This window comes from Leptodactylus fuscus, chromosome 2 (genome assembly GCF_031893055.1).
Source record: "Leptodactylus fuscus isolate aLepFus1 chromosome 2, aLepFus1.hap2, whole genome shotgun sequence".
Lineage (NCBI taxonomy): Eukaryota > Metazoa > Chordata > Amphibia > Anura > Leptodactylidae > Leptodactylus > Leptodactylus fuscus.
Window position 1 is genome coordinate 88,773,264 of NC_134266.1, and position 72,089 is coordinate 88,845,352.

General features: G+C 43.2%; 1 protein-coding gene across 1 annotated transcript; it reads right to left on the minus strand.

The window, feature by feature from the left end:
* Positions 1-3,091: 3,091 nt before the first annotated feature.
* REN (renin) lies at positions 3,092-41,675 on the minus strand. Its single transcript, XM_075264205.1, has 8 exons — positions 41,526-41,675; positions 38,820-38,943; positions 36,802-36,920; positions 34,701-34,897; positions 26,786-26,908; positions 26,414-26,558; positions 22,303-22,401; positions 3,092-3,253 (listed from the first exon to the last, which is right to left on the minus strand). Exons 1-8 carry the CDS (start codon positions 41,655-41,657, stop codon positions 3,092-3,094), a joined length of 1,101 nt encoding a protein of 366 aa, XP_075120306.1. The 5' UTR covers positions 41,658-41,675.
* Between the last annotated feature and the right edge of the window lie 30,414 nt (positions 41,676-72,089).

Below are 72,089 nucleotides of genomic sequence, written 5' to 3' on the forward strand. Positions count from 1 at the left end.
AGCTCTTACAGTGCTCTCAGGGCACACAATAAAGGTGCCAAACATGGAAAAATGCTTCATTATTCCCATTCCTAGCGTCTCCTTCTGTAAGGAGGATGGTAGAGTCATCAGTGTAAAATAAGGATTAAGTTCACATTCAGTTCAGCTGCCAAACTGTTCAGCATTAAATTATTATATAAGGCTTGGACAAGAGTAAAACTCTTAGGGTTAGGGATGGGTAAGTACACATACAGGTGCCTAATAAATATTTAAAAATAGTCATTTTGGTCACCTATTGAATTGTGGGATAAGAAAGTTTAGCACCTAACAAAACTCATCTATTGCAACATACTGTAGAATTACATCATGTTAATATGATATCTCAAAGACAAACAACATCTTGATGCTGTTAAATCAGCTTGTCTGTAGGAGTCATATTACCTGGAAAAGAGTTTTATCCAGTGATACAAGGTCCCTTCAGTGGCCATTTTTATAAAAGTATGCACCCTTTTCCTCTATTCATACTCTGTGGGAGCACCTGAGAGAGCCTAAAACAATACTCAGCTATCTCAGGTGCTCCCAAAGAGAATGAATTGGCAAGGCTCATGTTCGGCCTGCTTCTCCATCAGAACAAGAGAATCAGGGTCCTGTTTTTGGCTAGTGAGTTGCCAGCGGTCTGACCCTTACTGATCATAGGGTTATTACCTATCCTATCTATAAGGGATATCTTCATTACTTGGTACAACTTTTTTAAAGTGTCTAATGGAGTCAGCAAGTTTGCACAGGCTCCCACAAATTCCAAAATAATTTATTATATGCTTAGAATCAGTATATTACACAGGACCAGTTCCTAAATAGGACTAATAAAGCAGTCATGGTACTGTACATGGTCCCCTGGTGACCTACACATATCCTTATTCAAGATGTCCCCATCGTTCTTCTTCCCAAGCATGGCTTTGTCATTCTTGGTTCCCAATATGGTATCCCTTTAAATCTTAGTCCTCAGTGTGGCTCCCCTTTAATTTCTGGATCTTAACATCTCCTCCTGCTATTCCTTGACCCTAATATGGCTCATCTCCCCCTATCATAAGATCTCTTTAGGAAGATTGGTATCTATGTGCTATGCACGATATTCATTCACCCATACACTTGAATAAATAGGACCTGCTCCATGTTTTGACGCTCTTTTCTCTTTTGGCCTGGACGCATATACTATGCACAATTGTGGACCCATAAATTGCAGATAATATTCTATGGTTGTTTCCATGGGGCAGGGGTAGGGAACCTTCGGCTCTTCAGCTGCTGTGAAACTACAACTCTAACATGCTCCATTCACTTCCATGGGAGTTCCAGGAACAGCAGAGCAAGTATGCATGCTGAGAGTTGTAGTTTTGCACCAGATGGAGTGCCGAAGGTTCCCTACCCCTGCCATGGGGTCTTAGGACATGTTGGGAGCAGTGGTAACACTAGGGCACACAGGGCAAATAGGCTACAGATGACCCAGACAAACTTGCACATTATTATGGGCTCATTTAGTGTTTGGTATAATGTACTGGCAAGCTGAAATAAAATTCAGAATGGAGTGGTTTTGGAAAAACACAATTGCGCCATTTTCCTACTGGGTTTGTTTCTATGGCTCTTACCTTTTGTTAAAAATGAGAAATCATCCAATCACTGTATGGGATAAATATATTATTTTTAAGGGAACACCTAATTTATGCTGAAGTGGTTCTCTAGTTTCAGAGCAATAATAAGAGACAAATGTTGTTTGTATAAATGAAAAGTTCTACAGTTTTCCAGTATACTTTGTGTATCAGTTTCTCATGGTTTTCTAGATTTCTGCTTGCTGTCATTCATTCTGCTTACTTCCAGTGGATAAGAAATCAGTCCCTGGTCATGTGATATACAGTCCGTGGTCATATGATGAGTACACAGGTGCACAGCTGTCCATCACATCACCATGGACTGTGTATCACATGACCGTAGTCTGATTTTTATCCACTAGAAATAATCAGAATGAATGACATCAAGCAGAGATCTAGAAAACCATGAGGAATTGATTCACATAGTGGGAATTCATAAATTCTTCCACACCAGTTTTCTGTCGGAGAGAGATATTATAGTGCACATTTAGTGTGCAAGGCCTTTTCTTGCGCCAAACATGTGCCAAAAGCCCTCGTCCACTATTATCTGGCCACATTGTGCAAATGTTGGGTGGAGCATGGCAGACCCATTAGGAGACTTGAATTCTTGTGGGTCTGATCACCCAAAGGATATACCGCAATACTGTTTACTTCTATTACACAATACCTATGACCTTTTCCCTACCACCCTAGCAACACTATAACATGATAGTATTTCATGTGCTGTTAAGGGGTTATAGACTATCTGGTTAAGCTGCTTTGACTCGTCAGTCTATGATCAATGATGTTGTTCAGTGATTGTGAGCCTAAATCAGAGGTGGAGAAGTGGAGTATAATGGAAAGGTTTGGAAACACACTGTTTTGTGTTTTTAACTCACTCCTGGTTTTGGCACTGAATAACTGACTGTGTGATAGCAGCCTATAGGGTAGAACTGATTTCACTAATTTCCAACTCATGGGCAAGTCAAGGAATCATTCGGAATATGCCTAATAATAAAAAGAATTATTATAACCTGTCAATTTCCCTCTGAATCTCTGCTCTTTTACTGCTAAGAAGTCAAGGAGGCGGTCCTATCAATGACCGATAATATCCCCTATATGACTGTGAATAAAGAGAGAGCTGTCAATCACGGATAGGACCGCCTTCTTAGCATAGAAAGAATATTAGTTGATGCTGTCCTAACTTTGTATATGACAAGCTTGCCAAGGAAGAATAGCTTTTTGGAGCCCCTCTTGCATCCTGGGGTACATGCTGTGTCAGTTTCTACTCTCTTCCTTCAGTTCTGCAGCTTTTTCCCAATATTTCTCCTCCTAATACTGGATAGACACAATACACACAATATAATGAATATCAAAATAAATATTACAAAAAGATCATTTCAATATTGAACTACAAGCTTAAATGAGCTTAAACATTCTGTGTGGCTACAGTATAATAGTGAAATAAAAAAAATAATAATAAAGTGCTTTCAGAGAGACGCAGCAAATCCAATACGATTATTGCGGCGATCGAATTCAGTATAATACTGTCCTATGAATGTAGCTCCCAAAATCCAAAGAGGTCCTGTTGGGGGAGGGATATCCAGGCCAGAGAATGCAGCATAGCAGACTTCTTCTCCAAAATGTAGTTGCTGTAACAGAGAAAAGATAGAGAGTAGATGTAGAGAACCTTCTTTACTGCTACATTGCTGTTTAATTCATTGATTTAGTCACTTATTATACTTCATTTAACATTAACACCATCTTTGTTGTTGCCGTATAGAAGGTGCCAGTCTAGTGCAGGAACAACTTACTGCAGCCTTTATTCGCTCAGTATAATGCTGCTGCAATGCAAGGACATGCTGTATATGTAGCCCTTATAGCTGCTATAGGGACCCATAGGGAGGGAGACCAGCTCACATTTTCCCAGGGCTCTGCAGCATTGAAAGCAACAGGACTGTGGAGTCAGATTGGGACTAGTTTTGGAATTGGAAACAAGTTACCAACTTTAACTCTGGTTTCAAAATAAAATTATGAATATGACTTAATATTTTATAATCATTTAGATGCATATTAATTAGTTGCATCTTTACTTTCATAGGAAGTCAATATGCTTTTTAATGAAATTGAGGAGCTTTGCCGCTTCGGTCTTGCTATGGCTGTCAGCCATTTTTGTAGGAGCTGGAGTCTGGTGTGGAAAAATAGAGGAGTCGGCGGTTGGCCTGCCAACTCCACAGGCCCGGTAGGCAGGGGAGGAGGAAATCAGGTCACCAACCAACTCTCTCCCATGCAAAGAATAGGTAGTAAATAGAGATGAGCGAGTAGTATTCGAAACGGCAGTTTCGAATAGCACGCACCCATAGGAATGAATGGATGCAGCTGGCACGCAAGTGGTCAAGTGGCAGGACGCCGGCCCCGTCTGCGTGCCGGCCAGCTCCATTCATTCCTATGGGTGCGTGCTATTCGAAACTGCCGTTTTGAATACTACTCGCTCATCTCTAGTAGAGATGAGCGAACACTAAAATGTTCGAGGTTCGAAATTCGATTCGAACAGCCGCTCAATGTTCGTGTGTTCGAATGGGTTTCGAACCCCATTATAGTCTATGGGGAACAGATACTCGTTAAGGGGGAAACCCAAATCCGTGTCTGGAGGGTCACCAAGTCCACTATGACACCCCAGGAAATGATGCCAACACCTCTGGAATGACACTGGGACAGCAGGGGAAGCATGTCTGGGGGCATCTAACACACCAAAGACCCTCTATTACCCCAACATCACTGCCTAACAACTACACACTTTCCACATTCAAAAAAACCTCTATTAAAGTGGGAAAATACCTGGAAACCTTCTTTACTCCCCAAATGGATGGACACAAACCCCAATTTAAGCTCAACAAACAGTAACAACCACCCCTTTAAATCACGTTCCCCATGACAACCACAAATGGAATAGGCAATGGGAATTCCAAAAGCCCTCACCCTTAACTGTCATTTTGAGTGTGTGTGTGTGTGTGTGTGTGTGTGATGTGGTAAGACCTTCCAAAATTCACTTTTCTAGCCCTTAACATGAGCCCTTCCAAACAAAGTTACATGACCTTAAGCTGAGCTACCAGCAGAGATTGAGGCCCTTGGCATGAGTAGAGCCTTGCACCAGCAGTGTTTTTGGCACTTAGGGTGAGTTGAGCCTTGTACCAGCGTGTGTCCCTTAACATCAGGCAGGCCCTAAGTTCTGCGCTTTGCACAAAAGTTCCACATTAACTAGGCTGAATGGTACAAAGATTAGTAGGCCCGAGAACCAGGAACAGGTCTTGCAATGGCTGTCGGATAACGCTTAAAGCACATTGTCCACCAGCCAGGCAGCCTCTACCTCCTCTTACCCAACAGTCTTGTCCTCCTTCCACCCAAAATTCCCAATCTTCCCAGAACAATAACCCCAACTGTCCCTGCTCCCCAGAGCTGTTCTCCCTTCCTTTGACTGTACCGCAACCTGCCCCTCCATTTCGCGATTCCACGGACCTAACAGACGAGTATCTGTGTCCAGATGCTCAAACACTAGAGTCTCCTCCATTCCATCTCCGGTCGATTTGGTGGCGGATGACCAGCAACCCACCCTCATCGACGACGATGAGACGCAGTTGCTGTCAGGGCAGCCAGTTGACATGCGCATTGTGCAGGAGGAGGAGGCGAGACAGGAGTTGGAAGAGGAGGTGGTGGACGACGAGGACACCGACCCCACCTGGACAAGGCAGATGTCAAGCTGGGAAAGTAGTGTGGATGTTGAGGCAGGTGCAGCACCAAAAAGGGTAGCTAGAGGCAGAGACATGTCCAGAGGCAGAGGTCAGCTGCTTTGCCGAAGCCAGGCCAGACCCGGAATGTCCGAAGATGTTCCCTTTTGTACCCAGCCCAGAAAAACTCCCCCATCGAGGGCACGTTTCTTGAAGGTGTAGAGTTTTTTCAAGGAATGCGCCGAGGACAGATATAGTGTCGTCTACACAATTTGCCTCTCGAAATCGAGTAGGGGCCCTGAGAAGAGCAACCTGTCCACCACTTCAATGCACCGTCATTTGGAATCCAAGCAATGGAATGAGTGGCAGGCAGCAACGGCAGGACAAACGTCGCCCGCCGTTCATGCCACTGCCTCTGCTCACAGTGCTGGCGATGCACTCCAGAGGACGAGCCAGGACATCACTTCATCTGCCTCCGCCACTTTGTTGACTTCTCCCTCATCCTCCCCTGTTTCTGTCTTATCTCCTTCTCCTGCACCATCAAAGGCACCATCAGGTGCTTCTTTACAACAACCCACCATCTCTCAGACATTGGAGCGCCGGCAGAAATACACCGCTAACCACCCACCCACGCAAGCCTAGAACGCCAACATCGCTAAACTGCTGGCCCAGGAGAGGTTGGCGTTCCGGCTTGTTGAAACTCCCGCCTTCCCGGACCTGATGGCAACTGTGGCACCTCACTATGCCGTCCCTAGCCGTCTCAACTTCTCCCGGTGTGGCGTCCCCGCCTTGCACCAGCACGTGTCACTCAACATCAGGTGGGCCCTTAGTTCCGCACTTTGCTGCAAGGTCCACTTGACCACCGACACTTGGACAAGCGCCTGTGGTCAGGGATGCTGCAGTGCTTATCTTTAATGACAGGCAGGGTGAATGTGGTGGAGTCTGTTCCCCGGGTGCAAACTGGGGTGGCCTATCTCCTCTCCCAGGCCAAAATTCATGGCAGGAGTAGACTGAAACCCTACGACGCTGCAACCTCCACCACAGCTACTAGCGGCAAACGCTAAAACACTGGTGTGGGGAGACGTCAGCAGGCGGTGCTGAAGCTCATCAGCTTGGGGGACAGACAGCACAGTGCCTCCGAGGTCAGGGATGCCATCCTGGCTGAGATGGCATTTTTTTTTCCCTGCTACACCTGGGGCCTGGCATTTTTACGCCTGTGATAATGGCTGGAACCTGGTAGCGGCTCTGGAGCTTGCCAGCCTCCAACACGTTCCATGTTTGGCCCACGTCTAACCTAGTGGTGCAAAGTTTTTTAAAAACATACCCAAATGTACCGAAGCTACTGTTGAAAATGCGGCGCTTGTGCGCCCACTTTTGCAAGTGCACAGGAGTCGCTGCTAGCCTAAAAACACTCTAGCAAGGCCTACATCTGTCCAAACACAGGCTGTTGTCCGTCATTCACACACGCTGAAACCCTACAATACCATATCTTGAGCAGGGTGTGTGAGCTGCACAGACCTTTGATGGAGTTCCATCTACAAAACCCAAGGGTTCCTCAAAGTCAGCAACCAAAGTTTCTGCACCATGAGTTTCCAGGGGTGGCAGAGTTATGGCTAGGGGAAGAGGCATGGATAGGGATGATGTCTAGGGGCAAAAGCAGTGTGGATGTGGAGGCAAGCTAAGCAGGAAAAACTGGGGGTACAAGCTAAGGCATGGACTGGGGTGATGTCTAGGGGCAAAAGCAGTGTGGATGTGGAGGCAAGCAAAGCAGGGAAAATGGTGGCTAGAGACAAAGGGATGTCCATAGGCAGCAAGGGCAAAGATGCAAAACTCTCCCGTTTCAAGAATTTTCCTGACTTGTTTCCCCACAAAACATTCCTGGGAGGAGGGCTGAAACACCACCCTCCTCCTCCTCCGCTGTTAGATTGACCCCAGCTACGAGCTGAAAACGCTGCAACACTGGTGTGGGGAGACGTCAGCAGGCTGGGCTGAAGCTCATCAGCTTGGGAGACGGACAGCACACTGCCTCTGAGGTCAGGGATGCCATCCTGGATGAGATGGCAATTTGTTTATCCCCGCTGCCCCTGGGGCCAGGTTTTTTAGCTTGTTGGAGGGCTCTGGAGCTTGCCAGCCTCCAACACGTTCCATGCCTGGCCCACATGTTCAATGTAGTGGTGCAATGATTTTTAAAAACATACCCCAAATTAGCTGAGCTAAGGGTGAAAGTGCGGCACTTGGACACCCACTTTCCCAAGTCTACAGTACCTGGAGCTAGCCGCAGTACACTCCAGCAAGGCCTACATCTGCCTGAAGCACCTACTGTTGTGCGAGGTCACCACACGCTCTAACCCTAGATACCGTATGTTCAGCAGGGTGTGTGAGCAGCAGAGACCTTTGATGGAGTACCAGCTACAAAACCCAAGGGTTCCTCAGAGTCAGCTCCCTCACTTTCTGCACCATGAGTTTCCATGGGTGGCAGACTTATGGCTAGAGGCACAGGCATGGATAGGGGTGATGTGTAGGGGCAAAAGCAGTGTGGATGTGGAGGCAAGCTAAGCAGCAAAAACTGGGGGTACAAGCAGCCGGTGACATCATCACTGACAAGCACAGCTGTCTGTCAGCTGACAGGCTGACTTTCACCAAAATGAACAGACAATGGATAGACTCATCATATACATGTCAGTTACATGACAAATTTAGTGCAATTTGCAAGTCCAAGATGGTTTGGAGATCTGCGGAGAGGAATCTCACCACCTCTTGCGGGTGCCATCATTTGGAAGGCAAGCCCTGGGCTCAGTGGGTGAGAGCAAGCGCAGGATAATCGTCGTTTGGCCTGGCGGCCACTGCCTCTTCCACTGTTGACAGGGCTGGCGCTGCAGTCCAGGCCAGGAGCCAGGACACCTCCACATCTGCCTCTGACACTTTGGGGAGTTCACCCTTATCCTCACCTTTTCCTGCCATTTCTCCTTTTGCCCGCGCCATCATGCGCCTCTTCCCAGCAACTACCCATCTCCCAAGCCTTTCATTTCATGCTAAAGTACAGCGCAACCCACCCACATGCCCAAGGCTTCAACGGCCTCATCTCAAGAAATCTGGCCCAGGAGATGTTGGAATCCCGGCTGGGGGACACTCTGCCCTTTTTGGGCAGAGTGTCTACTGCGCCACCGCACTGTGCCGTCCACACCAGCACTTTCCCCCAAACATGAGGCGGTCCCTAAATTCAGCGCTTAGCCCTAAAGTTCCATGTGACCAGTTACGAATGGACAAGTGCATGCGGACAGGGACGCTACCTTTCAATTTGGGCACAGTGGTTGAATGTAGTTGAGGCGTGGACCGGGTCGCAAAATGTGGTGGCCTGACTTGTCTCCCCACACAACATTCCTGGGAGGAGGGCTGAAACACCACCCTCCTCCGCTGTTAAATTGACCCCAGCTACGAGCTGGAAACGCTGCAACACTGGTGTGGGGAGACGTCAGCGGGCCGTGCTGAAGCTCATCAGCTTGGGGGCCAGACAGCACACTGCCTACAAAGTGAGTCATGCCATCCTCGATGAGACGGCAATGTGGTTTTTGCCACTGCACCTGGGCCCAGGCATGTTGTCATGTGTGATAATGGCCGTAACCTGGGATTGGCTCTGTAGCTTGGCAGCCTGCAACATATTCCATGCCTGGGCCACGTTTTTAACTCATTGCTGCTAATCTTTTGAAAAAGGTACCCCAATGTTCCTGAGCTACTGGTGAAAGTGTGGCGCTTGTGCGGATAGTTTTTAAAGTGTATAGTTGCCGCTGCTAGCCTCTATGCACTCCTACAATGCCTGTACGGAATGTGCGGAACAACGGCTGTTGTGCGACGTCTCCACACTGCTGGCACTAAACATATCATGTGTTGAGCAGAGTGTGTGAGCAGCACAGACCTTTGATGTAGTTCCAACTCCAAAACCCTCGGGTTCGTCAAAGTCAACTCCCTCAGTTGCTCAACCATGAGTGGCCATGGGTGGCAGACTTATGTGAAATCCCATCCCATCCATTGCACTGGACACGAAACATTAGCATGCGCTCAGCACAACTTCGGATATGGCAGATGCGTTAAGCAGGGTGCAGGGTACAACACAGACCAGGCCCGAGCACCAGGAACAGGTGTTAGAAATACTGCAGCATCTGCCATTTCCTTCCAATTTTGGGGTTTTGGACCCGCCACCGACTTGTCTGGACCTAAGTGGGGATCATGAGACACAGTTGCCATCAAGGCAAGCTGTGGTCATGTGCGGTTTGCAGTAAGGGGGCAGTGCGCAATTGGAAGAGGAGTTGGTGGATGACGAGGCCACCGACCCCACATGGACAGGGGTGATGTCTAGGGGCTAAAGCAGTGTAGATGTAGAGGGAAGCTAAATCAACAAAAAACCTGGGTAGAAGCAAAGGCATAAACTGGGGTGATGTTTAGGGGTGAAAGCAGAGTAGATGTGGAGGGAAGCTAAGCAGCAAAAACAGTGGGTAGAAGCAAAGGCATGCAAAACTCTACCCTGTTGGAAGACTTATTCCTAGGTCTGGAACACGTTAATGGCCCCCCTGGACAAATTACTGCCACTCAGGGGCCTAGTGTCACCAGGAGGGACAAGTATAGGCGCATGTTGTGGGAATACCTGGCCGACACCAGCTCTGTCCTCTCCGATCCCTCTGTGCTCTACTGCCTAAACTTATTTTCTCATCTTTTTTTCTGAACTGCACATCTCTTGCCTGCTTCCTTTGGGATCTTAGAAATGGTGGTCCACTTCCACAGATGGTAACTTCAATAGACAGTGTAACGGGAGTAGCTGAGGGATCGCTGTCTTAACCACTTTTTGGCACAAAATTAACTTCCAAAGCCAAATATGGTGCAAGTATATGATGCAAGGACACCTACACACCTATCTCTGACACATTGGGGAGTTCACCCTCATGCGCCCTTTTGGCCTGCACCATCATGCGCCTCTTCCCAGCCACTCCACATTTCCCAAGCTTTTCATTGCAGGCAGAAGTACAATACAACCCACCCCCATGCCCAAGCCTGTAACAGCCTCATCGATAAACTGCTGGCCCTGGAGATGTTGGTGTTTGTTTATGCTTCTGGAGACCCAGGCCTTCCGTCAGCAGATGGCAGCTGGGGCACCTCCCTATGCTGGGCCTAGCCGTTACTACTTCTCTTGGTGTGCTGTCTCTGCCTTGCGCCTGCATGTGTCCCATAACATCAGTCGGGCCCAGAGCTCTGCGCTTTGCTGCAAGGTCCACTTGACCACCGACACATGGACAAGCGCCTGTGGTCAGGGATGCTGCAGTGCTTATCTTTAATGACAGGCAGGGTGAATGTGGTGGAGTCTGTTCCCCGGGTGCAAACTGGGGTGGCCTATCTCCTCTCCCAGGCCAAAATTCATGGCAGGAGTAGACTGAAACCCTACGAAGCTGCAACCTCCACCCCAGCTACTAGCGGAAAACACTGTAACACTGGCATGGGGAGATGTCAGCAGGCCGTGCTGAAACTGATCAGCTTGGGGGACAGACAGCACAGTGCCTCCGAGGTCAGGGATGCCATCCTGGCTGAGATGGCATTTTTTTTTCCCTGCTACACCTGGGGCCTGGCATTTTTGCGCCTGTGATAATGGCTGGAACCTGGTAGCAGATCTGGAGCTTGCCAGACTCAAACACGGTCCACGCATGGCCCACGTTTTCCAACTTGTTGGTGCCATGTTTCTTTGAAACCTACACCATTGTGCCTGATATACAGGTCAAAGTGGGGCCATTTTCGTAAGTGAGAACTAGCCTCTGCTAGGCAGAAAACATTCAGAGCACACTCCTCTCATCTTCGCACCGTTGGCTGGCGGAGGAAGACGAGGGGGTTGGAGTGGCATCTGATGTCCCTATCCCACACGAGGCTAGAGGGTGCACTTCAGTGCATCCCATTGCTTCACCACAAATGGTGTGAAGGGGAGTGGAAAATGGAGGAAATGGAGAGTGACCCTTACAGTTGGGGCCAGCAAAGGCATGCCAAGTAACACACTGGCACACATGGCTGACTTCATCTTGGGTTGCTTTTCAACACATATTTCACATCATGAAGAACAAATAATACTGGATTTTTTCAAGCCTCGAACCCCGGTCTAGGTCTAATGTCTGTTCCTTTCTTATATTAGGGGAGAGGGAAAAAAAATTACTTCAGTGATACGTTTAGCGTACATAGACTGACTATTAATGTGTATCCCACTTAGTGTTGTTAGGGTTACACACCGTCACAACCTGGCTAAAGTTTCTATAGCTGTTAATAAAGTCAACATAACTTTACGGTATCCAAAAAGACAGCTGGTACCGACAGAGAGCAAGACAAATGTCACCCAAAGCTGTGAGCTCTGAACACCCACAGTGACTTTGGCGTCATCATCATTATAAGGGAGCGGGTGGTAATAAATAACTTGGCAGTGCCTAAAACCCAAAAAGCTTATACAACTATATTTACATTAAGATACACAAATGAAACTTTTCAGTAGCATGTCATGAGACAAGCTGATAAGCTCTTCCTTTGTGCAGTGCTATTTGAAAGTTAAACGCTGCCTTTATTTTAATTCTGGAGAAGGTGCAGACATTAGATTTAGAACATGTTGTCTTCATTGTCCAAATCCTCTATATAGGTAACGTGTTTTTCGGGACGAGCTGTCTGGGAACGAGCTGGTGCAGCACTGACAACCTGGGTGAATATGGCAAGAGCCTGAGATGTAGGGTGAATGAATCCCCAAATTATTTGTGGAATTCCCAGTGAGACAATGGCACTGTATACCAGTATTAAAAATTGTGGGTGCACATAACCCCCATATATTCTTTGAATTCCCAGTCAGACAATGGCACTGTATACCAGTAGTAAAAATTGTGGGTGCACATAACCCCCATATATTCTTTGAATTCCCAGTCAGACAATGGCACTGTATACCAGTAGTAAAAATTGTGGGTGCACGTAACCCCAATATATTCTTTGAATTCCCAGTCAGACAATGGCACTATATACCAGTAGTAAAAATTGTGGGTGCACATAACCCCAATATATTCTTTGAATTCCCAGTCAGACAATGGCACTGTATACCAGTATTAAAAATTGTGGGTGCACATAACCCCAATATATTCTTTGAATTCCCAGTCAGACAATGGCACTGTATACCAGTAGTAAAAATTGTGGGTGCACATAACCCCAATATATTCTTTGAATTCCCAGTGAGACAATGGCACTGTATACCAGTATTAAAAATTGTGGGTGCACATAACCCCCATATATTCTTTGAATTCCCAGTCAGACAATGGCACTGTATACCAGTAGTAAAAATTGTGGGTGCACATAACCCCAATATATTCTTTGAATTCCCAGTCAGACAATGGCACTATATACCAGTAGTAAAAATTGTGGGTGCACATAACCCCCATATATTCTTTGAATTCCCAGTCAGACAATGGCACTGTATACCAGTATTAAAAATTGTGGGTGCACATAACCCCCATATATTCTTTGAATTCCCAGTGAGACAATGGAACTGTATAGCAGTAGCAAAAATTGTGGGTGCACGTAACCCCCATATATTCTTTGAATTCCCAGTCAGACAATGGCACTGTATACCAGTAGTAAAAATTGTGGGTGCACATAACCCCAATATATTCTTTGAATTCCCAGTCAGACAATGGCACTGTATACCAGTATTAAAAATTGTGGGTGCACATAACCCCCATATATTCTTTGAATTCCCAGTCAGACAATGGCACTGTATACCAGTAGTAAAAATTGTGGGTGCACATAACCCCAATATATTCTTTGAATTCCCAGTGAGACAATGGCACTGTATACCAGTATTAAAAATTGTGGGTGCACATAACCCCCATATATTCTTTGAATTCCCAGTCAGACAATGGCACTGTATAGCAGTAGCAAAAATTGTGGGTGCACATAACCCCAATATATTCTTTGAATTCCCAGTCAGACAATGGCACTGTATAGCAGTAGCAATAATTGTGGGTGCACATAACCCCAATATATTCTTTGAATTCCCAGTCAGACAATGGCACTGTATACCAGTAGTAAAAATTGTGGGTGCACATAACCCCAATATATTCTTTGAATTCTCAGTGAGACAATGGCACTGTATACCAGTAGTAAAAATTGTGGGTGCACATAACCCCCATATATTCTTTGAATTCCCAGTCAGACAATGGCACTGTATACCAGTAGTAAAAATTGTGGGTGCACATAACCCCAATATATTCTTTGAATTCCCAGTCAGACAATGGCACTATATACCAGTAGTAAAAATTGTGGGTGCACATAACCCCCATATATTCTTTGAATTCCCAGTCAGACAATGGCACTGTATACCAGTATTAAAAATTGTGGGTGCACATAACCCCCATATATTCTTTGAATTCCCAGTGAGACAATGGAACTGTATAGCAGTAGCAAAAATTGTGGGTGCACGTAACCCCCATATATTCTTTGAATTCCCAGTCAGACAATGGCACTGTATACCAGTAGTAAAAATTGTGGGTGCACATAACCCCAATATATTCTTTGAATTCCCAGTGAGACAATGGCACTGTATAGCAGTAGCAAAAATTGTGGGTGCACGTCACCCCAATATATTCTTTGAATTCCCAGTCAGACAATGGCACTATATACCAGTAGCAAAAATTGTGGGTGTATATAGCCCCAATTCTATTGCTAGGGGACTTGCAGGGTATTTCTGAGGTGAAGGTGGGGGGGCACACCGTTGGAACGGGGATTTGGGGTGTATATATGGGGTATACGGGAATACACTGTCAGTGTGTTCCATTCAGGATCCTGGGAAAGCTGGGTTGCGGCGATTGAGCCCGTCAGTGCCACATTACACTGACAAGCTTCTCCCTGGAATTGAAGTTATATGTAAGCCCAATATATTCTTTGAATTCCCAGTGAGACAATGGCACCATATGGCAGTAGCAAAAATAGTGGGTGTATATAGCCCCAATCCTATTGCTAGGGGACTTGCAGGGTATTTCTGGGGTGAAGGTGGGGGGGCACACCGTTGGAACGGGTATCGGGGGTATATATCGGGTATACGGGAATACACTGACAGTGTATTCCATTCAGGATCCTGGGAAAGCTGGGTTGCGGCGATTGAGCCCGTCAGTGCCACGTTACACTGACAAGCTTCTCCCTGGAATTTAGCTCTTACAAGAGCTGTTGTGGTTGTCTTCTCCTTCCTATCTAGCCTGTCCCTGCCTACCCAGAATCTAACCCCTAGCTAACTGGACGGAAACCTCCGTCCTCGTTGAATTGCAAGCTCAGAATGACGCGAAGCTGGGCGGCGCTGTTCTTTTAAATTAGAGGTCACATGTTTTCGGCAGCCAATGGGTTTTGCCTACTTTTTTCAACGTCACCGGTGTCGTAGTTCCTGTCCCACCTACCCTGCGCTGTTATTGGAGCAAAAAAGGCGCCAGGGAAGGTGGGAGGGGAATCGAGTAATGGCGCACTTTACCACGCGGTGTTCGATTCGATTCGAACATGCCGAACAGCCTAATATCCGATCGAACATGAGTTCGATAGAACACTGTTCGCTCATCTCTAATCTCTAGTAGTAAATAGTATGAATAAATATTGGGCACCCTTGGTCCTGTGGTGCGTTGTATAGGTTGCCTGTAAGGCAATAATAATAATTAAATAGATTACTATTGCTGCCTGTAGGATATTTGTAGATTTTTCCCACTTGTAAAGGTAGTAATGATACTGATAATGTTAGTGCCATGTTTGATGTGTTACAAGTACATTTGGTATTACACTGCCAGAACCCCAAAACCCCAGCATAATTGTCAATCTCTCCTTACTCAAGGCAATGTGCAGCCATTAATCTTTCCCCTTTTATACCGCATACAAGTGTTGACCAATTGGGAGGAATTTTAAAGTGGTTTTTCTGTGACTGCTGTTCCCGATAATTGGACAATACAACAGGCCCTAAGTGATGGCTCTCATAGCAACCGCCATACTGTACCTGCATGCCCTCAAAACCACACCTAACCATAATGAGCCAAATTACCGTATGTTACAAGTAAAACTGGTATTACCTGTACCATTATTCGGCCATTAGGATGTTGACAGCTTTGTGAGCCATTACCCTTACTGTAGTTCATGTTTTAATGCTGCTAAGCAACTGTCCACCTGTAACATGTACGTGTAGCTCTGCTTTAGTGGTTCACTTGCTGTTATACGCTGCATTGTATGTCCTTATCTAATACAGTAAAAGAGCTGCTGCTGAATTTCAAGTTGTTCTGAACAGAAACTGAGCTCATATAAGGAAAATGAAGTCAAAATGGCTGCCTCTAGAGTTTACCTATTTAGGCTTGGTTACAGGCGTCTGCCTATACATTTGTAAACTTGTTTTTCCCTGATAATCCTGGATTTCATTCAACAAGGGAAATTCTGATGCAGAAAATATGATAGGGAACTTCTTTTCTGTTGTACACTCACTATCAAGTTGTCGCCCTATTAGACAAAGTGATTGAACAGGCAATTATTGGGAGCAAATGCTTGTTCCCAATAATCAGCCTTCCTAATGGTGTCACCAATCACCTGGGGAACAAGTGTTTGTAGTTTCAACGGGTGATCGCTTGCTTGATCATGGTAGCAAATTTTTACGCAGGTGCGGAAAAACTGTTTAAGGTTAAGGCTCCATGTAGCAGACCGCAGCAAAAAAGCACTGCGGGAAAAACCGCACCCGCAACGCATCACAGTTTTTCCCACATCACTTTCTGCTTCAGTTATACCAATAGGGAATAACTGGCCTGCTGCGATTTCCAAAACCACAACGGCTTTGCAAATCGCAGCTTGTCCACAGCGCATATTTTTTCATATGGTGTGGACGAGATTCACTAGTCTTCCATCCACCTTTCAGTGACTGTAAAATGCCACATTTTTTTCCATGGCCTTTATGTGGAGCTCCGGCCTTGAAGTAAAAATGTTTTCAAAAACAGACGTATTAATAGTTCATTTTGTTAATTAACACATTAGTTAAAGGGAACATCAATATTTGGTGTTACCACCCTTTGTCTCTACAGAGGCATCAATTCTTCTAGGTACACTTGCACATGGGACTGCATGCAGAGGGGTAAAGATTTTTACATGAGACTGCATATTGGGAAGTGACTAAAGGAAAAAAGTGAAGCTTTACAAGTGTACTGTGCGGGGATGTGGAAATTAGGGGGTATTCACATAGAGTTAAGTGCTGCTGATTCTGCCATGATAACTCACGGCAGAATGAGCGCTGATAAAAAGAATCCCATTGATTTCAATGTGTTCCGCGTGGAAAACGGAATCTATTGAAGTCAATGGGAGTCTTTATTCGCTGATTCTGCTGCGAGTTATCATGGCAGAATCAGCGCAACTTTACTCCGTGTGAATGCCCCCTTGGATTGGAGTATGTGTATAGGCAGGTGAAAGGTAGGGGAATTAGATGTATGGATGTGGTGTACAAGGGACACTACCTTCACACCTGTGATTGTGTTTCTCTTCTTTGGGTCCACTTGCGGACTTGAAAAACAGAAACCCAATCCACTTAAAAAACGGAAACCCTTTTGTCTGAATGTTTTTTTAAGCAGAATGGGGAGAGATGGAAGGGGGACATGAAACTGGGGGAAGATGAAGGGGCACTTAAACTGGAGGGACATTAAATTGGGGACAACTGGAGGGGGCATTAAACCGTGAAGGTAGCTGGATCTGTTTACCTCTACTTGCCCCCAGTTTAATGTCCCACTTCATCTGCCATTAATTTATTGTCCTCCTCCAACTACCCCCACTGCTAATGTCTCCCTCCAGCTGCCCAGTTTCATGTCCCCTCTAGTTTCCACCAGTTTAAACAGGGGCACCAGGAGAGGGACCTAATACTGTGGGGCAGTAGGAAGGGAACATTATAATGTGGGGACTTATAATGTACGGGTGACTGTAGGTAGATTATACACTGCGCGCGCCGCACATTTTGTCCCTCTTTCTGTTCTTCAAAAGTTGGGAGATATGCCTGTGGGAGGTTTAATGTTCCAAATCACCCTGACAGATTCCCTTTAATATACATTTCTCTTTAGTTCATTTACTTAATTTTGTTAATTGACAAAAAATAAGGTATTAACCCCTTCCCGCCGATGACACTTTTTGACTTCCTGATCAAGCTCAATTTTTCTAAACTGACATGTGTCACTTTATGTGGCAATAACTTTGGAACACTTTAACTTACCAAAGTGATTTTGAGATTGTTTTTTCTTAACACATTGTACTTCATGTTTGTGGTAAATTCTGATTGATATGTTTTGTGTTTAATTATGAAAAAATAGGAAATTTGGTGGAAATTTTGAAAAATATGCATTTTATAAAGTTTGAAATTATGTGCATTGCATACAGATAGTCAGACCGCCAAAATTATATCATAAATCTCATGTCCCAGATCTCTGCTTTATGTCGGCATAAAACTTTAGTCGCCCTTTTATTGTTTACGGACATTAGAAGGTTTACAAGTGAAACAACAATATTCAAAATGTTCAAGAAATTTCTAAAACCCATTTTTTAAGGGCCTAATCCAGTTATGAAGGGGTTTTGAAAGACCCTTGTATTAAAACCCGCCATAAATTACCCCATTTTCAAAACTGCACCCCTTAAATAAGCCAAAGCAACATATACCTAGTATTTCAACCCTATAAGTGCTTAACAGGAATTAAGACAAAATGGAGGTGAAATTTTCAAATTTTATTTTATTTTACTAATATTTTCGTTTAGCCCTAGAATTTGCACATTTACGAGGGGTTAAAGGAGAAAACGCATCTCACAATTTGTTATGCAAGTTCTCTGGATTACCATAGTACCCCACTTGTGGGTGTAAACTAATATATGGACGCAAAGCGAGACACAGAAGGGAAGGTGCGCCAAGGAGCTTTTAGAGGACAGGTCTGGCTGTGATCAGTTTCAGGAACCATGTCACATTTACAAAGCCCTTGAGGTGTCAAAACAGTGGAAACCTCTAGAAAGTGACCCCGTTTTGAAAAACGCACCCCTCAAAGAATTTATCAAGTGATGTAGTGAGCATTAGTAACCCCGAAGTGAATATGTAAGCTGTGTGGAGTAAATTGGGTACACCAAATCCCATTCTATTTTTCCACTAGCTCCTTGACACAGACGGGGGAGAGGGGCATTCTGGGGGGTCAGCGCTGGCGTATTATCTGTCATAAGCTCTAAATATGGGTTGTCCTCTGAGATCGCTCGCACAGTTTATACATTTCCTTCTAGTCGCAGCCACTTATGTCCTAATGATTTGGCGACTTTTGGGGTTTTTGTCTTCACATTGTACAAGCTAGATTTTTATTTTCTGGCAATATGGCCACATGAGGGCTTGGTGTTTGCGGTATTAGAAGTGCTTTTCAATGCCACCTTTTTGGGGTGCCTGTAACTTATTGACTACATTTTATTAACTCTTTCTGGGTGGGATATAAAAGGAAACATCAATTCTAGCATTGCTTTTTAGCATTTATTTTTTTCCTGTGCAGCGTACAGCATAAGTAACATGTTACCTTTATTCTGCGGGTCGGTACGGTTACGGTGATACCTAGTTTATATTATTTTTTAATGCGTTGCTATTAAATAATGTTTTCATTTTACTGTTCAGGTTACTACGGACGCGGTGATACCAAATATGTTTTTTTCTATTTTTCTTTATTTTACGTAATAAAACATTTTATATAGGAAAATGGGATTTTTGGGGATTTATTTATTTCTAATTTATTTTAAATCTATTTAAACTTTTTTATTTTTACTTTTTTACCACTTTTTTTTCTGTCCCCATGTGGGATTGAAGCAGTGATCTTCTGATCACTGCTTAACTACATGTATGCTGCAATACACGTGTATTGCAAAGTACAGGAAGCTCTCAGCTTCAGCTCTCAGCTACAGCTTCCATTTTGGCAGGATCAACCAGGTACGTGGAGATCAGACCCCGGGCTGCCCAGTACCAACATCGCCCCCCCCCCCCAAAAAAAAAAAAAAAAAAACTGTTTCAGGGGGAGCCGATCGGCACCATTATGTACCGAAACCCCTAAGATGCCGGTGGTCATGTTTGACCGCCGGCATTTCAGGGGTTAAATCCCGCGATAGGACCCGGTTCCAACCACAGGTCTTACAGGCCATTGTCAGCCGTATGTTACGGCTGACACTCGCAGGGCATGATGCGCACACAGTTTCTGTGTGCACACCATGCAGCCGCCGTAGCACTATGGCAGTTTGCAGGAAGTCCTTCCCGGCAGCGCCGTACTATTACGGTGGATGTCGGGAAGGGGTTAAAAAATAAAAATAACTGTGCCATGCAAAGGTCTTTAATGGGAGCAGAAACTTGGCCAGAAAACAATGAAGCAATGCAGAGTATTCACTGTTTTCTGCCTCCAAGTGCATTGAGGGTGGGTGTAATTTATTAGATTTGCCAACAGACAGTTGCATATGTTCCATTTCTAACTTTGAATGTGTGCTAATGTCTCCCTTGTAGCTGTAATTAACATTTTCAGCCAATTACTATATCATGGTTGTCTGTAGGCTAATCTGGTGAATGATGCCCCACCCCCGATGCATTTGAAGACTGATTAGTATATTCATAAAAAGGTGATTATCTCTGTACTGCTCCATCACTTTGTGGTTACAAAGGTATTTTTATATATACATAATATTATGTATTATTACGGACGTCAAGTCTTTAAATATTGGTGGCACTACTGCATTGCACAAAGTAAAAAAAATTTTTTGAAAAAGAATTGGTATCCATGGAATCATAATCACCGATATAATACAGGTAACAAGTCATTTTGGCTGTATAGTAAACATCATAAAAACAAAGTCCGTAAGAAAGTCGCACAAACTCAGTTTTTCTCCAATTCTACCCCATTCTGATTTTTTTTCCAGCTCCCCAGTACATCGTATGAAATATTAAATGGTACCATTACAAAAGTACAATTTGTCCCGCAAACAAAGCCCCCATATGACTCTTTGAACAGAAAAATAAAAAAGTTATGGGGTTTGGAAGGTGGAGAGTCAAAATCCAAAATAAAAAAAATGCCTGCGGCAGGAAAGGGTTAAACCATTTGTACTGTGCAGCATTTTTCTACACCTTGCCTAAAACTTTTTCACAGTACCGTACATGCTGGAATTATATTCCTCTTGCATGTGCTCTGCATCAGCCTATGTTATCAGGCCATGGCAGAGTAAGGGCTAGTTCACACGCAATTCCGCGTGTGCATATTCCGTCGCGGCTGCCGGCCGCAGTGCTGGCGCAGTGCACGGCATCCCGTCGCGGCTATCCTCTCTGGATTAGGCCCAAATGAATGGGCCTAGTCCGGAGGGTGCTGTCACGAGACGGACACCACGGCTGATTCAGCCGCGGAATCTGCCTGAAGAAAGGGCAGCTCGTTTCTTTTTTCCGCTAGCGGCAACATGTGGCAAAAAAAGAACACTAGCGGTCTACATAGACCATCATTGTGAGGGAGCGGATTATGACGTGGATTCCATGCCAAAATTCGCCCCCTCTTTCCCCATGTGAACGGGGCCTAAGCGCTGATCAGCATGTTTTGTAGCTGATCATCGCTAGTTCAAAGAAATCTTTTAGTCTAATAGCACCCTTGGTTATGTCAGATGTTATCGGTAGTATACAAATATTGCTGACATCAGGTCACTAGGATGTATAGAAAGGTGAATATTAAAGGAATAGTAGCCCCTAAACCATATAGGGAAAGGGGCAGGGACTGTTGGGCCAGCAAAGTTAAGGGTTTGTAATGATTTGAAAAGTGATGACGTGGTGTCACGTGTCAGAAGGTGGAGCCTTCTGAATAAAACTGTGGTCACGTGTGTGGGGCTTCCACCTTCTGCCATTCGGTGAAGTGGTGAGAGGAACTCCCACCCACCCTTGCCCTCATGGTGGTGTTATTTATTTTCGTGTGTTCTTCTCATTCTTTCAGTTGTCACAGCAAGCGGAAGGTCCATGCCCCTTGGAGGAAGTTTGGGCTTCTACTGCAGCGGGGCAACTTACGGTCAAAGGTCAAGATGGGAGAGGCGGGGCATGGAGATGGTCTGTGTTTTGTTGTTTACAGTTTACAAATTGTGGTTATTTATAAAATTTGTTAATAAATGCTATGGCCAATCTCAGCTTTAGCCAGAAAACAGTGTAAGTGTTCATCACTAGGTTTAAATGGTGTTTAAGTCCCAACAGTCTCAGTAACTAATACTATTTAGTACATAACAACTAAACAACAAGCTCTATGGACTCTGAGCTCTATGAATGAAGCATTGGTTGGAGCGGTATCACAATTGCTGTACTTTTAGATTGTTGCAGAGCAGCGGCTGCATTTAATGTGGCAGGTGGCTATATGTACATTATATCCATTAAATGGTACTTTATCTACATGCTGACCACTGGCTACATGCTCAAAGTGCTAAACTGCTGCAGTGCTATCTGTTGTGGTGGAATACACACTTTTTATAACTCCATCCCACTCCAGCAATCATCAAAATCAGACATGTGGGGGTCTGACACCCGAGACACCCGCTGATCAGCTGCTCTAAGTGGCTGATACATAAAGAACAAAGTTAGAAACAGATGGCTGTATTTTCTATAGTGGCAGTGTTGAGATACTGCAGCTCAGCTCCTCTTCACATAGTAAGACCCAAGTACATACAATATTCAGTGTTTAGGCTTTGTCTATTTCAGCTGGAAGCCATGATTCTATACTGGATCCATTGAAGGTTCTACATGGCACCCATTATCATTACTGCTACTTTGTGATGAGAAATGCGCCATTCTTGCTGTAATTTCTTACTTTTATCTACAGGTAAGTGACTCTCACAGTAAGCACACCAACACACAAAGATTTATAAAACTACAATATGAAATGGTGCACAAGGCGTAAAAAAATAATAATTTGTTAACCTACCCGCAGAACATATGCTTCCCCTTTTAGTGTGTACTCATTTCCACCCATGTGAAAGGAAATGTCAGGAAGCTGAGAGATTTTATTACAATCCATGGTATACTGGAAAAAAACAGACATCCACATTACTTACAAAGAAAACGTTAGGAACTGGAGTCTCATATCAAGTAAGAGCTGAGAAATAAAGGGCTTGCCTTCTGCAAATATAAAGCCTTTGTTATTCATCTGAATGATCACTACTGTGGCAGATTTTTCATTGTGTAATGTGAACTGATTTGAGCTTTTGTATTGTTAAACACTGGCCCATGTTGTTAGCTGTGCAATAAGCCAATAGCCCGAGCCTGCACTACACAAACAACCCATTGATTTGTATGGGTTTAATGTAATGCACTGCTTAACGCCGTGAGGCAATTGCAGCAGAGTTAGGCTAAATTCGCACAAAAGAAGTGCAAAATGGCCATGAAAAACACTAATTTTTCACAAACGTCTTGCACCCAGTCTGTCACATTAACAGTATATGAATAGCCCACATTCATTGCCAGTGAAATTAATACTGTTGTGTAATGTTGCCGTAAATAAATGGACATCACATGGCTGGTATTCACTGTCATGTGAATGTTTCTGCTTCTATTATAACTATATGGAAAATGTATGTAGAATTCACATCCTGCGAATTACAAAAAAACAAGTGTTTTTGAAATAATAGCATTTCCAATGCAGATTTTTCTCTGCAGTGTGTGGATGGGATTAGCCCAGAATCCCATAGAATTTGTAGGTACTGTAATATACAGCATTTTTTTTACCACATGGGGGAGATTGTTACCTCTGTATGTAAGCACAGACCTAAAACTGAGTTTATTGCAAGCTGACTCTTGGTCCTGTAGCATGTAAGTTTGGGATTCTCATCACCTATCAAAACCAGCTCTGCTACATCAGCTTCATATTGTGCATCTTCCAGTAATACTGTGCTAATTTATTTACAACCATCCCTCATTACTGACTGTAAACATGTACTGCTATGAAGAGAGATAGCAGAGCTGGCTTTGTCTGGGAGACAGCAAGTGAAACTCTGCCCACCAATTTGCCAAGAAAACCAGGAAGTGAACAGAGCATATAGCCTGCAAGTTGGTGAACAGGCGAGTTGGGAATACCCCTTTAAAAGGTATCCTCAGTAATGACATACCTCCCAACCGTCCCGATTTCCGCGGGACAGTCCCGATTTGGGTGACATGTCCCGCGGTCCCGGTTGGAGGGAGGTATGTCCCGATTTCAACTCAGATCTGCGTCCAGAGGACGCAGATCTGAGTTGAACACACATGCGGCTGAAGGAAGGAGCTGACACAGGTCAGCTCCTCGCTTCCCCGCTGCCCGCCTCTCTCCCTGACACGTATGTGGCTGAAGCTGCTCGCGTGCTCGCTTCGCCGCTGCCTCTCTCTCTCGCTGACACATGCGGCTGAAGCGAGGAGCTGACCTGTGTCAGCTCCTCGCTTCGCTGCTGCCGCCGGCTCCTGGCTTGTAGACGCGATGTACACACCAGGAGCCGGCGGCAGCAGCGAAGCGAGGAGCTGACACAGGTCAGCTCCTCGCTTCAGCCGCATGTGTCAGCGAGAGACGCAGCGGCGAAGCGAGCACGCGAGCAGCTTCAGCCGCGTGTGTCAGGGAGAGAGGCGGGCAGCGGCGAAGCGAGGAGCTGACCTGTGTCAGCTCCTTCCTTCAGCCGCATGTGTCAGCGAGAGAGGCGACGAGGGAGCGGAGGAGAAGGTAAGTTTAATGTGGAGGTGGAACGTGAATCTGGGGGCAGATGAAGCAGAGGACGGCATGACATTGGGGCAGAGATGGGGGACATGAATCTGGGGGCAGAGATGGAGAGGACATGAATCTGAGGGCAGAGATGGGGGACATGAATCTGGGGGCAGAGATGGAGGGGACATGAATCTGGGGGCAGAGATGGAGGGGACATGAATCTGGGGGCAGAGATGTGGGACATGAATCTGGGGGCAGAGATGGAGGGGACATGAATCTGGGGGCAGAGATGGAGAGGACATGAATCTGGGGGCAGAGATGGAGGGACATGAATCTGGGGGCAGAGATGGAGGGGACATGAATCTGGGGGCAGAGATGGAGAGGACATGAATCTGGGGGCAGAGATGGAGGGACATGAATCTGGGGACAGAGATGGAGAGGACATGAATCTGGGGGCAGAGATGGAGAGGACATGAATCTGGGGGCAGAGATGGAGAGGACATGAATCTGGGGGCAGAGATGTGGGACATGAATCTGGGGGCAGAGATGGAGGGGACATGAATCTGGGGGCAGAGATGGAGAGGACATGAATCTGGGGGCAGAGATGGAGGGACATGAATCTGGGGGCAGAGATGGAAGAGGGACATGAAACTGGGGGCAGATGAAGAGTGTATATGAAACTGGGGGAGAGATAGAGGGGGGACATATAATTTACGGGTGACTGTAGGAGGATTATACTGTGTGCGGGCACATGAAAAATTAATGAGTGGGTGGAGTCAATACAAAAGTGGGTGGGGCTAAATTTTCCCCTCTTTCGGTTCTTCAAAAGTTGGGAGGTATGGTAATGATTACCTCCCACTGAAATATTAGACATGAATAGAGATTAGTGAGTAGTATTGGATTGAGTAGGTATTCGATCGAATACTACAGTATTCAAAATATTCGTACTCGATCGAATACTACTAGCTATTCGCAGTAAATATTTGATTCAGAACCAGCGTTGACTGGCCGAATGCTACACAGTGTATAGCATATCAACGCTGGTTCTGCAGCAGGCTCGTCCTTGCTAGTCGGGAGAGCTAGCAGCTTGCTGTTATGAGGGAGCTGACTTTTTCTCATAGGAATGAATTGACCAGCGTTGATTGGCCAGTGTACAGCATTCGGCCAATCAACGCTGGTTGTGCCGCAGGCTCGTCTTTGCTAGTCGGGAGAGCTGGCAGCTTGCTGTTATGAGGGAGCTGACTTTTTCTCATAGGAATGAATTGACCAGCGTTGATTGGCCAGTGTACAGCATTCGGCCAATCAACGCTGGTTGTGCCGCAGGCTCGTCTTTGCTAGTCGGGAGAGCTGGCAGCTTGCTGTTATGAGGGAGCTGACTTTCTCTCATATGAATGAATTGACCAGCGTTGATTGGCAAGTGTACAGAATTCGGCCAATCAACGCTGGTTCTGCAGCAAGCTCATCTTTGCTAGTCGGGAGAGCTGGCAGCTTGTGCTTACTTTTTATCAGCGCAACTGCAAGCGCTGTGCAGTTAAAGCGCACTGACCCCATAGACTATAATGGGGTCCGTGCGCTTTAACTGCACAGCGCTCCTCCTAAACACTCTCCTCCTGCTCTTCGTGGACTTGGTGACTCTCTTTTAGTCAAATAGTGGTTTCCCCTGAAACAAGCATTTTTTCCCATAGACTATAATGGGATTCGATATTCGAACGAGTAGTCGAATATTGAGGCTCTACTCAAAATGAATATCGAATCTCGAATATTTCACTATTCACTCATCTCTAGACATGAATAATAGTAATAATTTTCTGCATTGTTTTTATTCTGCAATGTGATGATGCCACATTGTCAGAATCTCACTCACTTTGCTGGCAGTGTCAAATGCAGCGTTTTTTAATGCTACATTTCTGCAACGTTGGGGAATGGGGGATGGAATACCCAAACGGAAACCAAGCCTTAGCGTGGATCTATTAATTGCAGCTACTGAATTTCCCCATGGTGGGACTATTAAAGGATTATCTTATCGCTCCTCCTGTATACTGCATATCTCTGTATACCTCTGATACCTATGGCTTATGTGTCATGGCATTGCCAGATGTTATTTTGATTTCTCTCTATACTCTTTTATAATAAAATTTATACTTTTGATATTACATTCCAGTATGTAGTATAATATTAATGAGTTACAGAAAATGAATTAAAAAGAAAAATGTATAACTACGGTAATATCTAATGCAGTATTCCTATGGATGAAGCACTTTTATCAATGAGGTAGAAATATGTATAGTTGCTTTTATATTCAATGATCAAGCGAGTTATGAAACTGAGCCACTGTTATAATATTTCAGGTTATCAATACATATTTTCTTACCTCTCCTTCAGGTTGCTGTATGGCTCCTATTGCTTTCATCAGGACAGACACTGAACCAGCAGGGCCTGTTATGTAAGCCGCTCCTGTGTCTATTGCCACCGTGCACCCTTCTTTGCAGAACAGGACCTCTGCACCGACAGACACCCTGTAGTCCATTACATTATGTTAGTTAAGACAGATTTTGTGAACTTCCATAAACTCGGGGCTGAGAAAAATTACTGACTCCTTATCCAAAACACACAAATCTGCATATACATTCCAACACAAGCTTTTAATGACCGTATATACAGTAGTTAGCAACAGCAGCAGATCCCCAATTTCTTCTATGAACTGTATTTCTGTCTTACAGGTATATAATCTTATTATACTTACCCTTTCATGTTAATATGCCAGTATCCATGCTTCTTAAGATTGAGATATTGAAAGCTACCAGTGTAGTAAGAAGGATCAGAGCCACCAAAGATAATTTCACCTCCAGGGTTTACATGGGAATCCCTGTAGCAAAATACAAGTCATATTACATAAGTGGTTTTAAATACAAAGTAAAGTGTTCAGAATCTGCAGAATCTACATGAATATGAAAAAATTACCTAAAAAGAAAACAATAAATTTCTACCTGACTACTAGTCATACATACAGAATTGGGGTTAGAACTACTATCCTGAGAGGTCCCATGCATATGACCATAATTTTCATCAGTGTGTCATCCATTTTTTTAAACAGATAGCACACCGACCCACTCATTTCTATGGTCCCATGCACACAACTATGATTTGCACTGGTCCATGAACCCAGGCAGCAAAACTCAGGGCAGTGGTTATTACTGTCTGTTTCGTGCTCAGGGCTCATTCATTGAAGTATTTGGGTCCATGGGTGACATGTACTACACGTGGATATTATCTGTATGCTAGCTTTTCTGGATTTCCCAGTCCTGTACATTACACACAGGTGTATACACAGGCTGAACTAGAAGATTAGCTACTGTCATCTCCATATCCCATGAGAAAAGAAGGTCCCGGTATTTACAGCTTCAGAATCATTTCCTTTATTCAGTATCCATAAAACAAACAGGTATACAGACACCAAAGACAAGGATGGCAAACCTGCCTCAATAAAGGAAATGCTTTAATCTGGTGGGCAACCACTTTTTTTATTCTGACAGAATATGATCATGGATGGGACTATTGTTGCTAGAGCATCATTGTACCTCAGAGCCGTTTTAAAACATTGGTGTGCTCAGTGAAAAGGTTTCCACAGTGGGCCCTCCGCTTTCAGCACCACCCGCTATTAAACCCATCTGAAACCTGCCAAAAACTGGGTTTTTATATGGTGACATTCAATGGGTGACAATGTCTTATCTGACTGATGGAACTTTTCCACCTGTCAGAAATGTTTTATATGTTCATCTCTAGTAATAATCGTTATTGCTATTATTTTAGCATGTAACGGATATTGCTAGAGAGGCGGTCGGTGTATTTTACTCTATAAAGATCAGGCATGGACAGGACAGAGACAGTGAAAAATGTAAACTTTATTGATGACTTTGTGTATGTGTTGTATAAGTGTTTGGTGTGACTTCTTGGTTATGTTCAGAGGGCTTTTACATAAGAATACCTCTGTGATTAGGCTCAGAGGGGTATTACATTATCTAATATATATATAACAATCAGAGAGCAATAGTATAGTATGCGCTCTGATTGACAGCAGAGGGGATAACATGGACAGAAGTCCATACAGAGGTCACATACAGGTTATGCACAGATGATGATGATTTATCATCTCTGTGCAGATTACAGGGCTGCTCTTCCCCCCTCCTTCCTCAAGCCGCTGCTCTAAGATTCTACCTGAGGAAGGAGGGGCAGGAGGGAGGAGGACAATTTTGAGCCCCATATCTCAGGATCTGTTAGGGCTATGAAGATGACTTTGGATTCATTTTAAAGACGAGAATCTCATCTTTAAAATATTATCAAGATCATCATGATAGTCCGTACAGATTTTGAGAATGCTGTTGGGAATTGAGATTTGCATTTTGATCTCAATACCTGAAATTGTTTTCATCACTAAATCACTCAGAATCTGTAAGGACTTCATAATGATCTTGGTATCAATTTAAAGATGAGATAAGATAATCTTCATAGCCCTAATCAATCCTGAGAAATTGGCATTAGTAGAAAGGACATATTACATATGTCCTCTGCAACTAAAGTGCCACTCAGGAAAGGGTTAAAGTCTCCCTGAAGTGTCCTGGTAGTTTAATGTCCCCTTCTACCACACAAATATAATAATAATAATAATAATAATAATAATAATAATAATAATAATTAATAATAAACCACTGATACCCACCTCTCCTCCCTCCCCTGCTTTCTTGGCCTGAGTCTTACGGGAGCTATGTTAAGTGACATCACTACATCAGGCCTACTGCTTCAGGGGAGGAGAGGATGAAAGATACTATGTAAATGAGGTAGTCCTGCTGGACAGCCTATGCAGGCTGTCCTAAGGGGCTCCTCCTACTATAGGGCCACATTCAAGTTGGCACTGTTGGCACTATGGTTAAAGTGGCCCTGCTGTACCTGGAATAGCAATATTCTGCGCATGGGCGTAATGTTGACTGCAGTCTTTAGATATGAACATAGTTTTCATCTGTAACCTATGTACAGGAGGTATAGCGTTTACACCACTCCAGGTCCAACAGCTCTACCTTTCACTACCCCCCATCATCCCCAACACATTACATCTTTTAGTAGATGCAGCTCCTCTGATTTGTCACAATTTTTTCTCTAGTCTCCGCCATTCCTGAACAATGAAGTTTCAGCATCCAATATGCTAATTAGGCTCTCTATGGTCAGGTGGGTGGTCCCAGACTCTCTGCCCCAGCCTGAGTTCACCCACCTGAGAGTAGAAAGACTATTGGATGCTGAAACGAACATTGATCTGCAATGGTGGAGGTTAAAAAAGAAACGGCAATGGTTAGAATCAGTGGTGAGGTACCTAGTGATGGATCAAAAAATTTGGAGTTGGTGGAGGTGGTGAAAGGTTCAGACATTTCACTGAAAAGCAAATGGAAGTATTTCTTAAAGGGGATTTTTGACTTATTACCGTATATACTCGAGTATAAGCCGAATTTTTCAGCCCAGTTTTTGGGCTGAAAAAGCCCCCCTCGGCTTATACTCAAGTCAGAAAAAAAAAAATATATATATATATATATATATATATATATATATATATATTTTTAGGAGGGGGGTATATGACCAGCCACAATATTAATGTATAGAAACTCTCATAAAATAGTGCAAAAAAAAAAAAAAGACTTAAAAACAATAAAAAAAAATAAAAGTTCTAAATCCCTCCTTTCCCTAAAATACATATAAAAGTAGAAAATTACTGTGAACACATACACATTAGGTATCCTGTGTCTGACAGTGCCCGGTCTACTGAATATAGGGTATCTGCAGTGCTCCTGTTCCATCGGGAAGGGGTTAATAGGAGCACTGCAGATACCCTATATTCAGCCAGACTGAGTTCCAAGTGGGGGAAGAAAACAGTCCTCAAGCTCAGGGAAGGGGCAGACAGACAACCAAAACACCCCCTCCTCTTTCCCAGCACCCAGCATCTACTGCACCCAAAAACTCTGACCATTTTAATCTTTGAAATTTTCCAGTAGCTGCTGCATTTCCTCCCCTCGGCTTATACTCGAGTCAATAAGTTTTCCCAGTTTTTTGTGGTAAAATTAGGGGCCTCGGCTTATATTCGGGTCGGCTTATACTCGAGTATATACGGTACATTCATGCTATATTAATGAGATATGCTGTTGCTTGCAGATCAGTAGGGTTGTTGGGAATCCTATATCATGACAAAGACTTGCAAACCCTGAACTATTTTTTTGGTAAGAGCACATCTCTGTGCCAGATGCTGTGTCCAGAAGTTCAACACAAATATTAACAATATTACCAAATGAAACACATTGTCATTATGTATCTTCTATATTATGCTATAAATCGTGGCATTTTTCCGGTGTTCATGTGATAGTAAATCCCCCCTCAGTAACTGGAGTAAAGACAACCTAAAGACGCATCTGCCCTTACTTCATAATTGGATCAGTGAAAAACTCTTTCCAGCAGCTATTGCTGTAGAACAGTGACATCTACTGGATAGTTTTTATTCTTTATATAACCTATTTTGGTAAAATATTTAAAGGATTTCTCTTTGAAAAAAAAATTAACAAACTGAAAATGACTTCAGGATGTTTCGCCATATTTTAAAAGTAAAAATCAACCAAAATGCACATTAGAGCAGAACTATTTCATTGATCGTTCTGCGGTGCAATCCATGGTTATGTTTTTACGCTTTGCTTTTTTTCATACAGTGCCTTGCGAAAGTGTTCGGCCCCCTTGATCTTTTCAACCATTTGCCACATTTCAAACATAAAGATATAAAATTTTAAGTTTTGGGGGGGAAGAATCAACAAGTGGGCACAGTTGTGAAGTGGAAAGAAATTTATTGGATATTTTAAACTTTTAAAACAAATAAAAACTGAAAATTGAGGTGTACAAAATTATTCGACCCCTTTACTTTCAGTGCAGTAAACTCACTCAGTTCAGTTCAGTGAGGATCTCTGAATGATCCAATGTTGTCCTAAATGACTGATGATGATAAATAGAATCCACCTTTGTGTAACCAAGTCTTGTATAAATGCACCTGCTCTGTGATAGTCTCAGGGTTCTGTTTAAAGCGCAGAGAGCATCATGAAGACCAAGGAACATACCAGGCAGGCCCAAGATACTGTTGTGGAGAAGTTTAAAGCCGGATTTGGATACAAAAAGATTTCCCAAGCTTTAAACATCCCAAGTAACACTGTGCAAGCTATCATATTGGAAGGAGTATCAGACCACTGCAAATCTACAAAGACCCGGCCGCCCATCTAAACTTTCATCTCAAACAAGGAGAAGGCTGATCAGAGATGCAGCCAAGAGGCCCATGATCATTCTGGATGAACTGCAGAGATCTACAGCTGAGGCGGGAGAGTCTGTCCATAGGACAACAATCAGTCGTACACTGCACAAATCTGGCCTTTATGGAAGAGTGGCAAGAAGAAAGTCATTTCTCAAAGATATCCATAAAAAGGTCGGGTTTAAAGTTTGCCACAAGCCATCTGGGAGACACCAAACATGTGGAAGAAGGTGCTGTGGTCAGATGAAACCAAAATCAAACTTTTTGGCCACAATGAAAACAATATGTTTGGCGTAAGAGCAACACAGCTCATCGCCCTGAGCACACCATCCCCACTGTCAAACATGGTGGTGGCAGCATGGTTTGGGCCTGCTTTTCTTCAGCAGGAACAGGGAAGATGGGTAAAATTGATGGGAAGATAGATGAAGCCAAATACCGGACCATTCTGGAAGAAAACCTGTTGGAGTCTGCAAAAGACCTGAGATTGGGACGCAGATTTATCTTCCAACAAGACAATGATCCAAAACATAAAGCAAAATCTACAATGGAATGGTTCACAAATAAACGTATCCAGGTATTAGAATGGCCCAGACCTGAATCCAATTGAGAATCTGTGGAAAGAGCTGAAAACTGCTGTTCACAAACTCTCTCCATCCATGCAAAAAAGAAGAAAAGGTTTCGACCTCACCATATAAGTATTTGTCCAATGTTCCTTTGGGTGCACGGCCTTTAACCCCTGGACTGAATGAGGCAACTTTCATATGAAAACCATCCACCACGTAATAGCAGGTCCGCACTCCTTAGGCTTGGTAAAAATTAACTTTTAATCCGCCATTTTAAAATTACATAGGACAAACAAAAACGTGAAAAAAGTTCAGAAAAAAGACATAGTGTTTTAAAAACGCCAACGCGTTTCGAGGCTTTGCAGTCTCTTAGTCATGGCCATGACTAAGAGACTGCAAAGCCTCGAAACGCGTTGGCGTTTTTAAAACACTATGTCTTTTTTCTGAACTTTTTTCACGTTTTTGTTTGTCCTATGTAATTTTAAAATGGCGGATTAAAAGTTAATTTTTACCAAGCCTAAGGAGTGCGGACCTGCTATTACGTGGTGGATGGTTTTCATATGAAAGTTGTCTCTCCATCTAACCTCACTGAGCTCCGGCTGTTTTGCAAGGAAGAATGGGCAAGAATTTCAGTCTCTTGATGTGCAAAACTGATAGAGACATACCCCAAGCGACTTGCAGGTTTAATTGCAGCAAAAGGTGGCACTACAAAGTATTAACGCAAGGGGGCCAAATTATTTCGCACGCTCAATTTTTCAGTTCTTTATTTGTTAAAAAAGTTTAAAATATCCAATAAATTTCTTTCCACTTCACAATTGTGTCCCACTTGTTGATTCCTCCCCCTAAAATTTAAAATTTTAGACCTTTATGTTTGACGCCTTAAATGTGGCAAAAGGTTGAAAAGTTCAAGGGGACCGAATACTTTCGCAAGGCACTGCAAATGAAAATCATTTATATGTCTAGAATATAATCTGCCTTTCCTTTCTAGAAAGTTTGAGCATACTCATTGCTCCTCATAAATGCTGTAGGGTGAGGAATAATTTGAATAAGATATAGTAAAAGAATGGAAAATGGAAGTATGGAAAATAACTCTTGGGTATTGGGTGACAGTTTGTTACCACTCGGGAACCATGTTAGTGGGAGTGACATCAATAGGAAGGGGATAGGAACTTATCTTCTCACTTGTATTGTCTGCAAAGAAAGGAGATTCTGGTTACCTAAGTAGATGTGATATTTTATCAACAGGGATAATAGCAGGTGAAGGGAAATAAGTGGTTTAAGGCTGAAGTCCCACGTTGAGAAAACGCAGCGTATTACAATACCTGCAAAGTGTATGGGATTCTGGCAAATCACATCCACACATTGGAGAAAAAAATCTGCAGTGGAAAAGCTGTATTTTCAAAAATGCTTGCGTTATTACTGGTATCTGTATAGGTATAATATCTGCAGAAAGTCTGCAGAAGAAAACTGGGAAAATGTGATTAAGAATTATGTGAATTAATAATGCAATGCTGTTCCACCATGTTTTTTCTGCAGAGTTTTTTTTTTTTGCTGCACTTCGCTACGTGGGGCCTTAGCCTTAAAGGGGTTTTTCATGGTTAAGGATAGGTCATCAATATCAGATCAGTCAGGGCCCTGGTACCCACACTTAAAGGGATTCTATCATTAGTATACCTTTTTTAAACTAAATAGATGTAGGAACAGTCTTAAGAAAGGCTTAACTTTATTATTCTGATCTGCGCCACCATTCCTGAGAAATATCTTTTTTCTTCCTTATGTAAATGAGTTTTCTGAATACTCTCCAGTGACGGCCTGTGTCTTCTCTGCCACTTCTCTTGCACTCCCATCGCGTATTCATCCAAAAGCACCATCTGCGCATGTACATCGGCCATTTTCCTATGGCCGAACGAGAAAGGCCACAGAAAAATGACCGATTGCGCATATCCATCTGCCATTTTCCTATGGCTTCTCCCATTCAGCTACAGCAAAATTGCCGACGGACATGCGCAGTTGGCGCTTTTGGATGAAGAGAAGAGGAGCGCGAGAGAGGAGGCGGGAGGCAGAGAAAAGACAAAGGCCATCGCTGGAGAGTTTTCAAGTAGCACTGGGGACACCCCCAGTGCTGTTTGAGTGCTGGGAAACACCCCCAGTGCTGTCTGAAAACTCATTTACATAAAGAAGGAAGAAGATATTTCTCAAGAACGACGGTGCGGATCAGAATAATAAAGGTAAGAGAAGAATAGTCTTTCTTAAGGCTATTCCTACATGTACTTAGTTTAAAAAAGGTATTCTAATGATAGAATCCCTTTAACATGGCTAGTGATGTCATGTTCATTGGTGACATATGGCCTGTATACAGCTTAGTCTCATTCAAGTGAATGGGGCTGAGATGTAATACCAAACACAGGTATGTGCATGGTAAGTGAAGAGGTTGCAGCACTTGTCCGATTGCTATGGTTCTTCAATCAGCTGATAGATAAGGGTCCGAGTATTGGTTGCCCACCAATCTGATATTAATGGCCTATTCTAAGGATACGTAAACACTAATTTAGTCCCAGAACCCCCCTTCAAGCTATAGGGAGGATAACAACTTAACACTGTGTCTGTGTAGGTTATATTATTAGTAGATATAGCATGCAGGTATGTGGGTTAAAGGTTCCTATGTGAGATGGAGATAGGGATAGATATAGTATACCATTTGCTATCACATCTGTCATGTATAATATGAATTCCAGTAGTTTATTTTTCTTATGCAACTTTATCCTTCTACTCACCGGCTGTAATACACTGAGAAAACGTCTTCCTGCAGGACTTTCTGAGACAGAATGCGGTCAAAAACAGGTGTGATGTCATCAATTGCTTGAGTTGGGAAACCCATTCCCAGTACACCATCGAAGCGGGCAAAAATGAAAGGAAATGCTGGTAGTGATGTTGCTTCTGCAAAAACCTGGACAACTGGAATATCTGCTACCTGTAATGTGTGAAGTAAAGCGGTAAGATGAATTTGTAAAATATGCGACTGCAGATACTTCTAGGAAATACAATGTCTAGCAAATACAAGTATGTTTTATAGTGGAAGACCCTAGATAAAAGCCATAGAGCCTTCACAGATCAATAGCCAACCACACAAGCATCATAACACCCTGACTACAACTGTTTCGGTCCCAAAGATATTCTCAGAGAACATCTGTATTATAGTATGACTAAGGCCTGGTTCACATCTGTATTCAGGCCATTCCAGACCTGAAAGCACTTTTCTTTACGCATTTTTCGTGTGGAAACCGAGCAGAAACCACATAAACCCCATTATAGTCTATGGAGTCTGCGGGTTTCCTTAGGTAACCGCTTTTTTATGGGGATTAGGTTTCTGTTCTGGACCCCCCCCCCCCAATGGAAACCCATGGGCAGATGTGAAACGGGCCTTGGCAAAGTTTTTGTGACTATTGTACAATAATGTACGTTTATTGTAGAACGATCTAATTCACCAATCCTATTAATGCTTAAAGGGAGTCTGTCAGCACCAAGACCATTATTAAACCAGCCTCAGTATCCTACAGTGCTCAGAGCCTTGATATAGGGCTATAATACAGTGCTATCATCTGTTTGGAGAATGGCTGCTTGATGTTGAAGATAAGCTGCTTTTTTATTCCTATGCACATGAGCAAAGAGAGCAACGGGGGAGCGTTCTGGGATGGCCGAGCATCACGTCACCATTTTCCTCTTGTTAGGGTAGAGGTGGGGGAAGCTTTGAATATATCAGAGTTACTAGGAGGAGATTTGAGTGAAAGGACGATCTTTCGCCTATGCTCATCTGTTCCGGATCTCTTAGCACAGTTCCGTAGGAATAAAAAGCAGTTTTGTGTCAAACTCCATACAATCTAAAGCTTTTTTTTCTACATATGGTTTGCCAGGTAGTATCCACAATATGCTTAGGCCAAACGTAGCAACATTACAGCATTGATTAAAAGGATGTCAGATCTCCACAGTCCTGTGAATTAGTATGACCCAATGTAAGTTATTCCCTAATAGACATTCAGACTAACATAGGTCGAAATCGCCCATTTTTCACAATAATTTTGCACCTGATGGGATCCCATTTTTATAGATCCCTCATACATTGCCAAGTATGAAGGAATATGTGAAAACAGACAAAAATAGAGCATACCCTATAAAGGACAACAGAATGTTATAGCTCATGCACAAAATATCAGCCATGTGAATAGCCCCAATTCATAGGAATGTTTATTAATGCAGCCGTATGACGGTCGACAGCCAAGTACGGCGTTCATGTGACTATAGGGTAATGCTGGGGCATAGGTAACTTGGAAACTATTTACTGTTCTGACATTTACATTCTCAGTTAATTTTATTGCATTGTTTTAGGATAAGTTCACATGGCAGAAAATGAAGAGAAATCCCTCTTCATTTTGCACTGCTGTTTTCCGGCTACCCGCGACATGATGGCGATGCTGATCATTGCACTCAGTCCTGGCTTTCTGTTGCTCATTAGGCCCAGATGAATGGACCTAACCAGCAGGGAGTCTCGAGCTGCAGAATCCATGCAAAATGGAGCAGAACACTTATTTTTTCAGCATCTGCCACGATCTCTGCCTCGCATTAAAAGGATCTGGGTAGAAACTGTTGCTGATTGAGCGGAATCCACCCCAAATCCACAGCAAATTCCTCTGTGTGAATATACCCTTAGGGGAATACTCTTTAGGGTCTATGTACTGGAACTAGGATTTCTGTGGTCTATGTTCCATTTGTGTTGCAATGTTATTTCTTTTGGAGGATGTAGAATATTATTATTTTTGTATCCAGTATTGAATAATCATCAAGATGCTCTGTAAACCAAGTAATGGTAGTAAAACTCACTGTAACAATGTCTTGGCTTAGAAAACCTCTTACTCCTCCAGATTCATATTGTATTGAGAAGCCTGTTCCATTTTCAACGTAGGTGTGAGATTTCGATGAGTCATACCGATTGTGAGATGCTGCGGTACAAAAATCATACACGAATAGGCAAAACAAGAAAATATGAAACTACACATTCATATGATTCAATACATGTATGTATGTATTTAAGGATGTTATAAATCTGCATTGCAGGGTGTAGTCTGACTACGGCTGGGGCTCCATGTGGCATAAACGCCACTTTCAGTTTGCCAACAGTGTAAACACCGTGGAAAAAAAATGCCACATTTTACTGTCTCTGCATAGTGGGTGGGATATGTGGGAAAATACGCACTGCGATTTCCAAAAACGTTGCGGCTTTACAAATTGCAGCATGTCACTTATACCTGCGGAAATGCCATCAGTTTCTCTTTAGGTTTAAAGGGGTTTTCCCATCTCATTGTTTCAGCAGTCTGCCTACAAGTCTCTTCTTACTTCCTATATTTCTCCAATCCCCTCCCCCTTGCTGAATAGGTCTGAGAAGTCTCACAATACTTATGCAGATCAGATAATATGCAGATGCTTGTAGAGAATGGACTCAGTGTTATCTGTGTGTGTACATAGAGAGATAACAGACCTGGATTTATCAGCAAAACTGCAATTAGCTGAACTAATTGTCCTGCTGGCAAGAGCAGTGAGTGAGTGACGTCGCTTGTCCTATCACACAGGTCCGTGGTTATAGCAACGTTGTGTAAACAATGGGAGGTATACGTTCACATAGCAGGCAAACAAAGTAGCATTTCTAAAGCAATATATTTAGGAAAAGTCATCAGTTTACATAAGCTACCAGTATAGATAGGATCCTTGAGATGGGACAACCCCTTTAGTGGAAGCAGAAAATCCGCAGTGGTAATCTCAGTGGACTTTCTGTGAAAAACGCTGTGCCGCGTTGCCGCAATGGTGTTCCCACAGCGCTCTTTTGCTGAGGCCTAAGCCTAAAGCAGCAGCAAAACTAATTTCTTTAAAATTCACTGACAGCAATCAGAGGTATTATAATTGTGAATAATATATCTACTACCTTATTAATCATGTTTCAAGTTGCATAACATTTAATTGTTAAAGGTTTTTCTGACATCTAAAAATCAGATTCATGTGGCTCCAAGCAAATCCAATGTGAGGCACATTTTATTTTTAAAGGATCCCAAAGCAAAAATGGAAACCTTAAACACATTGAATCACAAAGTCAAACATTTCCATCTTGATTGGGGCTGTTTATTCACCATCCAGACTATCCTGCTTTGCAATCTTTAATCAGTTTTTCTCTTCCATTGGCACTTTCTGCAGTGGAGTCTCCAATGGAGATGCTGGCGTAGATGTGAACTTGGCCTAATTGGTGGAAAGGAAATAGCTGCAAAGTCCAGAGGCCTCACAGCAGTGGCGTGGTCTGCCTTTATTGGAGGTACACCGCTGACTATACACTTCTGTTCCTGCACTACCAGCCACTAGGAACTGCTGCTGCAACGTCTTGTCATTACAGTACCACAAACTATCATCCAGCACCACATGGCCACAGCAGCTAGTTACTACAGTGCCACCACAGCAAAAATGAAGTATTATGTAATTCCCATTAAAATTAATAGACTAACTACATTGGCCATTTCTGCATATTAGTACAGGGTATAGTATAACCTATAGCAGGGTTAGTTTATTCTCACTGTATTTGCCTCTTTTATTAGTGCCACTGAAAAGGTCCTCTGCATGGTCATGTGATTGGCAGACTGACCTACCCATTCACACAGTGGCTGGAAGTCACTTATTCCATATCTGTCTATGAGAGTCTGAGCACAAGAGCCTCTATTAAAAGAAGCAAAAGCAGGTTGAGTCAAGTGACCTTTCTATAGCTTATGCTAGGCCTTCTCCACTTTTGCTAACACCTGAGGCTTATGAATGATTAAAACTCCCACTTCTTCCAATCCATTTTCCAGTTCACAATTGCTTACCACAGGCACTGTACAATGGGGAACATTGACTCGATGGCACCCACAAGTTGGCAGATCCAGTGTCAAAAACAACCTTGAACGCTTGTGAAGGAGAACCAACGCTGATCTCACCAAAATACTGTGTCTGCAAAGTATAATACAAAACTGTTATAACCTGCATTATATAAAGCTTACTGGTGGTTAAGGTAAAGTACTGCAACTCTATTTTTTAGTTTTCCAAGGATTGGTGGCCATATGGCATGTAACTCAGAGTCCAACAACTAAATCAAACACTGTAATCACTGATATCTCATTTTTGGCTCATATAACTCATTGAGAGAGAGAGAAGGGAGAAATTGAGAGATCTCTAAATGTGTGCATATGAATTATCTACTAACCATATCATACAACAAACTAACAGCTAACAAGAATACAAAAATTGTTAAAGTGGGATTCCAGAACTTGAAGATTGACTATCCGACTCCCAACACCCCTGCCAATCAGCTGTTTGCAAGACCTGCAGAGCACTGTAACTAGCACAGCTCAGTATTCTGGTAAGTGGTGAAAAAATAAACTGTAAGCTTGGTCCCTTTCACTAATGTGTGACTTTCCCAGTTGCTTCACAGTATATAAAGTTGTGGTAATTGCAATGCATTTCAGGTCCTTTAAACAGCCAATCCGTGGGGGTGCCAGGAGCTGGACCCCTACTGATCTGATATTAATGAACTTTTAAAATCCGGGAATACCCCTTTTAAGCATGCACTAATACAGTAATTTGACACCATATGCTATCACTATGGTTGAGCCAATCTTGAAATTTCAGGATTGTTTTTAAAATCCGATTTCCGATCATTTTCCATTCGAACCCAATCCCAATTCCGATCTTAATGCAAGACAATGGGATTTTTTTAAGAATTGAAGATCAGATTTCACTCACCTCTCCCCCTCCCAGTACCCGCCCACACTCTCCTAAGCCACAAGACCCGCCTTCTCCCACCATCTCTAACACTAGTCTAGGGAGGCGGGGGCGCGCAGGGCGCTCTGAAGGCATGTGAAAGAAGAGGAGCGAGAACAACGGATAGAGGCAGCGTATCTTTGAAGGTAAGTTGAGCAAAGTTCGCGAGTAGATAGATACTATCTACTCTTCTGTTTCCTCCCTGCAGTGCCGTATACTCGGCTCTGCTACATCTCAGGGTAAAGCAGGGACGAAGCAGAAGAGTAGATAGACATGTCAATGTACAGTAGTATCTACTCGCGAACTTCAGCCATGGCTTATTATATGGCGAGTGCCTCGTTGTCCTCACAGCAGCGCAGCACAGAGTGATTTACCCCAGCCTGCCACTCTTCTGCTTTGTCCCTTTTTTACCGTATACTCAGCTCTGCTACATCTGAGATGTAGTAGAGACGAGTATACGGCACAGCAGGGAGGAAACAGAAGAGTAGTATGCTCCCATAGGAATGAATGGACGCAGCCGGCACGCAGGGGGTTAAGCGGCCGGACATCAGCAAAGTCTGTGTGATGGCCACTTCCATTCATTCCTATGGGTGCGTGCTATTCGAAACGGGAGTTTCGAATAGTACTCGCTCATCTGATACTATAACTTTTCCCACAATGTTTGGCCACTAACCAAGCAATGTGGGAAATAACCTCTGACCTCGATTCCACCGGAAAAGATCGGGATCGGAATTTCGATCGCGATCGTGAAATTTACTCGATCGCCGATCAGAATCCGAATATTTCCGATCCCGATCACTCAACCCTAGCTATCACACAACGACAGGGTACGTCTGAGTGAGAGGAGCCTGTATTAATACTATTCTGGTGAGGGTAGAGTATAGATCATGCAGTGAGGCAAGATGTGCTTCTGTGGGGGTAAAGGGAGATATTGCTTCAGGAGGAAGATGTGTGCTGCGGGAGAGGGTTCTATCAGGGAAAGATCTTACCGTATATACTCGAATATAAGCCAACCCAAATATAAGGGAAAACTTATTGACTCGAGTGTAAGCCGAGGGGGGGAAATGCAGCAGCTACTGGAAAATTTCAAATTTAATTGGTCGGAGTTTTTGGATGCAGTAGTTGCTGGGTGCTGGGAAAGGGGAGGGGGTGTTTTGGTTGTCTGTCTGCCCCTTCCCTGAGCTTGAGGCTGTTTTTTTTCCCCCCCACCTGGAATTCAGCCTGGCTGAATATAGGGTATCTGCAGTGCTCCTATTAACCCCTTCCCGACGGACCAGGAGCACTGCAGATCCCCTATATTCAGTAGACCGGGCACTTTCAGACACAGGGATACCTAATGTGTTTGTGTTTCACAGTAATTCTCTACTTTTATATGTATTCTAGGGAAAGGAGTGATTTAGAACTTTTATTTATTAAATTTTTTATTATACTTTTTTAAAGCTTCTTTTTTTCTTTTTCACTATTTTATGGGAGATTCTATACATTACTATTGCGGCTGGTCATTTTTTTTATTTTTTTTTTTGCTTGACTCAAGTATAAGCCGAGGAGGGCTTTTTCAGGGCTTTATACGCGAGTATATACGGTATATTGTTTAACATTCAATCATTCTGTTAGTTTGACAACCATGTTCTAATACTCTGACATGTTGGCAATTTTGGAATTTTTATAGATTGTTTCTGCTAATATAGACTATGTATATTATCATCCTTTTGTCTGCTTCCTTGGTATCTCTTGTTTTCTCTCTGAAGGTGTATATATATTGTAGTGCTCACATCTAAGTAGTTGGTAAGAACTGTTGGGGCTGTTCCATTGTTAGCAATTCCAGATCCCATAAGCCTTAGTTGTGGAAATACGTCAGCAACTTTAACCCCCATGGCTCTCAGTGTCTCACGAATTGACGGCATTTTTCGGAGTGGGATCCTACGATAGAAATGACAGAATAAATTGTAAAAAAGATTTGCAGTAAAACATTTTTGCACATTATGATATTGTAATATGAATTTTGTTATTTAACAAATGTTATTTGTGACTAAACTTTTTAATGTTAATTGACTGGATTTTTTTGTCCTTTTGGAGTATAATTCAATGCTTTGACTAGAGAATACCTTTAAGCCGCACCAAACTGTATGTAACAGGTCCTAAGAGTCACTTCAGAAACAATAGAAGTTAAATGAAGTCTATCACTGCCCCAGCCACTTTAAACTTCTCCCATAGTGCTGTAGATGCTGTTATATGCTGTAGATGCAGAATAAAAGCCATATCTTTCTTATGTTTCAGAGCCCCATGGGTGCTTATGTTTCAGATCCCTAGGGATGCATAGAAAAAGCACTTTTATTCTTTATTCAAATGAGGATCTTGGAGCACATGGGGAGTTTTCTTCTATTACTGAGCACTGCTGCGTCATCACTAAACACACCCATTCTGCATTCAGCTTATCCCCCTGGGCAGTGGGAGTTGATCCTCCCAATGAGCTGAATGCAGGATGGGTGTGTTTAGTGATGATGCAGCAGTGCTCAGTGCCTGAAGAAAACTCCAACTGTGCTCCAAGATCCTCATTTGAATAAAGAATAAAAGTGCTTTTTCTCCACATTCCTGGGGCTCTGAAACATAAGAAAGGTATAGGTTTTATTCTGCTAAAAGCATCTACAGCACTTTGAAAGTGGTATAAAGTAGCTGGGGACAGTGATAGACTCCTATTAAAGCAGTGGACAATCTGGTTCCTAATATATATTCATCAAACGTTCCTCACTTGAAATGCATGCATACACATATTTTAGTTTCATTACATTTAATTTATATACACATATAAGATATGAATATATATTTTACATTGTTAAATAAAAGGCCAGTATGATTTTTAGAGCATGAGAGGTTTTAATAATTTGCATTAATGCCATGGATAACTTTAAAGGTCTTTGAAAATAACCTTTTACTTGAATTAAATCGTCAATTTTTAATGCTGAATAATAAACTATTACAACAAAAATCAGACTGGCAAGTCTAGAGGCCATACTATGTTACTAAATGGCTAGCTGGAAGATAAGGCAATGAGCCATGAACCTATGAAATGGATAAGCTGTACTGTGTGATTTTCTTCTCAGCTAGTAATGTGATGAATATGTGATAGTGTTACCATACCTCTTCTCTAGAACTTCTGATTAGTGTGTATAACCATAACACATACCAAAGAAAAGAGCATACAGGGCTGGCGTTAGGGGGGGTAAACTGGGAAATTGCCCAGGGCCCCCCTCCCCACGGAGGCCCCCAGGGTTCAGAACAACAGGCTTGCTCAATCAACCTACCACAAAATATGAACAACTGCCATTTTATACTACATTTCACCTGCATAGGCTGCATCAGAAGCCTATGGGAGCTGCTTATTTTTTATTCTTTGTATTGCTAGGACACAAGCTCCTGTACCCAATCACTGAACATATGGTGCTACTTTTTACCTTTTTATCTTTGCATTATTTGCTTGTATATGCTACATAACTTCCACAAGGTTACTGACAAATCTTATTTCAGAGCTCTACTGTATTAAATTTTGAACATGTGCTCCCCAATGTTTTTATATTGTTTAGTTTTCTTTTTTATTAGTTTTACTTACAATTCACTTTTTTCATATGATAGACAAACACTAATTCTGTATTCATTATTTAGTTATTTAATTACCAATTTGATTTATAGATCACATATTGAATTTTTAATAAATGTATCAAAATTATGGAATGGGAGGAAAATGTGTGTGCGTCTTATAGTCCGAATGCAGCGTGCGCAGCGTCTGTGTCCCGTCTGTGTGAATCAAAAGGAGAGCAGCACGGTGCCTGCCTGCTCTGCCCTTCCTTCCCTACTGTGTCGCGTCATTGCAGGAGCGAGATATGAGAGGCAGGGAAGTAGGGGCGGGCCAGACAGGTTAAGGAGGCGTGGTTTCAAGCTTGCCGATAAAACCACGCCTCCTTCTCCCGTCTGGCCCGCCCCTCCTTCACTACCTCTCGGATCTGGCTCCTGCAATGAAGCCACACAGGCAGGGAAGGAGGGGCGGGCCAGACGGGAGAAGGAGGCGTGGTTTTCTCGGCAAGCTTGAAACCACGCCTCTTTCACCAGTCTGGCTCGCCCCTACTTACCTTCCTGTGTGGCTTCATTGCAGGAGCAAGATCTGAGAGGCAGTGAAGGAGGGGCGAGCCAGACAGGTGAAGGAGGCGTGTTTTCAAGTTTGCTTAGAAAACCACACCTCCTTCACCCGTCTGGCCCGCCCCTTTTTCTCTGCTTGCATAGCTTCACTGCAGGGTGTCTCTTTCCATCCATGGGTGCCAAACCTGTGCACAAAGTGCATGAAACAATTTTAATTAAAACAACATAATATATATATATATATATATATATATATATATATATATATATATATATGTTCAAATCATCCCCATATCCCTAGAATACATATCAAATCAAATCAAAAAAGCTTTATTGGCACGTCCGAATAGATATTTGGCATTGCCAAAGCTAGTAAAGTGTGGGGGGGAGTTGGACTTGGGTGGGTGAGTGGTGGGTATGGTGGGGGTGGGGTGGGTGGTTTGGGGTATAACAGTCCGTGGAGTCTCATCTTCCTCTTCGTTGGTGACCGTTATATGGGGAGTTGGGGTGGGGCGGGGCGGTTGGTTTGGGGTATAACAGTCCGTGGAGTCTCATCTTCCTCTTCGTTGGTGACTGTTATATGGGGAGGTGGGGGAGGGCGGGTGTATTGGGATAAATATAATAGTCCGTGGAGTCTCATCTTCCTCTTATTTGGTGACAGCTGGACACGTATTGGGCAGCGATCTCCACAGTGGCCTCTTCTTCTCCCAGTAGGATGTAGAGTTTCCTCTTCTCGTCTGCAGATATGAAGTCTGGGATGTGGGCAGAGAGTCTTTGGTAGTAGACGGCCCTCACAGCTGAGTATTTGGTGCAGTGTAGCAGGAAGTGGGTCTCGTCTTCTAGGGCCCACTGGTCACAGTGCTGGCACAGTCTGTTCTCCCATGGCTTGTACGTCTGCCTGTATCGCCCCGTCTCTATCTCTAGGTTGTGGGCGCTCAGTCTGTACCGGCTCAGGGTCTGTCTGTGCTTGGGGTGGCGTATTCTCTCCAGGTAGGTGGCCATGGTGTAGTCCCTTTGTAGGGATTGGTACACGGTGAGTTTCTTGGAGTTATTTATTTCGTTTCTCCATTCTTCAATGTACCGCTCTCTGTTTGCCTCTGTGGTCGCCTTTATTTCGGCCTTGGTTATCATCTGTTGGTGTTTTTGGTTTGGTGGTTGGCTGTTGTTTGGTTGGTGGGTGTCTGGTTTGCTCCGGTGGCTTAGCCATGCTTGGTGGTGGTAGGAGTCGGGCTTGCTCCCCTGGATGTGTGCTTGGAAAGCTAGCGCCCTCTTCTGTATGGTGATCCATAGGGGGAGTCTGCCTAGCTCAGCTCTGCAGGCCATGTTGGTGGTGTTGCGATGGACATGGAGCAGGTATTTGCAGAACTCCAGGTGGAAGTTCTCTGTTGGGCTGGAATCCCACTTTGACTGGTCTGGGTAGGTGGCTGGGCCCCCCATATAAAACAAAAACATTACTGTTGAAACACATACACATTTGGTATCCCTGTGTCCAAAAAACCCCGGTTCTATTTACATTAGTGAAATATTATATTATTATTTTATTAAATATTTTACCAATTTTTTTTGCTTAAATTTTTTTTTCCCTATTTTCCTCCTCTAAAACCTTAGTGCGTCTTATGGTCCGCTGCGTCTTATAGTCCGAAAAATACGGTAATTCAGTTTGGTCACTGTTCCCATTGAAGTAGATCAGTACAGTACTTTGCCTGCAGTCTGCTTTTCTCACGCTGAATGAGACATACAATGCTGATGCAGATCAGATAATATGCAGATTCTTGTACAGAACGGACTCAGTGTTATCTGTGTTTTTACATAGAGAGATAACAGACTGGGCTTTATCAGAAAACTGTAATTAGCTGAACAATTGTCCTGCTAACACTGAGTGACGTCACTTTTCCTATAGGTCCGTGGTTATAGCAACGTTGTGTAAACAATGGGAGGAATAAGGTCACATAGCAGGAGAAGAAGGCAGAATTTCTTCAACAAAATATTAAGGAAAAGTATTCAATTCACATAAGCTACCAGTATAGATAGAATTCTTGAGATGGGACAACCCCTTTACGTGCTGGTATGAGCACTACAGCCACTGCAAATAGTGAATTTGGTGGATAGGCATTTAAAAACCTAGTTAACCCCTTTTAAATGTAAAACCACTGTCAAAACTGTCCCTAAAGGGACTTGCAGTTGTTCGTAAATGTTGGTGTGCAAGATGGCTGGAAGGCACCCCTTCCACAAAACAGCCTTGGGTGGGTGACTTTGCTAGGTCCTTACCTAACAATCACCATCCATCACCATGGAGAGGCCTTCACAAGCGAATACCACACAGGTCCTACTTCCAAGATTATGGCTTGGGTTGGAATAATGTAGAGTACCAGGCCTCTCTAATCTTTATTTCAGGTACACTAACAACTCGGTGTTCCATTTGGTATTGGAAACAGTTGTATGGCCATTTCTCTGAGGAGACATTTTTCAACAGGACAACTCCAAGCCACATGTTGCTCATGCTACTCTGAGCAGCCTGGGAGGCGCAAATATGCTAAAATGGTCTACAGCATCTCTAGGTTTGAATCCTGTCTAGCACATCTGAGACTTCACTGGTCTGCATTTGCAACGGGTGCTGCTAGTAGCCAACCTTGATCATTTCCATGGCATAACATTTCTCAGATAGCCATTAACCCCTTCCTGACATCCGGCTTTATAGCAAAGACAGAGTGCTAATAGTTGAGGCACCATTTTGCTGGGGATCCAGGGCTTGCGTCCTATTGCCATGACAGCTGGGATGCTATCGAAGGCTCCCAGTCTTGTCTATCATATACTTCTGTTGCTCTATGCAGCCTGTAATAGACGTGCCAGTATTTTGCAATGCATTGCATTAATGATAAAACCCCCTTGGGTTCAAGGCCCATAGGGAATCTAATTTTTTATTAACCCTACCACGTCTCAGCACTAGACTATACAATACACAGGATACCTGCAGACATAAGTATATAAACCTATATGGTATCCGTATAGAAATAATAACATAAATAAGAAAACAAAGCTAGTTCTTAATACAACAGTAATTTTATTAATATTGCGATGACTAAGGGGTACTCCCCCAAAACGTGTTAGCGGACCAATATGTCGTGTTGAAAGTCTCGTGTAGTCTGGTATGTCCCTGGATTTCATTTTTTATGCTTAATGTCGTGTTGCAAGCAAATTTTTATGGACTAATTGTTGCTACAATAAAAGCTACGTTTTAGAGGCTTTAATTACATTGTGCTGGATATATTTTTTCTACTTGTTTTCCAAAAACACATCAAAGCCTGACAATATAGCATAACCCAATGTAAATTAACTCCTTGTGGAGTATGCTTACCGCTGCGACCTCCACCCAGAGCCCTTTTTCTATGTAGCCTGTAATAGACGTGCCAGTATTTTGGAATGCATTGCATTAGTGTTAAACCCCCCTTGGGTTCAAGGCCTATAGGGGATCTAATAAATGTAAAAAAAATAAATAAAAAGAATTGAAAGTTCAAATCACACCCCTTTCACTAGAATATATTTAAAATTAAAAAATACGGCGGAACACATGCATGTTATGTATCCCTGTGTCCAAAAACGCCTGGTCTACAAACTTTTTTTTCTCAATACAGTGAACAATACAGTAGGGGAAAAAAATCAAAAGTGCTGAACCACCATTTTTTTTGCTGTTTCACCTCTGATAAAAATTTGAACAAAAAGTGATCAAGCAACAGACCTTCCCCAAAATGTTATAATTAAAAGGAACATCTGGCGCCACAGAAAAGGTACATGATGATATTAAAAATTTATGGTGACTTTTAAAACAGACTTTTGCAAAGTGGTTGAAAGATTTTTGTTAAGTGATTGAAATGTAAATAAAACTATATAAATTTGGTATCCCAGAGAGTCGTACTGGAGCATAGAATACAGGTGACATGTCATTTTGGCTGCATAGTGAATGTCGTAAAAACAAAGCCCATAAGAAATAACAAATTCACTTTTTCTTTAATTCCACACAATTCAGATTTTTTTTTCCAGCTTCCCAGAACATTGTACAGAATAACAAATGGTAGATGAGAAGAGCAATTTGTCCCACTAACATTAAGCCCTAATATGGCTCTGAGAACGGAAAAATAAAAAAGTTATGGGGTTTGAAAGGTGGAGAGTCGAAAACAAAAATCGAAAAATGTCACCAGCAGGCGCGGGTTAAAGAGGAATTGCCATAAGTCTTCTATGGAGAATGGGCTGTAAGAAAAAAAGAGATACTGGAGGAATTACAGCATAGAATATTTTTTTACTTGCCTAAAAGGCTAGAGCTAGAAGTTAGTAGGCCCAATGCAAAAGTTTTAAAAGGTCTACATCTAATATATCGTTTAGAATATTGGTTCCTTTCCATGTGGCAAAGGGACGTTCGGCACCAGTTTGGCACAAGGGTTTGGACATGACTACTATTGTCTCTCTACTATGGTTGAGTGATCGTGTTTGGAAAAAATCGGAATTTCGAACATGATCTTTTTAGGTGGGATCGAGATCGGTAGTATTTCCCACAATGCCTTCACACTGAGTATATAGTGTATACTCAGTGTGAAGGCTCCACTTCGGTTCCATAGGAATGAATGGAAGCAGCCGGCACACAGCCTTAACCCCCTCTCATTCTAATGAGAGACTAAAGTAACATCTCTAGTAGCTACTTACCTCCAGAGATGGCTGCTCCGATGCTCTTCACCTCACTGCCGCTCCACGCTGCAGTCTTCTTTACCTTGCTGCCCCCTGCCTCTGAGGTTTGGAGAGTGTGGGCGGGTTTGAAGCGTGTGGGCGGGTACAGGGCGAGGAGACGTCACGTCTCCCCTTCCAGTACCCGCCCACACTCTCCTAACCTGCCCACACTCTCCTAACCTGGGAGGCAGGGGGCAGTGAGGTGAAGAAGACTGCAACGTGGAGCGGCAGCGAGGCGAAGAACAGCGGAGCAGCGGAGCAGCCATCTCTGGAGGTAAGTGGACACCAGGAGGACTAAGTAGCCAGAGGATTAAAAAGAAATCCTCTAGCTACTTAGTGATTCACTACGCAGCGTGGATTCTAACAATTAAAGCGTTCAATTGTTAGATTCCATGCTGTATAGTGAATAGGATTGCTTTTAAAATCCGATCTCCGATTAATAAAAAAATCCCATTGACTTGCATTGGTATCGGAATTGGGATCGAGATCGGGTTCGAATAAAAAATGATCGAAAATCGAATTTTAAAATCGATCCTGAAAAGTCAGGATCGGCTCAACCCTACTCCCTACACAAATACATCTGGATGCACACATGTTCTACAATGTTAAAACTCTGTAATTAGAAATATTAGACGTAACTGTGCATTTGCACCTAGCCTGATGGTCATGGGGGGCCCCTTGAGTCAGCTGGATGAGTGCTGTCCCAGAAGTGGATACAGACAAACCTGACTTCAACTCATCTACATCCTCTGGGCACAAATGAGTTGAATACAATAGTGAAGCAGGGAGCTTTCCACCTCCTGCTTCACCATTCAGCCCTTGTCTCAGCTTCCAGTATCTTGGAAGTAATGGGCGCAATGTAGTGACATCATTAGCTGTGTGTCTGTTGCTCACTGAAGAATTTGGGACAAATAGAGACAGGAGAAAACAGGAAGAGGGAAAGGATTTTTTTTTTTTAATCTTTATTTGGTTATTGGGGCAACTGAAGGGGGACAATGTATAATGTGAAAATGTTTTGGCAACTCAAGTGGTACTATATATACTGAGGGGGCAACTGGAGGTGGACAAGAAACTGTGGAACCACTGGAGAGAGAACTGAAATTGTGGGGACATCTGGGGGGGGGAGGGGGTAGGTCAATGCCTTAGGGGCCGCATGAGAGACAGGTAATGACTGAGGGGCCACTGGAAAGGCAGGCTAATGTCTGATGGTCAGGCTAATGTCTGAGGGGCCATTATATTACATAGAGCCACTGCATGGGCATTTGACAAAGCCCTAACGGGCGAAACGCACGTCGGGTGCGGAGTGGATTGGGACATTTGGCCTTTTGGCCTATACGGTCTGTATGCTAATACTATTGTAATCATGTATCTTTTGCACCACTCATGGGCCTATATGTTTATCATATCTCTGTAGGAGATTTTCAACTGTGGCATGTCATTTTCGCTATTATAGCAATACACCTAGTTTTGCTGTGCTACATTTGTTAGATATCCACTGCTCTACATATACTTCTGGGAATATGACTTTGCTAATTATATCAATTCATCTTTCATGTGCATACTTTCCATCTTTCCCATTCTCACTCCTATTTATTGGGTAACTCAGTTGCCTCCTCTATTTTTCTGTATTTTGTATATTTTGTATGTTATATGTTGTATTGTTATATGTGGATTTTATGTAATAAAACCTTTTTCTATTTTTGCTTAAACTTGTGTACCTGGTGGTTTTTTGTAAGTCCACCAATGTGTTAAACTTGCCCTGTCCACAGTGCTAGACATTCACCAGTCAGGGGGTCCTAGCCTCAAAGCAGAGAACTAAGAAAAGGCTGTTGATGTATGGGGATGTGCTGGATGGGGTTTTGGATGAAAGCCAGACTTGGAATGTCGCCCATCCAGGCTCAACATGCACTTAAAGCTAATCCACACAAATTTCTCAGAATGGAGAAACAGTCTGCAATGATAAAAGTCTGACTATGAGAGTTTCCACTGCAAAGTACTGGGGTTGGTTTAAGAATGATTTCTCTGCTGACTTATTCCCTTTAAATACTCTATGGTCAAGTATACAAGTTGTCTTATTTTGTGGTTTGTGTTTCATTGTACTGCTTTATGTAATATTGTTTATTTGGAAAGATGCAGCAAAGAAATATAATTGTTCCCCATTTGTGCCTCATGCTTTAAAGAATCAAGTATTCTTGCTTCTGAATTCTGCTATGTCTATTTTTGTAAATACGGCAGCATGGCGGTGCCAGCTCTATTTTCTTTCCACTACGACAATATTATCATTATGTTTGGAGATATATATATATATATACCTTTCTAAGCGAATATATTGTTTACTTTGACGAAGTCCCATTACTTAAAATAGTGTGTTCTGTTCAGACATCAACAAGAACTGCAGATACTTTATCTTTATTGAGATCAGTCTCTAAAGTAATAGGATAGTAAGATGTAAGTAAAATAGTAAGATGCTAATGGATTTAGATAGATGTTTGTTTTTCTATATCATTCCTTTGCATCACTCAAAGTTGTGTGTTATATAATAGTTAATAATATTATATGTTTGCCATTGCTAATATAGACACATATCGAACTGTAGATAAAATGAACACTTATACGCGTCTGCGCACGCGCAAAAAGATGCGCGTTATACGAACATGCTATTGAACTCAATGGCTAACTACATATTACACGTGTATTTCTACATGTGTAAAATGTACAGAATACACGGAGCGTAAACTCCGTGTGAAGGGGCCTTAGCCTGTTTCCTAAGCCTTGCCTTGGGCCATCTTTGCCCTCTCAGTAAGCTGCTCTTGCTTTAGACTAAGGCCTCCATAGCTGTTAGCAAGATTGGTGATTGACGCCCCGCAGTTACAGTAAGGGGATATGGGGCACAAGAGGTAGGATAGTTACATACCTCTCACCTTTCAAGGGACAGAAAGAAAGACAGAATGTGCGGTGCCAGCAGCACGATGCAGTAAATGTAGCTCCACCCACTTCTAAATTGACTCCACCTATTCCCATTCATTTGTCTTTGTGCTCACCACACAGCATAATGCTCATACAGTCACCCTAATATTATATGCCCCTACATTATAATGTTCTCCTCAAATTGAACCCTCTCTCCTGGTACACCTACAGTTTAATGACTCCCTCCAGCTGCCCCAGTTTAAACTGGGGCAACTAGAGGGGGACATTAAACTGGGGCAACTGGAGGGAGACATTAAACTGGGGCATTTAGAGGGAGACATTAAACTGGGGCATTTAGAGGGAGACATTAAACTGGGGCAGCTGGAGGGGGACATCAATGCCCTCCACTAGCTGCCCCCAGTTTAGTGTCCTCCTCCTTTTGCCCTAGGGAAGGATAAATTAATATGATATACCTTTCCCTAATTTTTCTTGCCCAAACCTAAAATAATTGATAAGGACATCCAAATCACAATATATGACTAACAAAGGGCTTTAATTACTGATACAAAATAAAAATATCATTTTACGGAGTGCAGCCTGGCCGAATGATATATGATGCTGGTTTCCCAAAGTAAAAAATATTAGTCAGCATCCACTTCCACACCTACAGTTTATGAGGAGGGTGGACGCCTAGTGCTCTAAATGCACAAAAATAGTCTTCTATAACCGTTGAGTCACACAATAATGTGTAGTGTACGGCTAACAGGCTATTGGTGACGTCCATGGTACTAGATCACATGGGTTCTGCTGCACCTCTGTACATAAACCTTTTAAAGAGGATCTTTCATGTCCTCATCAATGTGCAGTTTTATATACTGATAGAAAGCCAACATTGCGCTGAAGCTTTGAGGAAACCCCCTCTGTCACTACAAGTCAGTACTGTGTTAGGGTGCATTCACACGGAGTACAGTGCCACGTGATGTAGCACGTATACACCGCGTGAGATTTTGCGGGCCGTATACGCTCCCATTGATTTCAATCGTATCGTATATGATTTCAATGGGAGCCGTGATTTTGCAGCCACAAAATAGTGCACAAAACATCACGCGGCACTTTACTCCGTGTGAACTCACCCTTAGAGTACAGACAGGAGTACGTTCCTTACAGCCCAGTGACAATGCTAGGCTTTAAGTCCCGCCTTTCTGAAAGTTAGGAGATATCAGTACCGAAACTAACATGAAACATACTGGGAAAGCTGCCATATTTAAATACCTGACATCAACCATACTATTACGCCGGATGTCATAAGGGATTAAAAATGAAACATCTTTGCAAATATAATTACTGGTAATTATAAATATTGAAGCCTTTTAAAGATTTTCTCTAACTATCTTAGTGGTGACTGTCTTTTGTCTTGATTAGTTGCCAAAACTTCCTTCATGGTCGTATCCATTGGCAACCAATCAAAACAAAAGACTGTCCCCACTAAGATGATTAGAGAAAATCTTCAAAACTCAGCAAAAGTTTTAATAATTTATATTTGCAAAATTTTTTAATTTATGATTGTTTGCAATTCTAAATTTGTTTATATTTGTGGGAATGCCTCATTTAAGTGGTCCCTAACAAATGGTTAATAACATTTATTAACACAAAAGCAGAGCATTACACATTTTGAAAATTGCAAATTTTTTAAATCACCATCAAATTTCTTTAAATGCAAAAAAAAAAAAAAAAAAAGATCAATGTTTACCACTAACATGAAGTACAATGTGTCACTAAGAAACATTCTCAAAATTGCTCTGGTAAGTAGAGATGAGCGAGTAGTACTCGATCGAGTAGGTATTCGATCGAATACTACGGTATTCGAAATACTCGTACTCGATCGAGTACCACTAGCTGTTCGAATGGAAAAGTTAGATGCAGAACCAGCATTGATTGGCCGAATGCTATACAGTCGGCCAATCAACGCTGGTTCTTCTCCTACCTTTAGAAGTCTTCTCCGTGCAGCTTCCCCGCGGCGTCTTCCGGCTCTTCATTCACTCTGCCAGGCATCAGGCCTGGGCAGAGCTGACTGCGCATGTCCGCTTGTAGTGCAGGCGCTGCACGGAGAAGACTTCTCGGAGGATCCAGCCCGACCCTCACTCGTGGACTTGGTAAGTATAATTTGATCGAATGTTGCCTACCCCTGAAACGAGCATTTTCCCCCCATAGACTATAATAGGGTTCGATATTCGATTCGAGTAGTCGAATATTGAGGGGCTACTCAAAACGAATATCGAACCTCAAACATTTTACTGTTCACTCATCTCTACTGGTAAGTTAAAGACCCTCAAAAGTTATTGAGATAATGTTAGCCCTGTCAGCTTTGAAAAATGAGATCATGTCCTTAAGTCTAAGGTCCCCCGAAGCTGCAGGAAAAACCACAGTAAAAACTCTGTGAAAAGAGATGCGGAAAAAACCCCACAATGTATTCCTGCCAAGGTCTTTTCCACACCACTTTTCCACAAGTCATACATTTAGGGCTTATTCACACAGGTGACACTCTTGTCTATATGCTGTGCCATGTGTAGAACCGAGCAGCACACTGAATGCTGACACATTGTAATAAATGGACATATTCATCATTGTTTCATGCAGCAAGAATCACAGCAACCACCACTGTATTGTGACCTTTCCCGAGTCTAAAAAATGGTATGCAGTATCTCTCCAGTGGGGAGTTGGGGTCAAAAGTGGAGTAACCTCTCAGGACAGGCATGTTATAAACAGCTACACCAGATTTATCAAACATTGGGCAACATTTATTCAATTTGGCACAAATTATGCCAATGTACAGTAGACTCCAACACAGCTGGCTTATTCCCACGTGGTAAAGTCCCACTCTGTCAGTTTTGCTTGAGTGCAAGGGTTTCTGCCAAATTTATAAAATATTGCATTATGTATGATATAGATAGCACATTTATGGCCTCGTTCACATCTGCATTGGTAAGTGGTGTGCAGTGAAAGCACATGGACCCCATAGACTATAATACGGTCCATGTGCTCTCCACGGGGTGTCCGCACGGAACATGCGGACAGAAAAGTAGATTGTGATATGCTTTCATGTCCACGTGATTCATATGGGCAGCACGCAGCAAGCACACGGACCCCATTACAGTCTATAAGGTATGTGTGCTTTCACTGAATACCGCTTGCCAATGCGTTTGGTATTCCATTCAGATCGGGTTCCCATGTGGACTCTCTGAATGGATTACCAACGCAGATGTGAACAAGGACTATGGGTATAACGCTTTTACCCTATGCCACATCCTTACTGGAAGAATATAGCAACAATTTTAGGGACTATTAAAGAGTCACATTTGGCAAATCCAGTATACTCACAGCTAGAAATGGCCACTTTCCCATCCAGAGTTCAAAAGTGAAGCGACTGGTGTAAAAATGGAAAATGTCGCAAACATTTTGTACAGATAAGATCAAAATATCTCAAAGCTCTAACTTGCAACTTTTTCATGCGAGAATTCTGGAGTTCAGGACATGATCAATTCCCCTCAATATGTTTGGTATTGGTTTCTTTCATAAGTTGCAAACCAGCACCATCCAGATTGACAAGTCATTAGAAAGTAAAGAAACTATGGCCAATTCAATTAAAATGGACTTACCTTCTGAGCCCATCACAGGATACCATGAATAAAGCAAGTAAGAATATTCTCATGATGATATCTGGCCGTAGATCTTCCAAGAAAACCTCTATGTAATCAAAAAACTTTCCTCTCTCTCTCTAGCTGTATAATAGACTTTCCCTTGTGTTCCTGTGCCCTCTCTCCTTATTTGCTTTTCTTAGTATCTCACTGTGTTTTCTTACTACCCCTAAGTCTGCATGGGCCTGTCACATCAGATGTATGTCTTTCTATCTAACCTCTGCTATTGGAATCTTCTGTCCCTCTGTACTTTTATATACAAGTGGCACGCTGTAACCCACCACATGGGATTGGTTGGATTTGGCAGCTCCTGTTTTTCCTCCAATGTAGGGCTTTTGAATCTCACTTTAACCTTTAGCTACTATTGAAACATACATCATAATATTACACTTGTGGGAATATGCAGAAAAAAGTTCAATAATAGTAGTGGAGATGTAATTTGCAACTGACCAAGCATGGGGTGAGGGAAGCCCAGACAGACCTACAGTATATATCATTGTCATCGTCAATACAGTACGCAAGCAAACATATCAGAAATGACATATAATATCAGTCTGATGGAATAGAATTTTATGTTAGTTTTGTGATAGATTATTATACTGATCGTGTTTACAGCTTTTACACCAATACAGATCAATCATATAAATTAATCAGGACGGATAAAGTTAACAAGTTATCACCTAAACACAAGATAGGTGACAAATGCCTGATTCATGCGGTTCCAAACACTGAACTCAGCTATCTCCATTGTCCCTTGGAGATGAATGTAGTAACAACACACTGTGACACTCAACTTGTAAATGTTGTCCAACTTTTTTTGTTTTAAATTTTGTTGCATTTTTTGGAGTGAAAACCAAGGAATGGACAAGGAAAACAAAAGGAACCAAGGGAAACAAAAGGAATGGTAAAGACATAGGTAATACTTATACGTCTACCTTCTGCTCAATCCACTCCTGGCTTTGGCTCCAAAAAAAATGCAACAAAATCTGCAAGAAAAAAAGCTGCATTTCCGCAATATGGGACCTTAGTCTAAGACTACACTTGATTACTTCTCATAATAGTAGGATATCATTATCAGATACTGGGTACTAAACAGCTTCATAGTTCACCTACCACACTGTACCAAATACTCAGCTGTGAGGGCCGTCTACTTCGAAAGACTCTCTGCCCACATCCCAGACTTCACATCTGCAGACGAGAAGAGGAAACTCTACATCCTACTGGGAGAAGAGGAGTCCACAGTGGAGATCGCTGCCCAATACGTGTCCTGCTGCCACCGAACAAGAGGAAGACTATTAAAACCCCATCCACCCTATGCCCACCCTACGCCCACCCATACCCACGTCCTAAACAAGAACGATGAGACCCAAAGGACACACGTACCCCCAAGCCACTCACCCCACACCCCCCCCCCCACCCCCCCCCCCACACACACACACACTCATCCCCAACCATTCTTTGTTTTGGCAATACCAATTGTTTTTTTCGGTTATGCTAATTAAGCCCTTTGTATTTGATTTTGTTCACCAGGTGTAGCTCAGTACTTATGGTGGTAACTGTGCCTTATACTGTAACTCAGTTGTATTTTCCTATGTTCAGCAATTTTTCCAAAAATAGTCACTAATCTAATATTGATGAACTATCCCAAAGATTCATAGTAAATTCATAAATGTGGAAAGTGTATACCAAAAACAGTTTGGGGAAATAGTATTCTCATCTAACAGAATGGGATTTATCTATCCTAGCTCCTGCAGTGTGAAAAGTGCCTTAGGCTGAGGCCCCACGCTTGCACCTATTTTGTGTTTTTGACCCACTCCTAGATGTGGCTTGCAATCACGAGAGGTTGATCCTAATGGCACTGATTATGGGAAGGTATAATCACAGAAAAATGGTACAGTGAAGTATTTTAAGTAAGTAGCCAAAGTATTTTATATTTTCATCATTGCAATTAGCCAACTCTGCTGGTCTATCCTTTAATTTTAGAGGGGACCATTTATGTGGTGGGCTGTCCTCTATTGAGGGCTTTTTGAAGGAGAAAGGTGCTGCGACAGATTATAGCAGTAATTTCCATATATATATATATATATATATATATATATATATATATATATATATATATATATATATTACTTTGGCTCCTTCCAAATGTGCCCATATCGCATTTGTATTTTACCATTTTTGTTGCCATATGGACGTCCATGTTTGTCTTTTTGATATGTTTTTATTAATTATTTAATAAAAGTTAGATTTTATCCTTCTTTCCCTTCACTATACAATTTTTCTATGATTATACTTTAGTTTGGATGGTTATTGACCTGCTGTGATTTTGATTATGGGAGAGGCACACTGCTGGCACTATTTATGGGAGGGGCACACTGCTGGCACTGTTTATGGGAGGGGCACACTGCTGGCACTGTTTATGGGAGGGGCACACTGCTGGCACTATTTATGGGAGGGGCACACTGCTGGCACTGTTTATGGGAGGGGCACACTGCTGGCACTGTTTATGGGAGGGGCACACTGCTGGCACTCTTAATTGACAAAGACGTTGTGCTGTTAAGGGATGTAGGCTGTACATGTGAGCAATGGTAAATGTGTATTCTACACTTGCTCTATTTACAACCAATCCAGTGTTTGTCATAAATGTTACCTTGTTATAGATCTGACACCTGGGACCACCCAATCAGACCCTGTTCCCCCTTTACTATCAATCAGATATCTCCTTAATACTTGTTCATTTGCATCTTTTCTACATTCTTCTTCTTGTGGCTGTACAGCAGTCGATTCCCTGTCCTCTTGCACTCTCTCTTTCTGTGACCTGTGATCTGTGTGAAACCATTTAGCCTTGAAGACCTCTCTGCACCCTTATGTCTTCTACTTCCCATCACTGCAGATTTAGAAGATTAAACCTCAGGTCAAGAGGCTAGGGCTGCTTCTCACTGGCTGCATGATACTTTCCCACACTGTGCCCCTGCCTGGTTCTCAGTATGAACGTAAGAAAAATTGTTCCCAAACCTTGGCCAGGACAGGAGCTGTGATGCGAAGCATAAGGGGGTCAGGGTCATAGGGGGTAAAATGACAATGTCTAGTGTGCAATTCATTAATGTTACTGCTCTGCTCTAATATCTACAGTATTATTATTATAATAATAATAATAATTATTATTATTATTATTATTATTATTAAATCTATCACACTATTTACAAAAGTATGTAGAAATATTTTATAGTGTTATTGTTTTACTGAGCCTTTTGGTTATTAATGATATTAATTAAATTTATTAATGCTAGCAATAAAATAACAAATATTACTAGAAATGGTGTGTACAAGGCTGCCTAGATTTCTTCAACATGTCTACTTCAGTATAACACAATAGGGCAAAGAACAAATGTACAGCAAATGATTCTCACTTTTGTCATAGTCATCATATCTGGGCTAGACTAAGACATCAACAGCAAAGCCCATCATATTCTTCTGTTTGGTAAAATTAAACCTGTCAGATCCCATCATGGTCAATAATATTCGTCTGGTCCCTTTGGTGCTCACTTGTTTTATGTTCTGCTCCAATGACTGAGCAGACTAATGGAAATTATTAGCTCAGATGTTAACAGAGCCTTCACACAGTAGTACATGGTTTATAAGGTTGAATAAATACATAGACCCATCAAGTACACCTTATAATCCTAAAATGCTGATTCAGAGGAGGGTAAAAAAAAAAACTCTTAAGGGGCAATTGCCCTATATTAGGAAAAAATTACTTCCTTGAGCCATTCTACTCAACTGTTCAATGCTCTTCTTCCATTACCTGCTTCTCCGCCATCACCAATAAAAAACTCTTCACCTAAATTTCAAAATAACATCTCACCACGTAATTCATTACAACCTAGTCCACCTCTGCAATTTATCTCTAACCATTGGTACTTTCCCTTCTGCCTTTACACATGCTGCTGTCACACCCATCCTTAAGAAACCATCCTCTCCGGCCAACTATTTCCCCCTTTCACTGCTCCACTTGGCTTCAAAACTCCTGCTATCTCTCATCCAATTCACTCTCTGAAATACAGTTAGGCTTATGACCCCATTACTCCACTGAATCCGTCCTAACCAAAGTCCCAATTAACCTATTAACTGCCAAAGCTAAACAGCAGTACTCTGTTCTCCTCCCTATAGAACTTTTTTCTGCCTTGACACAGTTGACCATTTGCTCTTGTTACAAACACTCTCATCCATTGGCATCAGAACCCTCTCTTGGATTTGTTCCTACCTCACCAACAGCACATTCAGTGTTCCCACTCACACACCACCTCCTCACCAAGCCCTTTCTCTGTAGGTCTCCAACAAGACTCTGTCCTGGGAACTCTCCTTTTCTCCATCTAAACCCTTGCCCTTGGCCAACTCATATAGAGTCCCATAGTTTTCATCAAAGATGGGTGAATCAATTTGTTACAAGCTGGATTTAACCTGAATAATCCAGATTTTTGGTTCTGGCTGTCTTCAGCATCTTCAGCCGTATTCCTGACGTCTCTGCTGAGGTCTGTGATTGATCCTCAGCGGTCACATGGGGGCGCACTGACATCATTATGCCACTACACCCCATGTGACAGCTGGGGCCTAATCACAGGCCTCAATCACATGACGGAAGATGGCGGAGAGGACGCTGTGCTCAGGAGTGGTGAGTATATGTGTTTAATATTTTCAGTCACCTCCCCTGGTCTAGTATCAATTGAAAAGGGGCCCGGCAAAATGCCGGGGCCCCTTTTCATTTACAATATGTATAGCAGTCGGGGAACCAGGCTTTCCCCGATCACTGTCATAGTGGTACCGGGCCTCGGCCACCTCCAGCTGGCCACGGCTCCTGTACCTTGCCGGCCCAGTAATGGTCGCAATCCCTGCGACCACGATCGTTACGCCCCTAGCTTGCAATATTGTGTATTTGGACTACTGGTGCCACTGTTATGTATATGTTACAGGCAATGTACGAAATGCAGGCATTCTATAGAATGCATGAAATGAGAGAATGGATTCGTACTTTGCCTAGGCATTCTAAAGAATGCCGAACTCTAATTAGGCAAAGCATGAAAAAGCAAAATCAAATCAGAATGCCATTTCCAAAAACATTTATTCAAATGACAATGAATGTTGTAAAAACCCAAAAACATATTAAAGGCCAAATTGTTGCCTTTCTTATTAAGAAAGGCAAAACTCCCCCCCCCCCCAAAAAACAAAAAAAAACAAAAAAAAACCCAAGAAATTCAAATGAACCTACTTGTTGCAACATGGTAGACTTGAATGACATTTTGAATTACATTTCATGACATTTTTCATGCAAAGACATCTCCAATTTTGGCACTTTGTATTACACATACATTTGACAAATCCTTGGCCACTGCCACTCGTCGAATTGTTGTTTCATGTTCTTCTCCGACCCTCCAGCTTGCTCCTCCTCCTCCCACCCTCCTTCCCACGTTTTCTTTCACAAACTAAAACACCTGAGGCAACAACGGCAGAGCAGAGAAGACCGTCAAGTATTGCGCGCGAGAGAGAGAGTGAGAGACAGAGAGAGATCATTGGAGATGCTGCTGCTGCTGAACGAAGTGTAAGCGCATGAGGGAGAGAGAGAGAGAGAGAGAGAGAGAGAGACCGTTGTCTGTATCGTGCGTGCTCGGAAGCAGCTGCGGCTTAATATGCTAGAAGCGAAGCGAAAACGAAGGTAGCTCGCCACCTTACATTTCATACTTTGCCGTCTTCTCATTCGGCATAGTATAGAATGCCTAGGCAATGTGTGAAATGATGAATCATTTCATACATTGCCAGCTAGTTTTAGGCATTCTATAGAATGCCGGATTTCATACTTTGCCAGTAACATATACAGTCCTCTGTTGGCACTGTTTATATCTAGACCATTGTGATTATTACATATCCTGACTAGAGATGAGTGAGCAGTATTCGATCGAGTAGGTATTCAATCGAATACTACGGTATTCGAAATATTCGTACTCGATGGAATACTACTAGCTATTCACAGTAAATATTTGATTCAGACCCAGCGTTGTATGTAGCGTTGTACAGTGTATAGCATTCGGCCAATCAACACTGTCTCCACTGTGGTCCGATTTTAGACTCCGCCTCCTCACAGACGAGCCTCCCGCAAAACTAGCGTTGATTGGCTGAATGCTGTACAGTACACTGGCCAATCAACACTGGTCAATTCATTCCTGTGAGAAAAAGTAAGCTCCCTCGTAACAGCAAGCTGCCAGCATTCCTGACTAGCAAGGACGAGCCTGCTGCAGAACCAGTGTTGATTTGCCGCAGGCTCGTCTTTGCTAGTCGGGAGAGATGGCAGCTTGAGGTTACGAGGGAGCTTACTTTTTATCAGCGCAACTATAAGCACTGTGCAGTTAAAGCGCACGGTCCCCATAGACTATAATGGGGTCCGTGCGCTTTAACTGTACAGCACTCCTCCTAAACACTCTCCTCCTGCTATTCGTGGACTTGGTGACTCTCCTTTAGTCGAATAGTGGTTTCCCCTGAAATGAGCATTTTTTTCCTTAGACTATAATGGGAATCGATATTCGTTCGAATAGTCGAATATTGAGGGGCTATTCGAAACGAATATCGAATTTCTGTTCGCTCATCTCTAATCCTGACCACTGCTAGCACTTCTGTGTATCTAGACTACTGTTTGCATTATTGTATATTTAGACTAGTGCATTAATGGACTGTATATCTAGACTGCTGCCACTGTTATACATACAGTCCTCTGCTGGCACTGTTTATATCTAGACCATTGCAATTATTACATATCCTGGCCACTGCTAGCACTTCTGTGTATCTAGACTACTGTATGCATTATTATATTGTATATTTAGACTACTGCTTGCATTAATGTATATCTAGACTGTTGCCGCTGTTATATACTGTATACAGGCCTCTGCTGGCACTGTTGTATATCCAAACCACTACTGCCATTGTTGCACATTGAAATCATTAGGTGATGATACACACAGTATCTAAAGGACTTCCTAATCTATAATAATCACAGACGTGTACTTGAGTACAATACATCTCTAGAGAAAACAGTAGTATTTCAATAATGACAAGGTAATGGTAGGAGCGCAGTTTATCTTATTTTAGGCCAGTATTATATGTTGGTGCTCAACGTAAATACTGTCGTCACAGAAGAAACTGCAGAAAAACTACAGATGAAAGAGATAACGGCTCAACAAATTAGTTTCATTACTTTCTTGGTGACGTTGATCTGTCAGCAGCCGTAAATATTTTATGCCTTACTACGCAGAGCATGGTCCCTGTGAGACTTGTTCTCCCGGGAAAAGCCATCAACTCAAGTGCCTTGCTGTCTCCCAGACCTCTATTATACTCTACAGGAAACCTTTCACAATAAAGCAAACCATGAAGTGACTGCTAGATTTATTAGATTTATCGTGCTGTAATATTTTCATTTTGAATCATACATTTTTCACTATAGTTCAATTCTCAAAGCTCGCGTTACTTTTCCATTTTAGTACCCATGCCTACCTACACTATGTATATGAAGGTACATATTGTAATAAGGTTGCCCTATCTGAACAATTCCAGCCCATACGTCCTGTTAGTTTTTATAGACATAGCTAACAACATCTAACGCCTGCTACAATCAACTGCCAATTCAACCTCACTCCTGCTTCCAGCACTACATGTCGGGTTTTTCTGTATGCTTGAAAAGTCGGACATCTTTACGTGCGGACAGGGAAGCAAAGAACGCACCCGATGCCCATTTAAATGAATGACAGGTGTCACAGACACAGCTAGTGTCCGCTCCTAATGTCCGTGCCAGATTTTGAGCGGACACTAGGAGCGGACACTACCTGTCGGACACAGACGGTAGTGTTTACGCTCCCTAACAGAAATGCTTCTCACTTTAATCACTGCTGTTCTCCCAATCCTTGTAAAAACCACTTTTCCACGCCAAACCAGCCTTGTCAGTAAAGATATCCTCATCTCTCCCTCTCTCCTACCCCACCATATAACTTTCTCTGCACAGCTACTCACAAACCTGTAGGCTTTCCGCCCCACACACATACAACCCCCCCCCCCCCGCACCCTCTCCTACATACACCTGCTGTCCCTCTCCCTGCTCCTCCTTACTTCTGGTGACATATCTCCTAATCCTGGACCTCCCCAGCAAATCTCCACTGTCAGCCTTTTCCCCACACCTGGCGTTAGTGCACGGAACCCCCGAAGTCTCAAACCAATCTCACCCGCTCCTCCCCCTCCCCCTGTTCTCTCCAGTGCACTATGGAATGCCCACTCCATACGTAATAAACTAGACTACATCCACAACCTTTTCATTCTTTATGAATTTTCATTTCTCGGTCTCACAGAAACATGGCTGACACCCTCAGACACCGACTCCCCCTATGCCCTCTCCTATGGAGGTCTGCAATTCTCACATACTCCCCGCCCCAACAATAAACCTGGTGGAGGTGTAGGCGTCCTCTTGTCAGACAAGCGCTACCTGCCCTCACCCCCCTCCTTTGAAGTGCACTCTGTTCATATCTACTCACCCTCCAACCTCCAACTGGCCATCATATATCGACCGCCAGACCTACCGCTGCCTTCACCGACCACTTCACCACCTGGCTCACACACTTCCTATCCACAGACACCCCCACCATCATCATGGGTGATTTCAACATCTCCATTAACACAGACCTCCCCTCCCCCCTCCGCTTCCCTCACCGCCTCCTTTTATCTCTCCCAATGGTCTCCTCTGCCACCTACATAAAGGGGGACACACTAGACCTCATATTCACCCGCCTCTGCTCCATATGCAGCCTCTCTAACTCTCCATCCATGCTCTCTGACCACAACCTGCTGACATTCTCTGCCCTCTCCTCTCCAGGAGACCCCCCAACCTCTAAACCAACGCGCCCACACAGGAACCTAAACCGTCTTGACACCCACACACTCTCTCCTACCACTCACTGATATATCCTCACTCCAGGACGCTGATGCCACTGCTGCCTTCTATAACACCATTACCTCAGCCCTTGACTCTGTGGCCCCCTTCACAAACACCAGAGCCCGACCAATCAATAGGTAACCCTGGCACACTGACCTGACTAAAAAAGCTGAGACATGCCGCGCGGGTTGCAGAGCGCCTCTGGAAGAAAAGCCACTCCCAGGAGGACTTCCTCAGTTACAAAGAGGCATTTCTCGCATGTAAGAACGCACTCACCAGATCTACTTCACCACACTCATATCTGCACTCTCTCGCAATACCAAACAGCTAGTCACCACCTTCAACTCCCTCCTACGTCCTCCTGCACCCCCTCCGACATCAGTTATCTCAGCTGACGACTTTGCCTCTTACTTCAAAACTAAAATTGACACCATCAGAGACAGTCTGACCCTACACCCCTGACAACCCCTCTACCCAACTACTCGCTGCTCATCATCCTTGACCTGTTTCTCCACTATCACTGATGAAAAACTCTCCTCCCTAATCTCCAAATCCCACCTCACCTCCTGTGCGCTTGACCCGATCCAGTCACATCTTATCTCCAAACTCACTGAAGTCATTACTCCAGCCCTAACCCATCTCTTCAACCTATCCCTAGCCAATGGATCCTTCCCCTCAGCCTTCAAACATGCCACTGTCACTCCTATACTTAAGAAACCGTCCCTCGACCCGTCCTCTCCAGCCAACTATCGTCCCATCTCACTGCTCCCGTACACCTCAAAACTGCTTGAGCAACACGTCCACTCAGAACTATCCTCCTATCTCTCGTCCAACCTGCTCTTTGACAAACTACAGTCAGGCTTCAGACCTTGTCACTTCACTGAAACTGCCCTAACAAAAGTCACTAATGACCTTCTAACCACCAAACCCAAGCGCCATTACTCTCTCCTCCTCCTCCTTGACCTCACCTCTGCCTTTGACACAGTCGACCACTCCCTATTGTTAGAAATTCTCTCATCCCTTGGTATCTCAGACATGGCCCTTTCCTGGATCTACCTCACCGACCGCACATTCAGCGTCTCCCACTCGCACACCACCTCCTCACCACGTCCTCTCTCTGTAGGTATCCCCAAAGGCTCCATTCTAGGACCCCTCCTGTTCACCATCTACACCCTTGGCCTGGGCCAACTCATAGAATCTCATGGTTTTCAATACCATTGCTATGCCGATGACACCCAAATATATATCTCTGGACCAGAAATTACCTCCCTGCTGGCTAGAGTTCCAGATTGTTTAGCAGCTGTAGCCTCCGTCCTCTCCTCCTGCTTCATCATCTTCACCCCTCCCCATATGGCCCCTCCACCTTACCCATCTATCAAAGTTAATGGAACTACAATTACCCCTGTCCCATGGGCCTGATGCCTTGGGGTAATCCTGGACTCCGACCTATCCTTCAAGTCACACGTTCAAATCCTCAACATTTCCTGCCGCCTCCAACTCAAGAACATGCATCCGCTCCTTCCTCACCCCTGAAACCACTAAGATGCTCGTCCAGGCCCTCATAATCTCCTGCTTAGACTACTGCAACACCCTTCTCCATGGACTCCCAGCAAACACCCTCGCCCCCCTCCAGTCCACCTTAAACTGCGCTGCTCGTGCGCTAATTCACTTCACCCCCCGATCTTCATCAGCTGCTCCCCTCTGCCAGTCCCTCCACTGGCTACCCATAGCCCAGCGAATTGAGTTCAAGCTACTAACGTTAACATTTAAAGCGATCCACAACCTCTCCCCTCCATATATCTCTGAACTAATCTCCCCCTACCTGCCTACACGTAACCTCAGATCCTCCAATGACCTCCTACTCCCCTCAGCTCTCATCCGCTCCTCACACAACCGTCTCCAAGATTTCTCCCGTGCATCCCCCATAATCTAGAACTCCTTACCAAGACACATAAGACTGACCCCCACAATCACAGGCTTCAAGAAGGCCCTGAAGACTCACCTATTCAGGAAGGCCTACAACCTCCAATAACACTATCACCACACCACCATCTGAACTGTCTCCCCCTCTCCTTCTGTCTCTACCCCCTTCCCTCATAGACTGTAAGCCCTCGCGGGCAGGGCCCTCTATCCCACTGTGCCAGTCGGTCATTGTTAGTTTTATATCTACCTGTATATTTTGTGTATTGTATGTAATTTCCTAAATGTAAAGCACTATGGAATTAATGGTGCTATATAAATAAACAATAATAATAATAATTATAATAGCTAGAGGGAACTATGGCTTCTGTTCTGGAGGATTCCGCATGACTATGTATTACATGAGTTCTCATTCATTTGAATGAGTGCCATGTAATATCACATTTCTCCTCAAGCTGCCAGTACAGGAGATTTATGCACCTGCCTAAGTTACAACTAACAGCTGGTTGTCATTTTACCTGCCAATACCATAGCCATAAGCCTGGGTTCAATTCCATCCAAGGACAACATCTACAAAGATGCGTGTTTGTGTAGGTTTTCTCCAGGTACTCTGGTTTGCTTCCTCACTCTAAAGACATACTGAAAGAGAATGTAGATTGTGAGCCCTATATGACCCCCCCCCCCCCCGTACAGCTGTCACCAACTAAGAGGAAGATGAGACTCCACAGACTGTTATACCCCAAATCAAACCCCCCCCCATACTCTCCCCCTCAGCTCCAGCTCCCTTCCCCCCACTTTACTAGCTTTGGCAATGCCAAATATCTATTCGTACGTGCCAATAAAGCCTGTTTGATTTGAGTTGACAATAACTGACAGTGTCTGTAAAACACTGCTGAAAGTGTTGGCACTATACAAGTTTCTAAGTAATAACAAACTGAGTGCCATCAGGTATTCCCACATTCGCTGGACAGCTTGGTCTAGTTTCAGGTTGTTTTTTCAGCTATAGCCAGGAATGTAAACTAAAGTAGAAGAAAAAAAAAGGGGGGGGGGGAGATCGAAATGGTCGCTCCTTGTTAATGCTAATTTATGGATTACTGTAGCTAACTCTCATGACTAGTACTTCTATGCTCTCACTTAAAAGCCCTTCCTCAAGACATTTTTTTTTATCCTTAACACCACTCAGCTCTAGTATATACAGTGCACACTTGGTTCTTTTTAACAACCATTGTCACCCCAATCTGTCACACACTAATGCCATATCCTATACCTGGCCTAACCATCTTTGGGTCATGGCATTAGATATAGAAAGGTCGCTTAGTATTCCCAGTTGTGATGCGCATTGCACAGTATGAATGTCCTGCTCCACGTGGTAGTTATGTTGCTATCAATTTTTACTCATAAACTGACAAAGGATCCCAACATTACCATTATCTAAAACAAAAAATATTCATAGTATATGGCACTTACCCATTGAACAGTTTTAGAGGTTGGCACATTAAAGACAAAGTAGGTTGACAAGTACTGAATTCATTACTTGACAACACATTTACTCATCTTGCATCAGGCTCAGGTGCAGATAAAGAAGGAATTTTTCAATAATTTAAATCTTTGTCCTGACATCTCATAGAGTGCGCGTCACCAGCTGTGGCCAACTACTGTAGCTTTATATGTGGCTCTTGTAAAGGGACTAAGAAACATGGATTTACAAAGAATGCTTTGTACACAGGAGTCACATAAAAAGACGCAACATCTTCCTGTTGTAGATTCAGATCATCTTAGGGCAACATTTTCACTTCTGTTCATGTACTGTTCTAGAACAATGTTTAATAGACTTAATAGGATATACACTTAGCAGCCACTTTTACCTCCACCTATCTAGTAGTGCATTGGACTTCATTTGATCTTCAGAACTACAGATATTTATTTTTGTATACACGAGTTTCATCCAAAACCTAGGGTGTGCCAAGAAGACATTCCACCAAACACCATTACTCCACCACTGATGTGAAGTGTTCATTGATTCATTCTGTGTGTGTCAAATTCTGATCTTCCCATAAGCATGAGGCAACAGGAATCTGTATTCATCTGACCAGGAGATGTTTTCCACTGTTCAGTGATGGAGTTTTGGAACCCATTTGTACTGTTATCTCTATGGCCATAAGCCCATTAGTGTTAAGGAATAAAGATTTCAGTGATTGGACATGTTGGAGCACCAGCATTGTTTTTTCAATGCTATTTGGTTGATGATGCACCTCTTGTTTATCAGATTGATTCTTGTTCACACCATTCTTGATATACTCTTGACAGTGCTGTTTGTTTTTGAAATACTGGCCCAGCTCGTCTAACACTGAGGACCATGCCTTGCTTGAAGTTGCTCAGATCGCTTGATTTTCCAATTCCAATTCTGAAACTGATTAACAGAAAACGTATAGGGAATCTTTAACTGTGTGTTTTATAAATTAGCCATTCAGTGTCCCCCAATATTTCCTCTCTCGTCACTTTCTACCATCGACTGATCAGCCTGACCAATCAATAGACAACCCTGGCAAACCGACCTGACTTAAAAAGTGAGACGTGCCTCGTGGGTTGCAGAATGCCTCTGGAAGAAAAGCCACTCCCAGGAACACCTCAGTTACAAAGAGGCAGTTCTTGTATTCAAGAACTCACCTCTGCTAAGCAGGTCTATTTCACCAAACTCCTTCTGCCCTATCCCGCAAACCCAAACAGCTATTCACTACCTTCAGCTCCCTTCTCCATCTTCCTGTGCCCCCTCCACCGTCACTTATCTCAGCTGATGACTTTGCCTCTTAATTCAAAAGTAAAATTAACACCATCAGAGACAGTCTCACCTTACACTCCCAGTAACCACTCTATCCAACTGCTCAGTGCTCCTCATCCTTAACCTGCTTCTCCACCATCACTGATGAAAAACTCTCCACCCTAATCTCTAAATCCCACCTTGCCTGGGCTCTTGACCCGATCCAGTCACTCTCCGTAGGTGTTTCCCAAGGCTCCATCCTAGGACCCCTCCTGTTCTCCATCTACACCCTCGGCCTAGGCCAACTCATAGAATCTCATGGTCTTCAATACCATTGCTATGCTGATGACACCCAAATATACCTCTCTGGACCGGATATTACCACAATGTTGGCCAGAGTCCCAGATTGTTTAGCGGCTGTAGCCTCCTTTCTTTCCTCCCGCTTTCTCAAACTCAACATGGAGAAAACAGAGTTCATCATCTTTGCCCCATCCCATACGGCCCCTTTACCTGACCCATCTATCAAAGTTAACGGAACAATGCTTAACCCTGTCCCACAGGTCAGATGCCTTGGGATAACCCTGGACTCCGACCTATCCTTCAAATCACATGTTCAAACCCTCAACACTTTCTGCCGCCTCCAACTCAAGAACATCCATCAAATCCGCTCCTTCCTCACCCTAGAAACTACTAAGACGCTAGTCCATGCCCTCATAATCTCCCGCTTAGATTACTCCAACACCCTTCTCCATGGACTCCCAGCAAACATCATCACCCCCCTCCAGTCCATGCTAAACTGTGCTGCTCACTTAATTCACCTCACTCCCCGTTCTTCATCGGCTACTCCCCTCTGCCAATCCCTTCACTGGCTATCCATTGCCCAGCGTATTGAGTTCAAGCTACTAACGTTAACATACAAAGCCATCCACAACCTGTCCCCTCCATATATCTACGACCTAATCTCACACTAACTGCTCACATGTAACCTCAGATCCTCCAAAGGCCTCCTACCCTTCTCTACTCTCATTCGCTCCTTACATAACCGTCTCCAAGATTTCTCCCGTGCATCCCCCATACTCTGGAACTCCTTACCAAGACACATAAGACTGACCCCCACAATCACAGGCTTCAAGAAGGCCCTGAAGACTCACCTATTCAGAAAGGCCTAGCACCACACCACCATCTGAACAGCCTCCCCCTCTCCTTCTGTCTCTATCCCTCTTCCCTCATAGATTGTAAACCATCGCAGGCAGGACCCTTAATCCCACTGTGGCAGTTGGTCATTGTTAGTATTATATATGTTTGTATATTTTGTGTACTGTATGTAAACCCCCAAATGTAAAGCACCATGGAATTAATGGTACTATATAAATAAATAAATAAATAAATAAATAAATAAATTAATAATAATAATAATAATAATAATAATCTTAACCATCCTCTCCATTCTGCCAATACATTAGACTTCATCCTCTGTTATCCAAACATCCCATTCCCATCTCCAAAGTCTTTTCTTGAGCTGGAACGCTTTACTCCGTACAATCTGATAAATCCCCAACTACAGCATCTTCAAAACTGCCCTAAAATCACATCTGTTTGGTCAGGCTTATCACGTGACCTGATCACCGTTAAGTGTGCGGAGGTGTCGAACCATTAAATTTCTCTATCATTCCTTCTATGTTCCTCAGATCCTGTCCTCTCCATCTAGACGTTACACTGCACTCCTTGCAATTAATATCCACTTATTCACTGGTACTGGCTAGTGATGGGGTTATATAGCTTCAATTACATAACCTTTTCTATTAAAATATGGCTGGACCATTGTAGCAAACAAGCCCTCTGACCTCTTGTGTCCCTCTCTCCTCATAGAATGTAAGCTCTTGCAATCAGGACCCTCACTCCTATTGTTTGATATTAGAGATGAGCGAACAGTGTTCTATCGAACTCATGTTCGATCGAATATTAGGCTGTTCGGCATGTTCGAATCGAATCGAACACCGCGTGGTAAAGTGCGCCATTACTCGATTCCCCTCCCACCTTCCCTGGTGCCTTTTTTGCTCCAATAACAGCGCAGGGTAGGTGGGACAGGAACTACGACACCGGTGACGTTGAAAAAAGTAGGCAAAACCCATTGGCTGCCGAAAACATGTGACCTCTAATTTAAAAGAACAGCGCCGCCCAGCTTCGCGTCATTCTGAGCTTGCAATTCACCGGGGACGGAGGTTTCCGTCCAGTTAGCTAGGGGTTAGATTCTGGGTAGGCAGGGACAGGCTAGATAGGAAGGAGAAGACAACCACAACAGCTCTTGTAAGAGCTAAATTCCAGGGAGAAGCTTGTCAGTGTAACGTGGCACTGATGGGCTCAATCGCCGCAACCCAGCTTTCCCAGGATCCTGAATGGAATACACTGTCAGTGTATTCCCGTATACCCGATATATACCCCCGATACCCGTTCCAACGGTGTGCCCCCCCACCTTCACCCCAGAAATACCCTGCAAGTCCCCTAGCAATAGAATTGGGGCTATATACACCCACAATTTTTGCTACTGCCATATGGTGCCATTGTCTCACTGGGAATTCAAAGAATATATTGGGCTTACATATAACTTCAATTCCAGGGAGAAGCTTGTCAGTGTAACGTGGCACTGACGGGCTCAATCGCCGCAACCCAGCTTTCCCAGGATCCTGAATGGAACACACTGACAGTGTATTCCCGTATACCCCATATATACACCCCAAATCCCCGTTCCAACGGTGTGCCCCCCCCACCTTCACCTCAGAAATACCCTGCAAGTCCCCTAGCAATAGAATTGGGGCTATATACACCCACAATTTTTGCTACTGGTATATAGTGCCATTGTCTGACTGGGAATTCAAAGAATATATTGGGGTGATGTGCACCCACAATTTTTGCTACTGCTATACAGTGCCATTGTCTCACTGGGAATTCAAAGAATATATTGGGGTTATGTGCACCCACAATTTTTACTACTGGTATACAGTGCCATTGTCTGACTGGGAATTCAAAGAATATATGGGGGTTACGTGCACCCACAATTTTTGCTACTGCTATACAGTGCCATTGTCTGACTGGGAATTCAAAGAATATATGGGGGTTATGTGCACCCACAATTTTTACTACTGGTATACAGTGCCATTGTCTCACTGGGAATTCAAAGAATATATTGGGGTTATGTGCACCCACAATTTTTACTACTGGTATATAGTGCCATTGTCTGACTGGGAAT

Bases quoted from the DNA above. Each gene is read 5' to 3' on its own strand.
- REN (XM_075264205.1), bottom strand. From the start codon at position 41,657: ATGCCGTCAATTCGTGAGACACTGAGAGCCATGGGGGTTAAAGTTGCT. The intron at 26,559-26,785 runs GTAAGTATAATA...AATGGACTACAG, and splicing joins TGGCATATTAACATGAAAGG to GGTGTCTGTCGGTGCAGAGG. The intron at 22,402-26,413 runs GTAAGAAAATAT...GTTTTTTTCCAG, and splicing joins TACAGCAACCTGAAGGAGAG to TATACCATGGATTGTAATAA.